This window comes from Panthera pardus, unplaced genomic scaffold, assembly GCF_024362965.1.
Source record: "Panthera pardus isolate Hobbes unplaced genomic scaffold, ASM2436296v1 HiC_scaffold_27, whole genome shotgun sequence".
NCBI lineage: Eukaryota > Metazoa > Chordata > Mammalia > Carnivora > Felidae > Panthera > Panthera pardus.
Genome location: NW_026526843.1, coordinates 79,995,028 through 80,067,116, shown reverse-complemented (window position 1 = coordinate 80,067,116; position 72,089 = coordinate 79,995,028). Strand labels below are relative to the sequence as shown.

At 45.1% G+C, this 72,089-nt stretch overlaps 1 protein-coding gene across 21 annotated transcripts; it reads right to left on the bottom strand.

The window, feature by feature from the left end:
• Window positions 1-23,731: 23,731 nt before the first annotated feature.
• On the bottom strand, window positions 23,732-70,868 carry FAM156A (family with sequence similarity 156 member A). Of its 21 annotated transcripts, XR_008418265.1 has the most exons (7): window positions 70,569-70,857; window positions 61,852-61,937; window positions 38,940-39,181; window positions 35,473-35,736; window positions 28,595-28,798; window positions 28,299-28,384; window positions 25,463-28,022 (listed from the first exon to the last, which is right to left on the bottom strand). XR_008418265.1 is itself a non-coding variant. In XM_053891601.1 (4 exons), the coding sequence occupies exon 4, from the start codon at window positions 30,173-30,175 to the stop codon at window positions 29,519-29,521; it is 657 nt and encodes a 218-aa protein (XP_053747576.1). In that variant the 5' UTR covers window positions 30,176-30,279; window positions 61,852-61,937; window positions 62,893-63,132; window positions 70,569-70,792; the 3' UTR covers window positions 28,845-29,518. The 21 variants fall into 21 exon arrangements, 13 of the variants coding, with proteins under 13 accessions (XP_053747576.1, XP_053747573.1, XP_053747577.1 ...); XR_008418269.1 differs by lacking the exons at window positions 35,473-35,736; window positions 38,940-39,181 and adding an exon at window positions 23,732-24,438 and having other exon boundaries at window positions 27,902-28,022; window positions 70,569-70,818; XR_008418266.1 differs by lacking the exons at window positions 35,473-35,736; window positions 38,940-39,181 and adding an exon at window positions 24,792-25,104 and having other exon boundaries at window positions 27,902-28,022; window positions 70,569-70,814.
• Between the last annotated feature and the right edge of the window lie 1,221 nt (window positions 70,869-72,089).

Sequence of the window (72,089 nt, the reverse complement as noted above, 5' to 3'; positions counted from 1 at the left end):
TTTGGTCTTCCATATGGTAAAATAAATTCTTTCACTATCGAAGCCACTCAACCTCAGTATAAAAAATTTGGAAGGCGAAGTTATTAGGAAGCTAATTGTATCCACAGTCACATCACCCAGCATCTGAGATGGAAAGCAGAAATAACTTGTGACTCCCATCTCAAAGGCGATTATCATAATGGAAGGAACCTTTGTAAGGTAGGGGTTGTTTGTTTTGCTGTTTTTGCCAACCAGTGTATTTTCAGCACACCAACAAAATGGTGCCTAGCAGTGCGTTTTCAGTATATATTTGTTGAAAAATTGGAACACATGCCTCATTTCCTTTTGAGGCTTTTTTTTTTTTTTTGGTAAATATATATTTTTTATGATACTGAAACGGTACTGTATGAACAGTTTCAAAATTGCTTCCCCTCCCCCCTTTCATTAAGCACTTTATTGTGGGCAATAACTATGTTATTACATTTTTTTTTAAGTTTTACTGGCTGTTTTACCCTCTTCCCCAGTGAGTCTTTTGTTTCATTCTTGTAATGGGGGCAGGAACACATCCTGCAAACCAATGTGCAATGTAATTCTGACAGACCTCAGGCCTGATTGTTGGGGCCCTGTTTGAGGAGGCTTGAGACTCTTGAAAATTGACTTCTTCTCTGTATGCCACAATTTCTGTAGGTATAAAATGAGGGAAGTAATAGCATCTGGTTTATGGAGTGGTGGCCTGCATAAATAATCCAACAGGTTCTTAATGTTTATTTATTTTTGAGACAGAGCATGAACAGGGGGAGGGTCAGAGAGAGATGAAGACACAGAATCCGAAGCAGGCTCCATGCTCCAAGCTGTCAGAAAAGAGCCCGACGTGAGGCTCAAGATCATGACCTAAGTCGAAGTCGGAAGCTCAACAGACTGAGCCATCCAGGTGCCCCAATAACCCAACAGGTTCTTAGCTTGAGCCTGGCACTTATAGAGATCACGTTATTATTGTTGTATTATCTCTAATATTCTCTATAATGTGTAGTAGGTACATATCTTCAAGCCACAAGAGTGTGATAAAATGTCCTCTAAATTTATTTACAGCACACTCATAATTTTTGGGGGAAATTCAGTCAAGTAAATACAAAGAAGGAACACAGTGATACATTCCTCAAAGATTACACTTACATAAGACGAAAAGAATATTCTTGTGCATGCATACTTGCACCATCTCTGATTTTTAAAATCATTTTCCAAGAGTAGGTTTATTGAAATGAAAAGACGTCAATGTTTTTAACACACTCAGTGTACCTTGCACGAAAAGAATCCCCATTTGTGTTGCCACCAACATTCTGTGAGAATTCTTGGTTTTTCATGCTCTCACTGGTATGTATTCATGTTTTTTTTTAAATTAACTTTTTGATTTTAACAATTATATGAGAAGATCTTGGCCCACATTTTGACACATCCAGTGCAAATACTTTTCTTGGATTTTGCTTTTTAATTGTTTGTGGTTTTCAGATGCACAGATAATTTTATTTTTATGTAGCTAATTCCATCCATCTTTCATGAATAGCTGTACCCTTTGGTACAAGGCTGGAAAAAGTCCTTCCTAATCCACCTGTCCTGTTAATTATTCATCCCCACTCCTCGTTATGAGTCCAGTCCCCTGACTAGTAAACTCCCCACTAAAATGCCTTGAAGATGCAAAACAAATGAACATTCAGAGTAACTACAGAGAGTTAGGATTTAACCCCTAACTATGTGGCACCATCTGAGATTTCCCACTTACTAGAAGGCTGACTGAAATGACTCTCTGATCCATCTCAGCACAACTTTTATTTTTTTTGAAGTTTTTATAAAGGTTTATTTATTTTTGAGAGAGAGAGTGCATACAAGTGGGGGACGGGCGTTGCGGGGGGGGGGGGGGCCGCGGACAGAGGATCGGAAGCAGACTCTGAGCTGACAGCAGCAAGCCCAATGCAGGGCTCGAATGGTGAGATCATGACCTGAACTGAAGTTGGTTCCTCAACCAACTGAACCACCCAGACACCCCCGGTACAACTTTTAGTAGGACCAGGAGGTGCCAGAGCCTTCTTTGACAAAGTCACTTGGGTAACCATAAAGGAGAACTGAACTAATCCTGATAGAAATTACACCCCCTCTGCACTTGCTATAGCCCTAGAGAAAAGAGAATGTCTTCTAAATGGGATCCTTGAAGCTCCCTCCCCATCCCCCAGTATTTCCTGGGGAACAATCCAATCCTGTTGACAGGGGTGGGATGAATCCATCTAAACTATAGAGATTGATTAGAGATCACTTTCAGGAATGCTGGGGGTTGGGCATTAATGCTAGTACCATCACAAGAGGTCACTCCCTTTTTTTGCTAATGGCCTTACTCCTGAAATAACAGCTGCTGCTCAGTAGCAGAAAATAGGCTGGCAAACCTTGCCATCCATGAGTTATAATAAGCGCAGCATTTTGTGAATAGTTTGATAAAAAGAAAACTACAGACACACACTTAAGAAACCACAACTTCAACGACTGGAAGGAAACAAAAGGCCCTCCACAAAGACAACACATATAGACAACGTATGTACCTTTGGTGTGCTTTATGATTTCAGAATGCTGTGGATACAATGGGGTTCCCTAAGTGCTATTGGTATTCACATTAAGCATGGTGAGCAAGGTCAAGCTTTGCTAGAAGCCTCCCTCCGCCCATAGGAATTGGCTGTAATCCTAGTTGAAGCTCATACTAGGGAATAAACCCATGAGACAAAAGGAAATTCCTTGGCTGACCAGTATGCTAAACAGTTGGCTCTCATCCAGGTTCATCAAATTAAACATGGTCTGGGGGCACCTGGGTGGCTCAGTTGGTTAAGCATCTGACTCTTGATGTCAGCTCAGGTCATAATCTCATGATTCGTGAGTTCGAGCCCTGCATCAGGCTCTGTGCTGACAGCATGGCGCCTGCTTGGGATTCTCTCTCTCTCTCCCTCTCTCTGCCCCACCACAGCTCATGTGCAGGTTCATGCTCTCTCTCCCTCAAAATAAATAAACATTTTAAAAAATGGTCTGGTTACTCCAGATCGTTTCTATCAAACCTTCAGACAACCACAGTCATAAGCATGAGATTCTGTTAAAAAGATATTAGGGCTATGGCGATTCTTCAAAAAATGATTAAACATCAAATTACTATATGATCCAGCCATTCCACTTCTAGGTACATATCCAGAAGAATTGACAGCAGGGAGTTGAATAGGTATTGTGCTCCTATATTCAGAGTAGCACGATTCATAATAGCTAGGTGAAGATGGAAGGAACCCAGGTGTCCATAGATGGATGAACGGATAAAATGTAGTATATATAGACAATGGAATATTATTCAGCCTTAAGAAGAAAGGAAATTCTGACACATGCTACGGCATGGATGAATTTTACAGATGTTATGCTAAGTGAAATAAGCCAGTCACAAATGGACAAATACAGTATGATCCTACTTAACATGAGATAACTAAAGTAGTCCAGTTCATAGAGACAGAAAGTAGGATGGTGGGTGCCAGGGGCTGGAGGGAGGGAGAAATGGGGGAGTTTTTATTTAGCTGGTAGAGTTTTAGTTTTGCAAGATAAAAAGAGTTTTGGAGGTGCCTGGCTGGTTCAGTTGGTGGACTATTGATCTCGGGTTATGAGTTTGAGACCTACGTTGGATGTAGAGATTACTTAAAAGTTACAAACAGAGAGGGAGGCAAACCATAAGAGACTCTTAAATACAGAGAACTGAGGGTTGATGGGGGTGGGGGGTTGGGGGGGGCCAGGAAAATGGGTGATAGGCATTAAGGAGGGCACTTGTTGGGATGAGCACTGTGTGTTGTATGTAAGCAATGAATCACGGGAATCTGCTCCTGAAGCCAAGACTACACCGTATACACTGTATGTTAGCTAACTTGACAATAAATTATTAAAAAATAATAAAATAAAAAATAAAATCTGAAGGGGCGCCTGGGTGGCGCAGTCGGTTAAGCGTCCGACTTCAGCCAGGTCACGATCTCGCGGTCCGTGGGTTCGAGCCCCGCGTCAGGCTCTGTGCTGACGGCTCAGAGCCTGGAGCCTGTTTCCGATTCTGTGTCTCCCTCTCTCTCTGCCCCTCCCCCGTTCATGCTCTGTCTCTCTCTGTCCCAAAAATAAATAAAAAAAAAAAAAAACGTTGAAAAAAAAAAAAATAAAATCTGAAAAAAAAAGTTCTGGAGATGGATGGTCGTAATGGTTGTACAATAATGTGAATGTACTTAATACCCACAAACTCTATACTTTAAAATGGTTAAAATGCTAAATGTGTCATGTATGTTTGGCCACAATAAAAAAAAATGGAAGAAATATGAGTGTCCCCTTCAATCAGATGGGTTGTAGAGACACCAAGACTGCTTGCTGTTGGTCTCTCCAGTCTCTGAAATGGAGTTTGATGAAAAATTTGCAGGCTGTGACTCATCACGGTAAAAAAAAAACTTGAAAACTATTCTCAGACAACATTGGTGAGAATTGGGGGGAGTGGGGGCAGAGAATCGCTGAGATCAGCACATGCAGACTACAATGGGTAATAAGCCTCCTCCTGGAAAACTTTCATGATTATGGTATCTCCTCTGCTAGGTAAGTACTGGTGGGAAAATTTTTTTTAAGTTTATTTATTTTGTGAAAGAGAGAGAGTACAAGCAGGGGACAGGCAGAGAGAGAGGAAGAGGGAGAGGATCCCAAGCAGGTTCCATGCTGCCAGTGCAGAGCCCAACATGGGTCTCTAACACAGGAACTGTGAGATCCTGACTTGAGCCAAAATCAAGAGTCCACGCTTAACCAACTGAACCACTCAGGTGCCCCTAGTGGGGCATTTTTAATTGAATAGCAGAGGATGTCACTGGGTTATGTTCCACTTGCAACACTTTATAACCCTAAAAACACTGTAAAGGTGGGACATGGATAGGAACCACAGCTTCAAGAGACCTTTGAAGATTTACAGATGGACTTTATACAACCTCTTGCATAACAATGAATAAATATATATATACCATTTCTGCTCTCTTCATTGCATGCTTAGAAGCTTTTCCTTGCTCAAAAGCAACAGCTTTTACTGTGACTTCAAAAAGAAAAAGAAAGAGAGAAAAAGAGAAAGAAAGAAAGAAAGAAAGAAAGAAAGAAAGAAAGAAAGAAAGAAAAAGAAAGAAAGAAAGAAAGAAAGAAAAAGAGAAAGGAAGAAGGGAAGGAAGGAAGAAAGGAAAGAAAGGAAAGTTGGAATCTGTCTTTCCTACCCAAGGAATCCCTACTTACCTTCATAGTGATAGAAGTGCTCATTTCACTGGGTCTGTAGTTAAGAAACTTTGTTACCCTATCCTCACCATCTTCTATCCTCCCTCTATTGTTTCTAGTCCTTCTTCCCTTTCTTGCCCCCTTTCTCCTGTGCCCTTTCACAATGCCCTAAATATCCATCATTTTCTTGCTCAGCCTTATGAAGCTAATGTCACCTATTGGCTATGCTCACTTTTCCTGTCGGTCCCAATGACTTTTTACCAACCCCCTATTCCCTACCACAACAGAAACCTCTGCCCCATTACTGCTGCCACCTGAGACACATTGCCTGCCACACAAGCTGCATCTCTGACAAATCTCCAAATTTAAACATCCTGCCCAGTATAGGCCCCCAAAGAAGAACCGGTTTTTATCAAAAGGAAACATTTGTTTCTAATCCTAAATTAATGGCCCAAGCTTCTGCAAGTGAAGCCCACTAGGTTATTGGCCCAGCTGAAAGGGGTGGATATCCTTGGGACAGCCCCAACACCAGCTTCCCCCAGGAAAGCAACATGGTAAAAGTACAAGTGATTTTTTGCCCTGGAGAACACCTGAGCAATTCATATTTCACTGTGGGTCCACTGTCATAAACTGTCATGTCTCTCACCCGTCTCTTTTCCTCTTTGTGACTATACATTTGGACAGTCACCTTTTCAGATGTGGGGTCAATCCCTCGCTCCTGAATCAGAAGAACAATCCATGGTGAGGAGTGAGAACATCCCTCTGCAAAACACCCACTCTTACCAGGAGATGAAAAGGAATTATGTGAAAAAGATAAACAACTTGCAATCATTTAGATGTGCTTACCACCACTGGGTACAGGTCTTTTTTTGTTTTTAAAACATTTTTAATGTTTATTTATTTATTTTGAAAGCGAGAGAGAGAGAGCGCATAGGGAGGGGCAGAGAGAGAGAGGGAGACAGAATCCCAAGCAGGCTTCAGGCTCTGAGCTGTCAGCACAGAGTCCGACAGGGGTCTCGAACTCACAAACCATGAGATCATGACCTGAGCTGAAATCCAGTTAGACCTGAGCTAAAGTCGAGTCCCACGCTTAACTGACTGAGCCACCCGGGTGCCCCCAGGTCTTATGTCGCACTCTTTTTCTGGAGGACAGACTCCTGAAGAAGTTCAACTCCGTGTCTGAGTTTGTGAAGTTGCCTGAACCACCAATGATGCCACCCAAAATATCGGCACAGTGGAGAAATGCCAGATGCCAAAGGCTGTTGTCTATCATCAACTGGCATTAGACATCATGCTGGCACCTAGGGGATGCACTTTGCACAGCCGTCAATGGCAACTGCTACAAATATATGCATGCAAGCCTTTCTGATGTCTTTTTGGTGAATCGCCACATCTGTGAATCCTACCAATACATTTGTTGAGTGAATGACCTAGTCATGACCTCTGGAACCTGTGGTCATCATGGGGTGGCTAAGACTGGGACTGCTTTCCCTGAATATTCCAGACAGGAATGCAGGCTTAGGAGTGCATTTCTCACCTAGAGCAAGTGGTCATTTTTATTTTTATTCTGATACCCCTTATCAAGTGCCTCCAATCACATCTAATAAAGACCAGCAGCACTGTCCTATCCAAACTGCTGATCCAAGCTAATGACTAAGGACCAGAACAGCAAGGAACAAACTTCTCCTCCAACCCACTATAGGGGCCTTGTTGACTCATGCCCAATCAAATGACATCTTCATGGTAAAGAAGTTGTTAGTATAAATGAGTTCAGATTGTTAGTGTATGGTACTGTCTAAAATGAAACTTTTTTGGTAAGAAATATGTGACTCTTTTCAGTTACATGAGGCATGCCAAAGCCGCATCAGAAGTATTAGCTAGACTTGGGGAAAGACTAGTGCAGTCAGATCAGTTTCGCTTCATACATACTGCTTACAGTCAAATGACTGTTCCTAATTCCAATAGCATGTGGGTAACTGGGCCCCTATGTTCATATATATTCTTTTTCATAACCCCTATCCCACACTACACGACTGAAATCAATAATCCAATGCAGCAAGCTAGGTTGACTGTGGCTTTCAACCACTAAAACAAACTTTAGGTTGTATTCCAGAATCTAAGTTCTATGAATCAACTATGCTGCAGGCCAGGTGCTTCTGGGAAGACACCCAATATATTGACAGGATTTGAAAACATGGAGCAATAATAAAAGATGCACCACCTCAGGGCGCCTGGGTGGCTCAGTCAGTTAAGCATCCAACTCTTGGGTTCGGCTCAGGTCATGATCTTATGGCTCGTGGGTTTGAGTCGCACACTGGGCTCCAAGCTGACAGTGCAGAGCCTGCTTGGGATTCTCTCTCCCGCCCCCCTTCTCTCTACCCCTACCCCGTTGGCCTGCTCTCTCTCTCTCTCTCTCCCAAAATAAGTTTTAAAAAACCTTTTAAAAAATGCACCATATCTACCCAGGCAATTCTGTGCTACATCTTAATCTCTTAAACTACATTGAGATTATAATGGAAGAAAGGAAAAAAACCTTGAAACTGTAAAGACTAGGGCTATGTCCTGACTCTGTCAACAGGAAGCTAAATGGCCTTCAATAAGTCAACTGACCTACGCTGAGGTCAGAAAAACTGATTTTTGACAAATGTTGATTATATAGACAAATGGTGAGAGCAAAGGACCAAATGATAAAAATCATGTAGAAAACTGTTGCTATATTATAATCCAAGGCTGGGAAAACACTGATTTTCTATATGTAAAGAAAAATAAGCAGAAAATAACTTCTACAATTTCACAGTATTTATTGAGCACACACTAAGTGCAAGGTACACCTACCTCGCAGTGCTAAGGATGACAAAGCACAAAAGCCCGCACCACAGCTACTGTCGTCATCAGGGTGAGATGTGGTGGTTGGACGTGGATAATAGGTAATTATATTTGGAACTCTATATTTACAAAAAATTTCAACATGTTGCACTATGTCCGCAGTCCACGTTATTTTTCCGTGAAATGACTAAAAATATGAAAACGATTTTTGAAAATGTACAACTGAATTTAAAAAGGAGGCTGAAATTATGCTGTAAAAATGAAACTTCATATATTTAAAAGGCACCTTTTGTGTTTTTTTTAAATTTTTTTTAACGTTTATTTATTTTTGAGACAGAGAGAGACAGAGCTTGAACGGGGGAGGGTAAGAGAGAGAGGGAGACACAGAATCTGAAACAGACTCCAGGCTCCGAGCGGTCAGCACAGAGCCCAACGCGGGGCTCGAACTCACTGACCGCGAGATCATGACCTGAGCCAAAGTCGGCCGCTTAACCGACTGAGCCACCCAGGCGCCCCTAAAAGGCACCTTTTGAATGAAAACCCTCGAGGGAGTCTTTCACAAAATACTATTCATTCTTACTGCATGATGGTACTGCGGTATAGGTTGTTTTATTATATAATGACTTCATTATATATTATAAATACATTTATATTTTCTCTGTGCTCCAATTTCTCTCAAAGGGATTAACTAGTTTAACAACAATATATTAATAAAGGCTCGTAAAACTCAAAAAAATTGGGCAAACACAATCCCCTTTAAGGACGCGGAAACAACAGTTACTAAGCAACGTAGGAAGCCCAACTAAAAAAGCAGCCAACTTAAATAGCAAAACGATTTTGTTAAAGGGGGTGTGTTTTTAAGAAGGCCCTTACAGACAGGGCAAAAAAAAAGCCCAGCAACCCTAACTCCCTGAATCGCAAAGAACAGTTTGCTGCCTTGTTCTAGCAAAGGGATGATGCCGGTTTTTTCAAACAAGAAGGGCGGGGGGGGGGGGGGGGGGGGAGGGAAGGAAGGCGAGTAAGAGAGCATAACGGAGCAACATTGCCACCTGCAGGCCAGAGAAACCAAAGGAAAAAACCCTCAAAAAGTCGATCTTCCCAACATATTTTGCGCGAAAATCCTTAAATGTAGTACTTGAGGAAACCAACGGGGATGACATTGAGGACCCAAGAAAGGAAGAGAATCTACCAACGTGGCCCTACCAAACCGTCTCCCCACCACGAAAACCTTGCCTAGTTCCACATTCGGAACCAAAACAACAGCTACAGGAAGTTCCGTCCTCCGGAAGGGTCACGGGGGCGGTGTCGCGGGATGTGATTTCGGTTGGTGGGCTCTGGGCCGGCGCATGCAGTTCAGTGACGTCGGTTCCAACCTTCGTCACGCGTCCGCTAAAATTTCCCGAACCGGTCTAAACGCTTGGACCGGTGATGTCGGGATCTTGGCGCCTGACTTTCGAAGCCTCCCCACCGCCTCGCGTGCGGCACCTGTACGAATCCTCCGGTCATTGTCCTACTGCCCACCCCGACCTGTAAACACGCTTGTTCCGCGGCACACGTGCTGTCCTCATCTCAACCCTCACTCCTCTGCCGCCTCCCGGGCTCCTAACCGCTCTGAAAGGTGACCCAGCCACTCCCGGATCTTTCCATCTTCAGGGATGTTCTTCTCCCCAACCCTAGCATACCGCTGCCCACGGACCTGCCCTGGGCAACAGGAAACTCCACTCCCCTCCCTGGTGTGGCTGTCTACCATTACCCTCTCTTACCACACCGAACACGTTGCCCAGCTTCTCCAGCTCCCTCCTTCTAAGGCCACTACATTCACAAAATTCAGCCCTTTGGGGGACTCCAATCCACGGACCCACGGCTACTTCACGTTCCACCAGACCGCACCTTCCCCAGCTTATCCAGGGCTATAAATTCTCCCCTTCAGACACTGGTCTTTTTGCTCCTTGCACCTTCCTCTCTCCTCTCCTGGTACACCCCAATGAAGAACAAACTCTGCTTACTCCACACCTGTATCTTCTTTCTCCACTACCTGTAGTAGCCTTCAGAGCTGGAGAACCCACGCTTCTCAAGATGTTCCATGCTAATACATTAAGAGAAAAAAAGAAGAAAAGCTACCAGGTAGGAACTCTCACCATTCACAGCAACATGGGATCTGTACCTGTATCTGCTACCCCTGTGGAATATGGTACCTGATCCCACTTGAAGCCAGGCCCTTCACCTGGATCCTCTGCCCATCTTTTGGAGGAGGGGTAGGCCTTAGCAACGATCCTGAATTGTCACTTGTTTATTTCTTGATCATTCTGTTATCTATGAGCATGCTCCTATTTCTCACCCGGATACAAGGGTAAGTAAAACGTAAAGCCATCCCTTATCCAATTACTTTCTGAGACACTGCCACATTTCCCTGATGCTGCAAACAGCAATCTTCCCTTGTTCTGTAACCATTTTCTTTGCTAGCTTCTTCAATCCAGCTTCTATCAGCCTGTCCCCCAAAATGAAAACTGATTTGTCAAGGCCACCAGTGAACCCTTATGATGATGTCCTCTCTGCAACTTACTGTACCTCTCAGATGCCTCTGTTACATGTGACAATTGCCTTATTTTTGAAAATGTCCCTCCCTCCCTTTCTTCTAATTTGTATTTTGGCCTATTTGAAAATTTACTCTTTGGGTGATGTTCTCGCAACCCCAGTGGCCACCGTGTTCCTTGTCAGTGTTTATTGCTCACTCGCTATTCCACAGGGCTTTTAACAGGGCCCTTCCCATCTACACTCTCTCTGTGGGTTGTTTCATCCTTGGTGCCAGAACAAGGCACTTTGAGAACCAAGAGTTCTCAAAATGAGTTTGGTAGATCATTGCTTTGCATGTGTGAGCGACTGCCTGTGGGAGAATCAGGAGCCTGAGAAGAGCTGCTGGACGCCAGAGTGTTCCCACCTGTCTTGTCTTGATGGGAGCACACCTATAGGAACTAGGTAGGGAGAAATTGCCCTGATTAGGACTGAGCCAGGAACCTGTATTGTAACTCCAGCAGGAAGGTCACTGAAGGCATTGTTCCCAGAATGAAAAGTTCTCAAGGAAACATTTTCATTTCAGGGGTTTTATAATGAGGACTGACATGCTTTCATTTTGTTTTCCAGTCATGTAATGAGAGAAATATTTCCTTTGAAGGATTAAACTATGGAGCCATTCTCTGTGCTGATCTTTCAATTGATTATGTGGTAAATAGGAGACTGGAAAAAACGTTGCCAAACCTCCAAGATATTCCTGGACTAGTCACCTAGGAAGACTCACCCAGATTTGCCCCAGAACTCCTTGAAGACATCACAAGCTTTGGGTAAGTTCATCTCTGCTGTCGAGTATCCAGGTGCTGGTGGGAGCAGAGGACTTAGGATTGAAGCTCTCTGGGTACTGATGTTACAATTGCTGACAAGCATCTCCTAGGACCCTTTTAAAACATGGTGTCTGTCTTTGAACTCTGAGTTTACTTTTATAGATTTTCTGTGCTGACGATGCAACAAGGATGTTTGGTTTTCCACTCTCCTTTATGTTTCTTTAACAGTTAACTAAAAGTCTTAAAGCTTTCAATTTGGGATCTGGATATACTATGGGGAGTTTTGTCAGCATGAAAGTCATGCTACAGAAGATTGTTCTGTCCCAGCCTTAGAGGGGTAGAAGACACACAGAGGAGGTGGCAGGTGGAGGTAAGGCTGTCAGTTCTGACTCTCCTCTATGAAAGAGGACAAGTGAGATATATCAGAGAAGCAGAGGGGAGGATTTTGCACCCATTCATGTTTGGGATTCAGAGGAATTCACTTTGCAGGATGATCCAGCAGCCTCTTTGGGCAGAGGGATGGCTGAAGTTGAGGAACTTAGCTTTCTGGAGCTGAACTTGGGCTCCTGCTGTGCTGTCACAACCCAGGGGCTGCATTCCTGGGGTGGCAAATGTGGAAAGTAAGTGAGTCACACACGGAGGGGTTCATGAAAGAGACCTAAGGAAGAGTAAGTAGGCAAGTGACTAGGTGACCCTGAAGCTGAGGCTGTGGCGCAGCAGCCCTGCCCAGGGTGTGGATTGAGGCTGAGACCAAAAATCAGAGGTGTCTACAGATGCCAGCACAGGTGAGCTGAGGTTGGGTCAGCCAGGGAACACCAGGTCCAGGCCAAGAGGAGAGGGAGGAAAAAGCAAATTTCACCAGCCATATGCACAGTTGGTGCATGTCACTTCATCAGGTAGACCAGGGAGAGAAGAGTCCTCCTTCCCTCAGAAATGCTCGAGGACACTGTGAGCAACATAAGTATTTCACAAAACCCCCCTTCCAGCATCACCCAGGAGACTTGTAAACCACACATACACCTTCCCCACCTTGGAGGCAAGTAGGCAGGTACAGTGGAAATCTGGGAATCTAAGCATTTCCTCAACTAGACCAGTCACATATAAGATCAGACCACCCTTACCAGATCAACAATGCATTTAGTGGGGATTTTGCTCCTTTTCTATGCAGTCCTGAGAGTGAACAATCATGAAGATCACATCAGTCAGAGAGAATAAATTTTCCACTGTGCCCTTGTGGTCTGAGGAGCACTGGTGAATCTGTGATCCCAGCTCACAATCCCCACAGGCTCCTCCTCTGTCCATCTTCCAATCAGTCCATGTTAGAGGAGGATGGGGCATCCTTCCTTGTCTTCTCCTTTAACTAGGACAACATTTTACGTCCCATAAATGGGCCCCAAAGCGGAGCACAGAAGGAAGAGCAGACCAGACGGACACACAGAGCAGAGTAACTCATGAGAGCTGTCACTGAGGTGAACAGGTCCTTCTCAAGTCTGTCATTGTCCTCTCCAACTGATGCCAGGCTCCATTCTCCTTTAATAACACAGACCCCATTTTCCAGGGCCTGAGCTGTGCAGCTTGGCTTCCGAAAATGCTGTAGCATCCTGTAGAGCTGGAGAAAATCACAGAAACACATTAGAGCCACTGTGCTTTCATAGCATTCATAGCCTCCTAGAATCTCAGTGTTTTGCAGGATGTTTGGGGGGGGGGGGGCTGTGTTCCCTCCCCCAGGTCCTTCTGAGGGCATCCCAACATTACATCTCTCTCCTTGCATCTTCTGCTATACATCTATCCCTTCTCTCCTAGCCAAAGCATATTCCCATTCTCAGAAGAGATCTAGCAGACAGGGAGAGGCAAGGAGAGGGGCCTGTGTGCTGGAAGGGGGTGAGCCATTCTGTTGTCATGGCAACATTCCTCCACTCAACCTCACTGAGTGACTCAGCCTCAGGCGCCAGCCCAGCCTAAGTTCCAAACGGAAGAGAAAGCTTGTGTCTCCATCACCCCCTCTTTCTGTGATCAGACGTTGAGATGTTTAAATTAAAAAAAAACAAAACAAAAAAAACTGGTTACCAGGATAACTGAAGCTTCATCTGTCTGACTCAAGAAGGAAAAAACCCAAACCACAAAAAGGAGTGGGAAGAAAACCACAGGATGTATGTGTGAGGCCATCCACAGAGATGGGATCATGACTGTCAATAAATGTGCTTGTCCCAAGAGTCCTGTGCAGGCACAGACACGTGCACACATGTATATCCAGGAGCACTCTTTCAGCCCAGAGCAGCACAGTGGCTGTGGCAAAAGGTACCTGACAGGGAGAAAGGAAATGAAACAATGAGGGAATGTGAGCAGAAACCTGATCAAGCAAGGCAACAGGGACAACATACCTTTTTGATATTTTTACCCACCGGTTCCTTCAAGTCTTATTTGACATCTGTATTTCATTGCCACCTGTTTGTGCAACTACTTATTTAGAACAAACTCTGTGCTAAGTCACCTTTACCTGGAAGACGTTTTTTCTCGCTTTTGTGGTGGTAAAATATCCATCACATAAAATTTACCATGTTAAGCATGTTTAAATGAACATCAATTGGTTCCATCAGGAAGTTCACATTGTTGTACAGCCATCACCAGTATCATCCATCCCCAGAATTTTCATCACCCGGACTGTATGTATCATTGAACCCTTTAATTAAGAACCCCCAGTACCATGCTTCCCCTCCTCAACTGGTAACCACTAGGTGTCTGGGAAAGTGAATAGGCAGAGGACTTAAGAGACTAAGAAACTCAGAAATTCAGGTTGCCGAGGAACCTGGGCAACAATATAAGAAAGGCAACTTGAAAGGTAGAAGAGTTTTGTCACAGGGCTGCACATTTTCACTGGGGCCCTCAAACTTTGTATACAGGCTGATTCTGTCCTTGGCTAAACTGCACAGGTACAAAAACAAGGCCCTGTTGTTTTTTAAAAAGACTTTCCAAGTTTTTTCAAAGTAAAAGGGCGGGGGGGCAGAGGCCTGAAAAATGACCACATGGTACAACACTGCCCCCTAGGGGCGAGAGAAACTGAGCAATACATATCGCAAAATGAAATCATTTTTTTTTTTTTTTTTTTTTTTTGCTCTCCTGTGAAAAGCCCTAAAGATCATAGCTGAAGGAGCAAAGAGGAAGGCCACTGAAAGGCAGAGAAAGCTGGAGCAAGGCATAACTGGCCCTGCCAAACGGTCTTTAGCACCACAGCATTTGTGGTCCCTCCCCGGAAATACGCCCACAGAGGCAGGAAATCCCACCCTCAGAAGTCTGAGCAGCAAGTGAGAAGACCAGGGCTTGGGGCTGCGATGAGATTGGTGGGTCTGGGCCTGCGCACGGTGGCTGATTGAGGTTGGTGCCAGTGTGCCCGGGAATGACGAAACTTTCCAAACCTGTCAAGAGGCCAGAACGTGTGATATCCGTATCCTGTCCCCCAATTCTTGGGTGCACGGATCGCATCTTTGACGATGCCTATACGAATCCGCTGGTTATTGTCCTTCTGCCCACCCCAGCCTGTGCAAATAAATGGTCGTGACGTGGCACACTGGCTGTCCTCTCAACCCTCCTTCCTCTACTACCTCCTGGCCTCCTCAGGGTTCGAGTAGAGCACCTGGCCACCCCCGGTCCTCTCCACCCTCAGGGTTGTTCTTCTCCCGAACCGAACATCCCGCTGCCCGGGGACCTGCCCTGGGGTGTGGGCATCAGGAACCCCGCTCCCCTCCTTGCTGTCGCTGCCAAGCACTCCCCTTTCTCCTCACCCCCAACAGGATGCCCTCCTTCTCCAGCTCCCTCCCTCTAATGACTCTACATCCACAGTATTCAGCCTCTTGGGGGCTTCCAGTCCATGGACCCCTGGGCCACCTCGTGGCTCACTGGTTCACGCCCAATACCAAACACTCCCTGCTTGTATCTGAGCACCAGAGCATTCATGACAAAATTTAAAATCCTACTGAATTCTTTCATCTTAATCCCATGGTCAGGAGAGAATGGCTTCTCACTCCCACTCATCCTGCCCACACTACTAACTACATCACTCACTTGCAATCCTCTTCCATTCCAGTGCACCTCCCTAATAATTCACGGAGAAGACAGTAGCAATCAGGTGGGGCTTCTCAGAGCTTCCCAAACCCAACCTACCTGATTCTGTCCTGGCATTCTCTGCTGCCCCTCTGCATACCAGCCCCTCACTGCTGCTCGGGATCCCAGGCCTCCCACCTTCTCAGAGACTCTGCTCCTGCAATTGTCTCTCCTCTATCCTGAACCATCACCTGCTCTCTCTACATTGGAGCATTCCACACCCAAGGGGGGGAAACCCATCTTCTTCCCACATGTCATCTTGCAGCTACTGGCACATCATCTGTGCCTTTCAAAGCAAAACTGCTTCAACTTCTCCTGAGACCATTAGCTCCTCGACCCCCTTCAACAGAGATTCTGTCCCTGTCACTCCACTGCAAGTGTTCTTGTCAAGGCCACCATTGATATCCATGTTGCCTGACCCCACTCACACCCTAAGCACATCGTAGGCCACCTCGGAGGAGCCTTTGGCATTGTGCCCATTCATTTCTCCATCTCTTTTTTTTTTTCAATATATGAAATTTATTGTCAAATTGGTTTCCATGCAACACCCAGTGGTCATCCCAAAAGGTGCCCTCCTCAATACCCATCACCCACCCTCCCCTCCCTCCCACCCCCCATCAACCCTCAGTTTGTTCTCAGTTTTTAACAGTCTCTTATGCTTTGGCTCTCTCCCACTCTAACCTCTTTCTTTTTTTTTTTCTTCCCCTCCCCCATGGGTTTCTCTTAAGTTTCTCAGGATCCACATAAGAGTGAAACCATATGGTATCTGTCTTTCTCTGTATGGCTTATTTCACTTAGCATCACACTCTCCAGTTCCATCCACGTTGCTACGAAAGGCCATATTTCATTCTTTCTCATTGCCACGTAGTATTCCATTGTGTATATAAACCACAATCTCTTTATCCATTCATCAGTTGATGGACATTTAGGCTCTTTCCACAATTTGGCTATTGTTGAGAGTGCTGCTATAAACATTGGGGTACAAGTGCCCCTATGCATCAGTACTCCTGTATCCCTTGGGTAAATTCCTAGCAGTGCTATTGCTGGGTCATAGGGTAGGTCTATTTTTAATTTTCTGAGGAACCTCCACACTGCTTTCCAAAGCGGCTGCACCAATTTGCATTCCCACCAACAGTGCAAGAGGGTTCCCATTTCTCCACATCCTCTCCAGCATCTATAGTCTCCTGATTTGTTCATTTTGGCCACTCTGACTGGCGTGAGGTGATATCGGAGTGTGGTTTTGATTTGTATTTCCCTGATGAGGAGCGACGTTGAACATCTTTTCATGTGCCTGTTGGCCATCCGGATGTCTTCTTTAGAGAAGTGTCTATTCACGTTTTCTGCCCATTTCTTCACTGGGTTCTTTGTTTTTCGGGTGTGGAGTTTGGTGAGCTCTTTATAGATTTTGGATACTAGCCCTTTGTCCGATATGTCATTTGCAAATATCTTTTCCCATTCCGTTGGTTGCCTTTTCGTTTTGTTGGTTGTTTCCTTTGCTGTGCAGAAGCTTTTTATCTTCATAAGGTCCCAGTAGTTCACTTTTGCTTTTAATTCCCTTGCCTTTGGGGATGTGCCGAGTAAGAGATTGCTACGGCTGAGGTCAGAGAGGTCTTTTCCTGCTTTCTCCTCTAGGGTTTTGATGGTTTCCTGTCTCACATTCAGGTCCTTTATCCATTTTGAGTTTATTTTTGTGAATGGTGTGAGAAAGTGGTCTAGTTTCAACCTTCTGCATGTTGCTGTCCAGTTCTCCCAGCACCATTTGTTAAAGAGACTGTCTTTTTTCCATTGGATGTTCTTTCCTGCTTTGTCAAAGATGAGTTGGCCATACGTTTGTGGGTCTAGTTCTGGGGTTTCTATTCTATTCCATTGGTCTATGTGTCTGTTTTTGTGCCAATCCCATGCTGTCTTGATGATGACAGCTTTGTAGTAGAGGCTAAAGTCTGGGATTGTGATGCCTCCTGCTTTGGTCTTCTTCTTCAAAATTACTTTGGCTATTCGGGGCCTTTTGTGGTTCCATATGAATTTTAGGATGGCTTGTTCTAGTTTCGAGAAGAATGCTGGTGCAATTTTGATTGGGATTGCATTGAATGTGTAGATAGCTTTGGGTAGTATTGACATTTTGACTCCATCTCTTTCTTTATACATATTTTTTGAGTGGGAGGGATAGGTCACCACAATTTCCATTGTTTTTGACAATGTGCCAATTTCTCCTTATGCTCCTTTTCACCTGGATATAGCATGGGAGGTTGGGTCAATAAGAAAGAAGAGCCAAAGAAAGAGTGTCCGTTTCAGTCCAGGGCAGCAAGGCCCACAGAGCAAGTGGTGGCAGAGGCAACACAGCTCAGACAAGGGATGGGTGTCAAGAAGCGAGGAGGAACACCAAGGAAAGGAGGGTTTCACCTCATTCACACTTGGGATGCACAGGTACCCTCTGCCCAATGGCCGTCCTCTCTCTTTGGGTAGAAGGGCAGCTGGAGTGTGGGTATGTAGCTTTCTGGAGCTGAAATTAGTTCTTGCTGTGGTGTAGGTGAGACCTGGGGGTGGGGGTGGGGTGGGTGGGTGAGGGAAGCTGTACTCCACCCTGGGGGATGTAGAATGTGGCTGAGCTCCTAGCCAGAGGTTCATGAAGGAGGCTTTAACCTGGCTGGAGACTTAGATGCCTCTGCAGCTGAGCCTGTGGACTGGAAGCTCTTGCCCAGGGGTGGGGTGGAGGATGCAACCCAGATTCAGAGGCACTGGCAGATGCCAGCAGAGTGAGGTAAATCTGAGTCAGTCAGGGACTACCAGGACCCGACCAAGAAGAGAGGGACAAAAGTGCAAGTTACACCAGCCCCATGCATGGCATCACCAGCTGGACCTGGGAGACAAGTGTTGTCCTTCCCTCAGAGACCACGAGGGCACTGTGAGCCACATAAGTGTGTCATAGACCTGCTACCCACATCATCGCACAGATTTGTAGCCACACATACCTCTTCCTCATCTTGGGAGGAGGATGCAGGGGGTGGAAATGTGAGAACACTTTCACTTAAAGAGACTGAGCATTTGTATATTTGGACAATTCACTGATTACATCTGACCACACGTAGCTATCATAGTGGATGTAAATTAATGGCTCTTCCTCCCCCCTCCCCTTGCATTCCATAGTCCAGAGGGTCAGCTCTCATGGTGTAGATCAGATCAGTCAGGGACCAAATAAGCCAACGTGCCCATGGGGTCTGAGGAGCATGAGTGGCTCTGTGATCTCAGCTCACCATCCCCACCTGCTCTTCCTCTGCCCACTGGCCAAGCCGTCCATGTGAGAGATCAGCGGTCCTTGTCTTGTCCTGTCCTTTAACTCAGGAAGCTTCAAACATCCACAAACAGACCCCCAGAACAGATGAGGGAAGGGAGCCCCACCCCCCCGCCCCCCGCCCCAGACACGCAGAGTGGACTCAGTGACAAGGGCTGTCACCGAGGTTAGCAGGGCCTCCTGATGGCCTCCTTGCCCTCCACGGGCAATTTCTCCTTTGCTACACAGACACTCACTTCAGTGCCAGTGTTGTGTTGTTGGGTTTCATAAATGTTCCCAGAACCAGAGGAGAAAGCCTGGAGGACCGTGTACAAGGCCACCAGTTTTTATTAGAAGAGGTAGAGGTTTTCCTTTCCTGTGTCCTTGGACGGTAAATCATGTGAGTTTCCTCCTGAGAGTTGAGAGGCAGGGGTGACAATCCCAGTGGTTGCTGTCAGACCTGGCAATATCTCCCAAGTTCTTTTCCCCCTCTGTTGGGTCCTCAGCATATCTAATCTCCAAGGTAGATCCTCCCCATGTCCACTATACCTGACATGGCCTCAGGTAGGACACTGGCTTTTGTTCTGAGAGACCAACAATCAAACTTCCCCTAAAGGACATGTCTCACGTCTACAGTTGCTGTCATTGGCCCCCTGAGTGTGCTTTCCATGAAGGAGAGCCCATTAGGTAACAATAACACAATTATGCAGCAGGAACAGTACTCCATTCAACAGGCTTTCTTTACAGGAGGCTGTAGGACTTGGAACACATTGATATACCCATTGTCCCACTTGGTTCTTGGAATTCAAAAAGTCGTGCTTTCTCCCACCCTTCATCTTCATGGGACAGTGGTGCCCTGAGGTCCTAGAGTCTCTCAAATGGAAGCCAGGGACTAGTCCTGAAGAAGCCTACACCCTACTGTGTCACTCTGGGGATGGAAAGACCTGGAGCAAGGCCTTGGTCTCTTCTTCCAGCCATGGTCCACCTGGCCTCCATTCCTCATTGGGGCTCCTCTCAGATAATGGCCTGTCCCTCCCTCCCCCATCAAGCAGTGAGAAGGAGCTTTGGAAAGATGGGGTTCCCATCCCAAAGACCTTGAGCTCTGACAGTGCCTGGGCTGTGGCCATGTAGCAATGGCAGAATTTGCTTTGGGATTGGACCTTGGTCCTTCGCCTGAGAGCATTCGCCTGAGTTACTTCACGGTGGCTTGCCAGGTGGCCCTGGTGTGTGATCTTAGAGCTGGGCCACTCCCTGTACTTCCAAAAACCCACTGCAACCTGCACCCTGCACCCCCTTCATGGGGATCCGAGGATACACTTTGTGGTGGCGGGAATCACACGGGAGTTCTGTTCTGCTGCTCTACGGCCCAGCCTCTCTGTTCCTCATCGGAAGGACCCCCAAAGCACCCTCACCATCAGATAGGACATGTTGAGGCCAATCTCTTGAAGAGGCCTTAGTTTTACAGAAGACTCAAGTCTATCCAGGCACAGGCCACAGACAAGGTTGCACCAAACCAAGAAACATCTTTTTCGCAGATACTGGGTCTGAATGTGGTGGCCTAATGCCCACATCCCCAGCCCTGCCATCACCCCAAACCCAAGCCCCTTACATCCATTGCTCTCAACGGCATCACTGCTCTGAGCACCCCCAACAGGACTCCTGTCCTCTGATGTCACCTCTGCCAGAACTTCCCAATCTCTCCCCCTCCGTTCCTCTCTAGTCTGACAACTCAATGTTGGACTCTCCCCGGACACCACCCACTGAGGCTTTTACCTGGAAGATGTTGAGTCTCTGTAGCCACATCTGCATGGGTCACAGGGGTAAGGATGGCGTGGGAGATGATGGAAGACTTCCTGTAACCCCACTGCTACCCAATCCCACTGCTCTGCCCTGAAAGAAACACCTGTGAGACTCATCCAACTCTCAACTCGGTCATCTGTTCAACAGTGCTCACCATCCAGAGGAGGTTCCAGAACCTGCATCTTGTTTTCTGTCTTGCTTTTGGGGACAGAAAAGAACATCCCCTGAAAGCACACAGCCAATTGTCTCTACCACCCTGGCCTTGATTCTCTTCAAGCCAGGCTTCTTCAAAGTGTAGACTGAGGAGAGTACTTTTTACCTCTGGATTTCCCTCTACCGTGTCCCCCACCCGTGGAACATTCCTTTGCTAAATTCTCCAAAGAGCTCCATGTTGCAAAACCAAAGTACCCGATGCTGTCTTGGCAGCCTGAACATTCTTTTTTCAAAATGCTGTCTTTCCTCAGCATCTGTGACAGCAGCCCACCCAAGCTTTCTTCCTACTTCTCAGTCGTTAATTGTAAGTCTCCTTGTTTGATCCCCTCCTAAATCTTTTTCTTTTTTCTCCCAGGGTTCCAACTTCTTCCCTGTGCTCTCCTCATCCTAATACATGATCCGTGGGTGACCACATGGCCATCCAGAGCTCCATGCATCTAACTTGATTTCATCTATTTCCCCTTGTATGCTGATGGCTTTTCCCATCAACAAGTCTACCTAAGAAATGTCTGCTGGGCCCCAGGACCCCATGGGCTGAACCTATAGGACACCTCTACTCAGGTGCAAATCCCACAAGCCCTACAAATCTGCACAGGACCCCAGACCTCTATTCCCTGTCTCATGGCTGGACACTGCCATCCACCCAATTCCCGAAGGCAAAATCCTAGAGATACTGCTAGGTGTGTTCTCCATTGTCCAATGACTCTCTGGGACCTGCTCTGGAAAAGGCTAAGCCATGATCTTCACCTTGCCACAGATGTGTGTAAAGTCCCCCAGGAGGGATCCTCCTTGGCAGATGCACTCTGATCGCATCCTGAGCAGAGATTTCCCCTGGTTTGGGTGGTTCCACACAGGAATTCCGAGCAGAAGACCTGGGCCCTGTAATATATCTGGGAGACTGCACTCCTCATCTTCTGTAAGAACTCACAATGTCTAACCTCAATGGATTAGGCATAGCAGTAAGCCCATGATTTGGAATATGGACTTGAATATCCAGAAGGAATCGCTAAAAGAGAAAGTTTGGGGAGGCACGTGTCCATGCATGAGCATGAAACAAGGGACTGCTCAATTTTATTTTTCATCGTAAATACCTGGACCTAGTTGGTCTCTTATCTGAGCATGTGAATTCATTTAAACATAAATTATAATAAAAAGTTAAAAAACGAAACTCCATAACTTGGCAGATAAGCCTGACCGCTGATCCATCTACATCAACTGATACAAATCTCAGCCAATCCATCTTCAAAGAATGATTGTGATCTGTCTGGAGAAGTTATCTATGCGATGCAAAGTTTAAAGTAAGTAAGCACAAGGGATCTTGACGAGCAGTAACAAGTCACACGCTTCAACAGCAAATCCAGGGTTTTAACTTCAAACTTTGGTTTTCGCCAACATTGAGAACAGCAGATACAATGTCAGTTTTAAAACCCGCATTTACATGGCATGTTTTTCCTCTCCTCAAGCCTGTGAGATCTGCCAACCACAGCAGGTAACGATGGAAACCTGCTTTCCTTGCAAAGGAGTCTCATATTTCTGATTTTAGGTTTTCTCCTTAAGGATGGTTCTATTTGCACAGCTGCAATCTAAGTTTTCATAGGAGACATTTCCAAATACTGCTTATGTGGGGGCCACATTCCAGACTCGCTAAATCAGGCTCTCCAGGGATGGAGCACTAGCATCTGACCCTGGGGTTTGTTTTTTTTTAGTACAAAGTTTATTTTAAATCCAGTATAAAAAAAAAAAAAATCCAGTATAGTTAACATACAATGTTAGTTTCAGGTGTACAATACAGTGATTCAACACTTCCATACAACACCCAGTGCTCATCAGGACAAGTGCACTCCTTAATCCCCATCCCCTATTTTACCCATCCCGCACCCCCCCCCCCCACTTCATGCCCCCTCTGGTAACCATCCCTTTGTTTTCTTGTTTAATTAAAATTTTTTTTTATTTTTATTTTTGAGAGAGAGAGAGAGAGAGAGAGAGAGAGAGAGAGAGAGAGACAGAGGATCTTGAAGCAGGCTCCATGCTGTCAGCACACAGCACCACGTGGGGCTTGAACTCCTGAACCTTGAGATCATGACCTGAGACAAAGTCCGATGCTTAACCGACTGAGCCACTCAGGATCCCCTTCATCCCTTTGTTTTCTATAGTTAAGAGTGTTTCCTGGTTTGTCTCTTTTTTCCTTTGCTCATTCTTTGTGGTTGTTAAATTCTGCTTATGAGTGAAATCATATGCTATTTGTCTTTTTCTGACTGACTGATTTCTAATACTCTCCAGCTCCTTGCATGTCGTTGCAAATGGAAAGAGTTCATTCTCTTTATAGCTGAATAATATTCTATTGTATATATATATACATCTTGTTTATCCATTCATCCTTCGATGGACATTTGGGTTGCCTCTGTAATTTGGTTATAACAAATGATGCTGCTAAAACATAGGAGTTAATGCATCCCATTTGAAGTAGTGTTTTGCATTTTTTATTTTATTTTTAAGGTTATTTATTTATTCTGAGAGAGAGATAGCGAGCGGTTTGGGGGCAGAGAGAGAATCCCAAGCAGGCTCCACACTGTCAGCACAGAGCCTGATGTGGGGCTTGAACTAACAAACTGCAAGTTCATGACCTGAGCCAAAACCAAGAGTTGGACAGTTAACCGACTGAGCCACCCAGGTGCTGCTAACAATTTTTTAAATGTTTATTTTTTTTTTTTTTAAATTTTTTTTTTCAACTTTTTTTATTTATTTTTGGGACAGAGAGAGACAGAGCATGAACGGGGGAGGGGCAGAGAGAGAGGGAGACACAGAATCGGAAACAGGCTCCAGGCTCCGAGCCATCAGCCCAGAGCCTGACGCGGGGCTCGAACTCACGGACCGCGAGATCGTGACCTGGCTGAAGTCGGACGCTTAACCGACTGCGCCACCCAGGCGCCCCTAAATGTTTATTTTTGAGAGAGAGGGAGGGAAGTGGGAGGGAAAGAGAGAGAGCACGAACAGGGGAGGGGCAGAGAGGGAGACAGAATCCGAAGCAGGCTCCAGGTTTTGAGCTGTCAGCACAGAGCCCCACACTGGGCTCGAACTCACAAACTGCGAGATCATGACCTGAGCCGAAGTTGGACACCTAACCAACTGAGCCACCCAGGCGCCTCAATGCTTTTATATTTTGGGGGGTAAATGCCCAGTAGGCGATAGCTGGATCTTAGGGTAGTTCTATTTTTAACTTTTTCAGGAACCTCCATACTTTTCCACAGTAGACGCACCAGTTTGCATTCCCAGCAACAGTGCAGGAGGGGTCCTTTCTCCAGATACTCGCTGACACCTGTTGTCTCTTGTGTGTTTGAATTTAGCCATTCTGACAGGTGTGAGGTGATAGCTCATTGTGGTTTTGATTTGCATTTCCCTATGATGATCGGTACCTATTATCTATTCATATGCCCATTAACCGTCAGTATGTCTTCTTTGCAGAAATGTGTGTTCATGACTTCTGCCCATATTTATTGGATTGTCTGTTTTTTAGGTGTTGAGTCATTCTAAACTGCTCCAGGAAAGATCTGATGCACAGATGATGTTGAGAAGCATCTCTGAGCTTCACCTGTCCTGGTTTAAATAGAATCTTGAACTTTAGAGCCATGTGTGTTACTACTGAAATTTAAAAACAAAAATTCCTTATGTGTCTTCTTTCAAGAGCTATTTTTTTTTTACATGAGTAAAGTTGACACACAATGTTACATTAGTCACAGGTGTATATCACAGGGACTTAACATGTCTAGTGTTATGCTCTGCTCACCACAAGTGTAGCCACTATCTGTCACCATACAATGCTACGACAGCAATTGACGACATTCCCTGTGCTATGCCTCTGATGCAATGACTTATTCATTCCTCCTTCTCTGAAGGCCTGTATCTCCCACTCCCCTTCACCCATTTGTCCCATCCACCCACCCCCTTCCCTGCAGCAGCCATCAGTTTGCTTTCTGTATTTATTAGTCAGGAGCTGTTTGTGACATATTTATTTTACAGCCACACTTAGAACAATTACAGGACGGAGGAGTGTGTTTATGCATCTGCGTCCCCTTCTTTACATGACAGGCAGGCAGAGGGGAGAGGGAAGGGCCTTGAGGCAGTGGGATTTCCATTGTCTTGGTTACCTCTCTGCTGTGTCTCCACACTGGGTTGCTGAGTGCGGCAGGGGGCCCAGTGGGGGGCGGACAACACCCCTCCCCACTCTACACATCTTCCTGTGGCCGGAAGTTAAAGCTAAGGATGAGGCTGGTTACCAGGGAAACTGCAGCCAGGTCCATGGGATTCCTGAAGAAAGGAAAACTCCTAAGTGGGTTTTCAGATGCAGGATGGACCCTAGGAGCCTGACCCCAGCCACGGATTTCTGAGCCAACCATTAAGTTCACCCAGCGGGTGCCTGCGCATGAGCGCACACACACACAGACACAGACACACACACTCACACAGACGTGTGCACGCAGCAGCATTCCTTTGTGATGTGCACAGTGACTCATTCTGGTGGGAGCACCTCACCCACAGGGAGGAGGCAGGTGATGATGGGTCGTGCAGGCAGGACCCAGAACATGGAAAGGGAGATGGGACAGTTCCTTAGTGTTATAAAATCAATGGCATACCTTTTCCACCATGACTTACTTAGACATTTGCATTACATTTTCCAAAGGGCTTTATTGGGCTCTAATTACACACCAGTGTCACCCAGTTAGAGAGTCCAATGCAGTGACTTGTAGTAAATGTACAGAGTCGTGCAGCCATTGCCACAGTTCAGTTTTAGAACATTTCCTTCTCTCCAGAAAGACCCTGTGTACCCGTCAGCGCTCACTTCCCACTACTACCTCCAGGCCGAGGCAGAGTCTAATGTAATTTCTATCTCTGTAGGTTTGCACTTTCTGGGCATTTCCTAGAAACTGACTCCTGCTTTAAGTGGACTCTCGTGTCTGTGTCTTTCATGTAGCTGAACACTCTGGGGGCTCATCCATGTTGTAGCAGAAATCAGAAGTTCATCCCTTTTCATAGATCAGTGGCATCTTACTGCATGGGTTGCCACATTTCGATTATCTATTGACCAGCTGACAGACTTTTTTACACTGTTTTGCTCTCTGGCGATTATGAATAATGCTGCTGTGAACATCTGAGTACAAGTTTTTGCTTGGACATAGTTTTCGTGTCCAGTTTCTCCATGTTTTCGTTCCTTTGCCTTGCATGATTGCACTGGCTGAAACTTTCAGTCAATGTTGGGCAGAAATGGTGGGAACCGCCATCCTTGCCTTGGTCTGGATCTCAGCGGGAAAGCATTCATTCACTAATAAATATGTGACAGGAGACATATTTTTCTTGTAGATAGCCCTATCAGAATGAGGACGTCCCCTTCTGTCCCTAGTTGGACGAGCATTTTTATCACGAATGGGCCTCGAATTTTGTCAAATGTCTTTGTCCATCAACATGATCACATGGTTTCTGTCCTCATTATATTACTATGCTGGTTGACCCGAACTGTATTTTGAATGTTAAAGCGATATTGCAACCCTGGGATAAATCTCACTTGGTTAGCTGGTTTTCCCCTTGCAAATGTTGTTGGATTTGATATGCTATTCTGTTGAGGATTTATGTATGGATGTTAATGATAGATATTGGTGTATAGTTTCTTGTGTTGTCATGTGTGGCTTTGGTGCAGGGTAATATTGTCCTCATGGATGAGTTAGGAAATGTTCCTTCCTCCTATCTGGAACAGCCTATGAGGGATGGATATTATCTCTTCCTATAGTTTAACAGAACTTAGCAATGAGGCCAGCAGGCCCAGGGCTTTTCTCTGTGGGAAGGTTTTTAAATCAATTTTTAAAATTTATTCATTTTGAGAGAGAGAGACAGAGACAGAGACAGAGAGAGAATGTGGAGCAGGGTCAGAGAGAGGGAAAGAGAGAATCCCAAGCAGGCTCTGCACTGACAGTAGGGCTCGATCCCATGAGTCAGACACTCAGCTGACTGAGCCACCCAGGTGCCCCAGTGGGAAGGTTGTTAAATAACAAATTCAATTTCTTTACTTGTGATAGGTACATTGAGATTTCTGATTTGAGCATTCCACTCTACCCCCATGCTCTCCCTGTATTTCTTGCCTCCTGGTGGTTCTCCCTCTGCCTCTTGCCTAGAATTTGACATGCTGATGCTTCAGATTCTGTGTCTCCCTCTCTCTCTGCCCCTCCCCCACTCCCACTTTGTATCCTCTCTCTCCCTCTCCCTCTCTCTCTCTCTCTCTCTCTCAAAAATAAACATTTAAAAAATGCAGAATTTGACATGCTGAACATCTCTGGACATTAGTGGATTCCATCTCCTAGTCTATAACTTGGGACCGTGTGCCGACTCAGATGGGACCCCCAGATACCCACATACACTTGGTATGTGGGCAAGGGGACAATGACTTTGAGGCAGGGGTGGGATGGTACCACTGGGTCTGTCAGTCACACCTGCCCACCCATTCCCCATGTGCCCCAGTGCAGGCCATGAGTAAGTGTGGTCAGGAGCACCTTCAGCAAGCCCCACATCCACACTGCCCCACCCCGTTCCTTCCCACCCCTCTCGTCCCCTGGCCACAGAGCCACAGAGGGGCTCCATGACGGCTCTTTGCCACATGTATGGGCGTTACAGGTCTCCCTGATTAAAGGCTCAATCCCGAGGGCCAGGATTGTCTTGTGATTACTCCAAACTTCCCCACCCCAGCAGCCAGCCTTGCATGGAGTGGGGGAGGCAAGGGTGAGACGATGAAACCTTAACGAGTGGCTAAACATCTGTCTGTGGTTGGTGTGGCTGCTGCAGTAAAGCCATCTCTTTATGACTTCCTTGAACTCTGCCAGGTGGGTAGGAGTGCCCCTGCCCTAGTGCATTATGGGGAGGATTCAAGGAGGTATCTTACCAGACCTGAGGCTTCCAGCTGGGAAACGTCCACCAAAGTCACTGGTTCTCCGCACTTCACCCCCGGCCTCTATAGAGGTTAACGTTGGTGAGCTGGTTAGGAGTCATGTTCTGAATTCAGTCCGCCTAGGTTTGCCTGTCACCCTCTCCTTCAGTGCCTCTGCGACACTGAGCAACTCACCTGACCTCTCTGTACTCTGCTTTTCACACACAAAGTGAGATCGAAGTCTTGCTCAATGATGGGTTCTGGGAGTGGATTCCATAAGCTGATGTATGGAGACATGTAGAATACTGTCTGATACCTAGGAGAAGATCAATAAAGTGAAATGCGCATGTTATCCTGCTAACCACACCCCAAACGACCAGTGTAAATTTAGGCCTCAGAGTTTCAAGGAAGAACATCCCTGCTTTGTTTACCTTCTCCTGTCAAGTGGGACACGAGCCTGGCAGGGTCACCTGAGCACCAAGCTCTCTGGAGAGATCACACGTTCAGAACATAATAAACACACCTGCTCTGAAGCCACTTCTGTCTGCAGAAGACTCACAGATGTTTGCAGCAACACAGCTCTGGACATTACCTAATTACGGAGACTGGGCGCAAGCAGACTTTCTCTGTAGTTCAGAGGGACTGCACGGGCACTTCCTGGGTTACACAGCACTGGATCTGTGGGGAGGAAGAAGGATGATGCCTCATTAATGCCTCCTGAAATGAAAAGGCACACATGTAAGTCCCAAAACGACTCTGAAATGACTCCGTGATGCAGGCATGAAACTGCTGTTCGCATTCCCCAACCCAGGGATACCGGGCAACAAGGTACAGCCCCTGGAGATGCTACGCCAGGGGGGCCGGCACCATCCCCCCAGGACCTCATACCGTGGGCGGTGGGCTGTGCTTCCAGCTCTCTGTGGGCAGGAAGACTCTTCAACTTGCTCTGCCCGGATGATCCGAAGGCTGCTCGTGCTGCAGGGCTGCAAACGGTGACTCGATGGTGTTCCCTGGTGCCCTCTAGGCCTGGCTCCAAACCTCCTGATAAACTGTGATCTGCTGCTCTAGAATTTAAATGCGGTGACCTCACACCTGACAAAGAACAACCCAATATGGATAAAGAACCTGAATGCAAAAGTTAGGTTTTTTTTATATGTATATTTATTTGGCAAGGATGATGAGGTAACGGGTCAGAAATTCCTTCGAGGGGAATACCATCCGTGTTATAAAGCAGGGAAACAATGTTCTACATTTAGCTCAGCATACTCATAACGGCTTACACAGACAACACAATAGTGAACCACCAAGTTCCAGTTCCAGGTCCCTTTCTGCACCTCCTTTAGCGTCAGTCTCTTGAAAGTGGATCTCCGTTCAGCACACATCCATTCCAGCAGACCAGTGCTGCTGCTGGGAGGCAGTCCGTGAAATGGCACAAAAGCACATGGCCATCGACAATGGGGCATTCATGCTACAGAGAAGCTCTCTACTGTACTGACAACAAGGCAGGGAGGAGAGGCAGAGTTCGGGGTGGGAAAGTGACAACATGCATCACGGGAGCCATAATAAGGAAGTTGCGGACCCCTGGGGTATGCGGTGTCCCATAGAAAGCCCCACAGGGATCCACAAATTCAAGGTAGGAAAGACAGGACCTTCCTGGGATTGGATGAGGGCTCACGCCGATCGAATTTTCAGTCATCAACGCTGCTCTTGTCACTTCTCTGACGACTGCTTACTGGTTGGTCCCCAAAAGAAATCCACGCTCAGGATCATGTCTGGAGCCATTCAGACCTGTGTCACGTGAGGATGAGAGCCTCAGTTTTCTTTCAACCACTGCTTTAGGAGCCTCTGAAACATCCTTTTGCTTTCCTGCTGCATCTCCAGTTGGAGCTTCTCGTCTCTTTCCTGCTGTTGGAGCACCCCTTCGGGCAGCAGGCCAGGTCGGCTGGTGCTCAGGCTGAGGGTCAAGCCGCTGAGGCCCTGTACCAGTGTCTCCCAGGAGGAAGCATGGGGGGCCCCTTTCCTCTCTGCAGACATCCCAGAGACATTTGGCCTATGGCTCTGGCAGTATCGACATTCGCATCTGAATCTGTTCTGATCTCTATCACCTGAGGAGGAGATCCTGGCTTTCCTCTCCACCCGATAAGGTGCCACCTGATCGAGGTGCCGCCGTCTCATGTGCCCCAGAAGGGTTTTCTTCCTCTGAGGGGACGCTGACCTTTCCCACCGCCTCTCTTGTAGGGTTTTCTCATCTCTGTAGCGCTGCTGGAGCAGCCCCTCTGGAAGAGGGGCAGGGTATTTGGTGCCAGGACTGGTTTTGAGGTCACCCAGGCCCATCATAAGCAGTTCCGAGAAGGAAGGAGAGGAGGCTGCCGTGACTTCCCGGGAGGTCTCTTCAGAGATCATCGGGGAAGACTCAGAAATCAGTGTTGAGCTGCATTTCCGGAGTGGATCCATGGAGGTGTGGTCCATGCTCACAGCTCCACCTGGCCCTTGGTCTAGACAGGAAGCTGAAGACAAAGGTTATCAAAGAGCTGGAAGCTAGCAAGGGAGGTGTGTGGCCAGAAGGACCCAGACTACATCAAATGGTGATAAAAGAAGAAAGAAAACTCCGTTATTATTCATCTGACTTAACGTTTCTGAGCCTCAGCTTCCTATCTGTTAAATGGGGATAATAATGAGCCCTACTCCCTACGATGGTTCTGGGCTTTAAATAAGAGTATACATTTCCAAACTCAGAATTCGGATGGCATATAATCAGGATCTCAGGCATGAGATTAATCATCAAAACCACATCACAGGTAATGAAAAATGGTGCCCTGCAGTCAACCATGTGAATCCCCTGCCCACTTTTTGTTGTTGTTGTTGTTGTTGTTGTTGTTGTTGTTGTTGTTGAAAGAGAGAGACAGAGGGCGCGAGTGAGCAAGGGGGGGGGGGGAGAGAGAGAGAGACAGAGAGAGACAGAGAGACAGAGAGAGACGACAGAGAATGAATGAATAGGGAGCCTGAAGCGTGGCGCAAGCTCAGTCAACCCTGCCGACTTTTTATAACCATTCAAGCATAATTTTAAGAACACTCCATGTGTGACCAGCATCTGCTATACTCGTAAGTGTCCATGTACTTTCCAAAAGGAGACAATGGCTAAAATTTCCACCATGGTGACACATTCTTTTGAATTTTCACTGGCTTTTATCTAGGTAAAAAGGATGTTCAAACCTAGGGAAGTCATTTCGTAATCCTCAGTAAGCAGCAGTAAGAATTTTACTAAAATACAAGAACAGAGATCAATGAAATTTCTAACAAGACAGATTAGAGAAACTCAAATTAAAAGTTGCTTCTTTGGGGCGCCTGGGTGGTTCAGTCGGTTAGGCGTCCGACTTCGGCTCAGGTCATGATCTCGCGGTCCGTGAGTTCGAGCCCCCCGTCGGGCTCTGTGCTGACAGCTCGGAGCCTGGAGCCTGTTTCAGATTCTGTGTCTCCCTCTCTCTCTGACCCTCCCCTGTTCATGCTCTGTCTCTCTCTGTCTCAGAAATAAATAAACGTTAAAAAAAAAAGTTGCTTCTTTGATGGGGTGCTGGCGGGCTCAGTCAGGCGTCTGACACTTGATTTCAGCTCAGGTCATGATCTCGAGGTTCGTGGGATTGAGCCACATGTCAGGCTCTGGGCTGACATTGTACAGCCTGCTTAGGATTCTCTCTCTCCCTCTCTCTCTGCCCCTTCCCCGCTCACATGCTCTTTATCTCCCAAAATAAATAAGTAAACGTTTTTTTAAAGAGTTGCTTCTTTGAAATAATCAATAAAATTGATAAACCTCTACAGGACTGAAGAAGAAAAAAAAAGAGAAGAGCAAAGAAGACACATCACACTTCTGACTTCTAGCCATACTACACAGCTAGAGTAATAAGAACAGTGTGTTACTGGCATAAGAACTGACACGTGGGCTAACAGAACAGAATCGAGAGCCTAGAAGTAACCCCATGCATGTATGGCCAACTAATATTTGACAACAGAGTCAAGAATACTCAATGGATAAAGAGACAGTCTCTTCAATAAATGCTGCTGGGAGAATGGACTATTCACATGTAAAAGAATAAAGCTGGATTCCTATCTTACACTCACAAAAGTTAGCTTGAAATGGATTAAAGGCTTAAATGTAAGACTGGAAACTAAAACTGCTAGAAGAATACATAACGACAAAGCTCCCTGACACGGGTCTTGGCAATGGATTTTTGGATATACCACCCAAGGCACAAACAACAAAATCAAAAACAAGTGGGGCTATATCTAACTAAAAAGCTACACACTAAGGAAACCACCAAGGTGAAAAGACAACATATGGAATGGGACAAAATATTTGCAAACCGTATATCTGACAAGGATTTAATATCCAAAATATAAAGAACTCATACATCTCCACAGCAAAAACAAAACAAAATAAACTGAAAAAAAAACCAACAACAACAACAACTAATCATCGAATTTAAAAATGGGTAAAGGTGGGGCGCCTGGGTGGCTCAGTCGGTTGAGCATCCAACTTCAGCTCAGGTCATGATCTCGCGGTGAGTTCGAGCCCCGCGTCGGGCTCTGTGCTGACAGCGCAGAGCCTGGGGCCTGCTTCTGATTCTGTCTCCCTCTCCCTCTCTGTCCTCGCCCCTGCTCATGCTCTGTCTCTCTCTGTGTGTCAAAAATAAATAAACATTAAAAAAATAAAATAAAATAAAATAAAATAAAATAAAATAAAATAAAATAAAGTAAAAATGGGTAAAGGCTATGAACAGACATTTTTCTAAAGATGACGTACAAATGGCCAATGGGTACAGGAAAAGCTGCTGCAAACCACCAATCATCAGGGAAATGCAAATAAAAAGCACAATGAGGTATCACCTCACACCTGTTAGAATGGCTAGCATCAAAAATACAAGAGATAAAAATGCCAGCTTCCATGCGCAGAATAAAGAATACTTGTGTACTTTTGGTGGGAATGTAAATTGGTGCAGCCACTATGGAAAACAGTATGGAGGTTTCTCAAAAAATTAAAAATAGAACTACCATATGATACAGACATTCCACTTCTGATAGTATATCTGAAGGAAATGAAACCACAATGTCAAAGATGTATCTTTACCCCTATGTCCATAGCAGTATTATTTACAATAGCCAAGATATCGACACAGCCTAAGCATCTTTGATGGATAAATGGATCAAGTAAATACACAGACACGCAGGCAGGCAGACACACACACACACACACACACACACACACACACACACACACACACACTATCTGGCCATAAAAAGGAGGAAATCCTGCTATTTGTGACAACATAGTTGGACCTTGAGGGCATTATCTCACTTATGTATGGAATTGAAAAGGAAACTTCCAAATATACAGAAAAAGCTATCAGATTTGTGGTTGTCAGAGGTGGTGATTTGGGGAGGGAGAAGAAAATTGGAGGATGATGGCCAAAAGAAACAAACTTCCAGGTATAAGAAAAATAAGATAAATAACGAAATATAATGTACAACATGATGACTATAGTTAACACTGCTATGTGATATAAATGAAACTGTTAAGAGAGTAAATCCTAAGAGTTCTCTTCACAAGGAAAACATTGGTTTCTTTTTCTTCTTTTTGTGTCTCTGAGATGGTGGATGTCAACTAAACTTACTATGGTAACCATTTCATGATATATGTGAGTCTGATTATTATCCTTTATACCTTATCCAGTGCTGTCAATTATATCTCAATAAAACTGGAAAGAGAGAGAGACAGAGAGAGAGAAAGAGAAGAAATTAGTTACTAACAAGAGGAATGAAAGAGGAGATTTCACTAGAGACCCAGGAAATATGAGAGAAACGATATTATTAATATTACATGAAAATCTCCATACATAAATGCAACAATGTGCAAATGGATTGATTACTCAAAAACCATAAACCACCAAAACTTACCCAAGGTGAAAGAACATGCATATTTCAGTGCCATTTACAGAAACTGAATCAGTTGTTAAAAGCCTATGATGAAAATCCCACATGGTATCACCAGTGAATTCTACCAAATATCGACAGGAATAAAAACACTCACACACAAATTCTACACAATGTCCTCCAGGAAACAGAAGTGGGGGAAATACTTGCAAGTGATTTTATGAGGCTAGCATTTCACTGATACCAAGAAAAGTACTGACCAATATTCTTCCTTAGCACAAGAACAAAATTCCTCAACAAAATACTAGCAGATGGAATCCAGCAACATATTCAAAGGAAAAACAGCATGATCAAGTGGGCTAGCTCAGGAAAGCAAAGGTGGTTCAATAATTGAAAACCAACTAATGCAATCCTCAGATTTAGAATATAACTGATTAATCAATCAATGTAATCTATAGTTGAAGATGAAAGATTAAAAAGAAAAATGATAGCCTCAATGCTATTCCTCTCAAAACCAAATGGCATTTTTCAGTAAACAATTTTAGAAAAACAAGTTTAGAAAAACAATCCTAAAATGCATATGAAACAACAGAAGACCCAGAACAGCCAAGGCAACCTGCAGGAAGAACAAAGTTGGAGGTACCCACCCTCCTCATTTCAAAACATATTTCAAGGCTACAGTAAGTAAATCAGTATGGTAGTGACAGAAAGACAGACACTGGCCAATGGGACAGAAGAGAACCCAGAAATAGACCCACGCATGTACAGTCAGCTGATCTTGACAAGGGTGCCAATAATACGCAATGGGGAAAGGACAGTCTCTTGGACAAATGGTGCCGGGAAACCTGGACACCCACGTGCAAAAAGGACGATATTGGACCCTACGTTACACCACACACAAAAATCAACCCCAAAGGGATTGAAGATTAAGTATAAGACGTGACACTGTAAAACTTCCTGGAAGAAAACATAAAGGAACATCTGTGTGACACAGGTCTTGGCAAGTGATTTCATGGAAACGACACCAAAAGCACAGTCATGAAAAAGCAAAAACGGCCAAGTGGGACTACATCAAACTTAAAAGCTTCTGCACAGCAAAGGAAAACATCAACAAACTGAAAAAGCAATCTACAAAATGGGCAGAGATGTGCAAACCATGTATCTGATAAGGGTTAATTTTCAATATTTATAATAAACTTTTCTAACTCAATAGTAAGAAAACAAACAAACCAATTTAAAAATATGCAAAGGATTTGAATAGACATTTCTCCAAAGAAGACATACAAATGGCCAAAAGGTATATGAAATGATGCTCCCCTTCACTAAGCATTAGGGAAAGGCAAATCAAAACCACAATGAGATGTCACGTCACACATGTGACACGTGAGGATGGTTATTGTCAAACAAACTAACAAAGAGCAGATCACAAGTGTTGGAGAGTATACAGAAAACTGGAACCCTCGTACACTGTCGGTGGGAACGCAACTGGTGCAGCCACAATGGACAACAGTATGGAGGTTCCTCAAAAAATTAAAACTATCATATGATCTTGTTCGTATCCAGATGTCCCCTCCAAAACAACTAAAAACAAACAAACAAACAAACAAACCGCCAAAAAACCCATCATCTGGTCCAGCATCCCACTCCTGGGCATATATCCAAAAGAACTCAAGCCAGCCTCTCAGAGATGTCTGCATTCCCATATTTACTGCAGCATTAATCGCAGTAGCCAGGATAATGGAAACAACAATCCTGTCAATCAACAGTGGAATGGATAAAGGAAGTGTGACACATCTATACAATGGGATATTATTCAGCCGTATAAAAGGAGGAAATCTTACCCTTTGCATTCCAGGTGCTGTGGATTAAAGAAGCGAAATAGATAATGCTGTTTCTTATCCAGTGCCTTCCATGTGCCAGCTAACGTCAGCTAGGTGTTTTACATTTGTTGCCTCCTGGAGGTCTCCCAACAAACCTTGAGTAGGCAGGATTATTGCCTTTAACCAGGAGGAATTTGAGGCTGAAGGAGAGAGACTGAAGTGGCAGGGTCTGCCCTGGAATCCAGTGTGAGTGTAATCCGAATTTTAGGGCGGAGGGAGGTGAGTCTGGAAAGAAAGGCAGGCACTAGGATGCAGACAGCTTCCGATGCCGTGTGGGTGTAAGGGAACATCATGTGCTCCGTTACCTGCCCTGGGGTACCCCCCACCCCCACCCCGGCACCAGGACCAGGGCAGGCTATCTGAGGACATAACTGGAGTGTACTGGATTGATGCACACAGTGTAAGACGGTGTGTATTTGTGGTCCGCAGGTGGGAGAGTCAGCCCTCTGGTGACGGATCGTCCGTGCATGACGCAAAGGATGAGAATGTGTGGCAGAGGAGGAGAGTTTCTAGGGCTGAACACAGACGTGTAATGTGATCTTTATGTTCTTTGCTCTAGCTCACGTGGTGTAAAGCCTGACCTGCCACCTCTCCCATGGCAGCATCAGTAGGTGTAAAGATAGGGAATGTGGCAGATGCAATTCTGTGAACCATCCTTGCATTACCTCATTATGTATTCACAAATGCAACCCTCTCTGCTTGGTATTGTCACTATTAAGAATAATAAGCCCATTTCACAGGTGAGGATAGTAAGGCACAGGGCCAGGTACACTTCTCAAAATGGCAGGACTGCAAGTGGCAGAACTGAGTTGGAAGGAAGGTTGTTTAGGAACAGAGCTTGTGCCCTTACCCACGACACGACATGGCTCCCACAGAAAAGAAAACCAAACCCCACGATGCTCCCCATATCCAGAAGTCTGCTTTGTGCTGTGAGTAAAGAGGAAACCCCTCCTCAAACAGGTCTAATCACAAAGGCAATTCACAATCACACAGAATGAAATCAGAAGTAAGGGTGGGTGCAGGCGGGGCATATTCTGGGGTCTGGTGACGCCATCAAGGACCTAGGTTCTTTCCAGTTCTCTGATCTTTGTGTGTGTGTGTGTGTGTGTGTGTGTGTGTGTGTATGTGTGCGCGCTTTCCATCTTGTGTTTGTCAGAAGAGCCCTGGAAGCAAGGAAGGCAGGTACTGCCATCCCCATCTTAGAACAACAGAAGCTGCATGGCCAGGTCTGGACATAGTGGCCCCAAAGACAACAGGCACTCAGCTATTGCAGGCAGGGCCTTATCCTCTGAGTTTCTGGTCAGACTATGGCTACTGGAGAGCAGGGATCTTCCCTCAGCATTCAGGGCCCATGGTTCAGGCTACAAGTGATGCATGAACACAATTCCACTCATTTGAGGAGCTGCTCAGGGGCTGGCCTGCCTTCGGTGATAATTTGACCTCCCGTTTTCTTGGGTGCCCCTCTGCCTTTTAGTCAGAATACTAGGACATTCTCCAGGTTCTTCTCTTTGGTTCTAGACAAACTCTTTGGCTCTTAGACCCAGGCCCCCGCACGTTTGCTGGCAATGCCTCTCCAGATGATCTGTCAGCCCCAAAAGCAGAACCTAGAAAGTATCCCCAAGGGTGTGAATTCAGGGTTCACGAAGAGGTGACCTTTCAACAAACATTGTGAACAGGGAGAGGAATCTGACAAGCACATTTCTGGGGTCAGGACTTTCCTGTCAAGAGGGAACAGTTGGGAAGAAGTGTCTGAGGCAGAGGCTTCCAGAAACAGTGCAGATACTGCCAGAAGGCTGGAGCAGCTGGGGGGTAGGGGAAGGGAGTGAGAGTCTAACAGAAAGCAGGGGAGAACAACGGGTGACAGGCACTAGATCCTGCTGTGCTGAGTCAGCTTCTGTTCAGTCAGCTGGACTGCAAAGGACACCCAAGGATCACAGATGCCGAATGACAGCCTGTATCGGGCTGTAAGTTAGGCAGAGAAGGGACATGGAGAGGACCACTTAGAGAAGAGGCAGGTTTGGACAAAGAGCTGGAAGGACAGTGAGGAGGAGCGCCTTCTTGTGAGGCTGACAGCAGTCACCTGGATTGACACAGCCTTCACCCGTGTGTTCATGTCCCGTCCCCCAAGGCGATTTGTGCTCTTGCCAGAGCATCCCATATTTAACTAGCAGCCTTAATTCACTCAACAATCCACCTACTGGACAGATCACTGTGGGCACCTACTCTGTGCACCAGTCGCTCGGGACTTGAAAAACATTCTCTGAGTTGCCTGGAGCTCCAAGGATCTTGACCCAAGTTCCACTGTGAGACCAGAACTGTGGCCGATGGGGCAACAGTGACCCACACATTGAAAATCCCTCTATAGCCTCTTTAAGTTTCTGGAATTAGAGATGGTACAAAAGATCCAATCTTCCTCCTCCTCACAGAGAATCTGAGTACAGAGATGTCCCGTTTACTCCATCCTCCTGTGTCATAACCGGTACACGAGCTGCCCTTTGGGATGAAGGACCCTGGGTGAAGGTCCCTCCTTCGCTGAAGAAACATGTTCTAAGCACCACCTGAATTCATGTGTCAGTTCACTGGACTCAGTGGGGACACAGGGATCACACAGGGTGTAGTCTGCAAGCAGATGACCACTGCACATTGTGTGAGAAGAGCAGTGGCAGAATTGAAATCACAGTACCTTAGGGACACAGAGGAGGGCCTCTTACCCCTACTTAAGTGTATGTGTGTGTGTTTGGTCAGGACACACCTCTCAAGGCTGGGGAGGCTGATGACACAGGCACTTTGCTCACCCACAGTGTACAGACACGCACGCCGAAGAACAGAGAGACACCTAGTTAGAGTCGGACTGCAGTCCTTGGGCTACTGGGCTTCAAATCACCAGTGGGGTCTGGTCAGTGCTACGGCTGTGATGCAGCTACTAAAAGCACTTCCTCTGCTTGCCTCTCAATTTGTAACACCTGGTCACCAGTGAGACAGGTAGAGACCTAATTTGGGTGGTGGGGTTGCTTGCAAAGGCTCTCTAACATGGCAAAGTACCGCTCCATGGGGGGAGCCCTGGACATTGAAGTCCTGCTTGGCTGTTGGTTCTGAGGCAAGCCTTCCATGCCAAGGGACTCCAGGTCTGTTGGCTTCAGGGCAGCTCATCGGAGGACAGGCACAAAATCTTAGAACCCTCCAAGGTTGCTGAGTACCTCCATTTCAAGGTGGACAGGTGTTGGGACCATGATGACTATACAATACTGGAACAATATATGCATTTCAGCAGCTGAAACACAATCCAGGAATATCACTGTGAGTGCAAAGTCGGGCTTTGGAGTCAGGCGAAACGGAGGTGTGATGCCCAGATCCACCCTTTCCTGCACCAGCGACCTAAACCTTTCCGTTTGTTTCCTTGTCTACAGACAGTGGGCTTTGACACTTACCTGAGTGTTTGGGTAATAAAACTGTATATACCAGCACAGCTGAGCTCCTCAACAGCCAGGCTGCAGAAGAGACAGTCACACGGTGCCCTGTGTGAGGGACATGTCAGCATGGAGCAAGTATGCCAGGACCTTGGGACTCTAGTCCACGCCTCTGGCTGAGGTTCGGGTTTGGGGGTTGTGGTGGTGGCTGGACCGGTGGTTCCATCTTTTCTCTTGTCCAAGGGACACACTTCATTTCATGCCTAGGCAGAGGAGTTATAGTGAATGAGGTTAATGCTCACAGTTGAGTCTATGACAAGACAGAACCAGCAGGGGGTGCTGCTGCCCCCTGGACCCCACAGGAACTGACAAACTTTCCTCCAGGGGTTTCTGGCACCTGGTAGGGACCCCTAAGGAGTTCTATGAAGGCACTGTCAGGATCCCTTAGAGGGCTCCAATAGTGAGCAGCAGCTGATCTTTGCCTCCTTGATGGCCACAGGGACTAACAGACCAAACCCCTTGTAAAGGGAAGATTAGTTAGTACACTTTCTCTTGTCCCAACAGAAACTCAGGCTGCAACTCAGAGTGAAACATTATCAAAACAAAGTCCAAGGGAAGTAGTGGAAGGCATTTAATTTCTTGGGTCAAAGGTGCCATAAAGTGACATATTCTTTCCACGTTTCTGCTTATCCCTCCTCACTGGAAGGCAGGGCCCCTTCACATTGGGAAAGTTTGTGACACATTCCAAACTCCGTGTCCAAGTGCATCAAAGGATCCATATGAAAGGAGATGAGATCTTTGCTGTGTGTCATCCTATTCCTAGCAAGGAAGCCTTTTCCAGAACAACTGTGCTGTCAGATTGGATCTCCAATTAACTCACTGTGAACCAGGGTAAAACATCTATTTGGGAGAATTTATAATGAAATCTCCATCACTTTTCAGTAAAAAGTTTTATTAACAGTGCCGTTTCATCCAGGGATTCCTAGGGTTAAATGGAAATCGCTCTCTACTTAACCTGATAGCTTGCTTGAACATCAGTAGGAATCAGGCAAATGAAGGCTGGGGACAGGAGACGCAGGGAGGAGAGAGAGTGCCCGAGCCCAGTGGCCATCTACTGAACAGAAAGAGGTTTAAGTTGGCTGGAATATGAAGTGGGGGTGGAGGAGGCCATCTGCTGAAGATGAGGCATTTGAGGGTAGGCAAGGCCTGCTGTGCCTGGTCCAGGAGGCTGGACGTTATCCCAAGAACAGCAGGAAGACCCTGCAGAGTTTTGAGCAGGGTACACAAGACCAGATTAGGATTTAAGAATGGTCCCTCAGGTAGCGGGATGAAGAAATTTGTGGCCAAGGGTTAATATTGGTGGCAGTTATCAAGCAGAGAGGAGGGTCATGTGGCCTAGGAAACTAACTGTAGTGATGGAAGTAAGTGTCAAGATCTTATTTTGAAGGACGTAGGAGGTTGGACTGGACGGACTTGGTGTTTGAGGGGGTGGTGAGAGAGGCAGCAAGGAAGGACGGCTCTAAGAGTCGCTGGCCGAAGCAGCTGGGTAGAAGGCTGCTTTTCACTGGGTTAGGCAACACTGGAGGAGATGCCGATGCATGGGGAGTGGGGGTGGGTGCAGGTGCGTTCACTTTTGGACATGTTGTGTATCGTTGCCTGTGGGGCTCAACCACTTAGTACCTCAGTGACCTGGGGGAGCTGACCTAGCCTCTCTGTGCCTAAGATGCATCCTCTGTAATAGGAGAATGATGCTAATAATTAGAAAACACAGCTAATTTCTGATTCATTTAGTCCAGGATAATGTTCTCTACTTGTACAGCAGAATGCTGTTTTCAAGTTAGGCGGTCCCTAGGCAAAACGGGAGTCTCTCTGCTTATCCATGTATTGGTTGGCTTTACTTATCTGCCGTGTGTATTTTCAACATGCAGTGTGTTTTGGCAGTGCTAAAAGAAAAACAATTAATTCAAAGAAATGTGTTTAGGGGCACCTGGGTGGGTCAGTTAAGGTTAAGCGTCTGACTTCGGCTCAGGTGATGATCTTGTGGCTTGTGGGTTCGGGGCCCACGTTGGACTCTGTGCTGACAGCTCAGAGCCTGGAGCCTGCTTGGGATTCCGTGTCTCCCCGACTCTCTGCCCTTCCCCTGCTAGTGCTCTGTCTCTCAAAAATAAATAAACATTAAAACAAACAATCAAAAGAAATGTGTTTATCACGTGTGATAGTTAGCCTGTCAGTTTGTCCCTCAAAGACACAGCCCCCCTTCAGACCCTCCAGTCTTCTTCTTGTAGCCTCACTCCCTCAGAGGGCGGCGGGTGAGCCTTTGGGACCTACTTTCTCCAACAGTTCTCTTCTCTGTAAAGTCATCTTTACAGAGTCCCAGAGAGTGCCTAGCACCTGTTGAGTGCAATCTGTCTGTGAGCCTGTCAGTTGTCTCAGGTGTGAAGTTAGGGGACAGGAGAGAGCCGGATGTGTAGATCTGGAAACCAACAGTGTGTGCCTGTATTGCAGGCAGGTGGTGAAGCCATATGTACCAAGATTTGAATCAGGGCCCCATCACTTACTCCTTGTGTGACTTTGGGCAGGTTACTTCACCTCCCTGTGGTCAGTTTCCTCATTTGTAAGATGAGGATGATGATCCTATTCTAGGATAATGACTCATGGTTGCCTCCTTCTTTTAGATCAAGAAAATACTACCTTTTAAAACTATAAAGTGCTCTTCAAGTGTAGATTACTTCCAGGGTTAAAAAGAGAATCTCTGCTTATCTAGCTATCTGCTTGGACAGGCACGAAACATGCCATGCTCATTTTTACCCTGCAGACAATGTTGAACTTCACTCGAGCCCTGAAGAGAGCCACAGTCAAGAAATCTCGACAGGCTTTCGTGTTTCAGAAATGGCTTATCACAAAAGACCACTCTTCCCCCTTTAACCTAGAAAAGGCTTGCTCCTCACGCTTTGTCACGCCCTACCATATGTCTGTCGGGTGGCTCCTGGGTTTACATGCGACAAGGCCAAACACAGACCTTTCTCCTTTTGCTGACTGGGGCAGACACACAATCCCTCCAGCTCCCTGATGTAACTGAGATCAGAAGTCAGCCCTCCTGAAACTAGCTAGACACAGAGAGAAACATTTCTTGTTCGTGGAGACTAATCCTGAATGCAGAAACATCCTACCTTAAATCTCCCCCACTATAATGGGTCTACTCAATCCTTAGGGGAAAAGAGGCAAAACCACCCTGCGCAGACCGTGTGATGTTCAGATCTGGGCTGCTCTCAGCATTGCAACAGCCTGAATAGTGAGGTGCTGTACTAGTTTGGTTTTTCTTTCCTAGTATGCACGCATGCAAAAACGACCGGTAAGAACACAAAGATCTGAAAGTGGTACTTCCTGCCACACGTGCGCCCTACAAAGGAAGTAACCCAACGTCACTCGTCACTCGCAGCGCCTGGAAACTCTCCCTACCACCTCGGGAAACATGTATCCTGTGCAGTCACTCAGGTGCGCCACAGTCACTCTGGGGTGGGTTCAACCTTCTCTACTCCCTGCGTGGTTACAAGTCCCGGATTCCAAGTACCCACGCCACGGCCCACGGAGAGGAAGCCACTTCGCCCCGGGGCACCCCGTTGTCCCTCCCTGCCCCGTGCAGCCCGAGGAAGGTTAAGGAGCACCCGGCTTCTCCATAGTGTCCCATGTCTGTGATGTCACACGTAGTCCCGCAGCCCCTCCTCCTGTGGCTGGTCTCTCTAGGAAGTCGGGAGGACTTCCCCTCTCGGTGGTCTTAGCCCTTCTCTTCTGGGGAGGTGGGGGTTCAGACCTGGGGCTGAGGATAGGAGGGGGTGCGCTGGCGCAGGGATGGAAGGAACAGGATCCCGGGAAAGAACATGCATGAGAGCAAAAGCGGGAACCTAAGAATAAAAGAGGGAGAATCTCCCTAGAACAAGCCGGGCGTGCATTCGTGTCACAGGACCACCGTTCTTTCTGCGCCACACAAGAGCAGTGCTCTCTGAAAGAACAGCTGTTTTTCTCAGAAGCCTGCCTCTGCAGTGTCAGAACTGAGGTTTGACAACCTGTGTGTGGCATATTTCTCTTTCTCTAATTGAGGATGCCATATTTAGTGGAGACGAGTTTGACACTTCCCATGGGCATTGCTAGACACCCCCCCCCCCCGCCCCCAGGCCATAACTGGGCTCCAGTCCGTGTTCCACGGGTTCAGAAACAGTCTGTTTCCTTGGCATCACCTCCTGTATTAAACCATCTGAGGAATTCTGTCTAGGAGGTGACATACAAAAAATAGGCTCTGTCATTCCTACACTGGTATACAATTATTTAGAGTGTTGTAATCAGATTACAAGCTCCAATATATAATATTTACAAAAAGAAGGCATGTTTGGTTGTCCAGTTTGCTGAAAAACAGCCAATCCTGGGCAGCAGACATATAAGTGTGATGAGAAACTTGGCTTTATAATTAATCACAGAATTCCATTTAAATTTCCAATACAATTTCCTTATATTGACTACTAATGTGTGTATTGGGTGGGTCGTGTGTGTGTGTGTGTGTGTGTGTGTGTGTGTGTGTGTGTGTCTACGTGCACACGCGTGTGAGTGTTAGGGTGTTTTGTCAAAAACCTAAAAGTGAATGGCCTGTCTTGCCCGAGCCTCTCAAGGTACCAGTAACAGAGAGAAAAGATTTTTTAAAATTCCATATTGGAAGGAGCAGATTGTGAACAACTTCCTATTGGAGTGTCTTACCTGGAACCTCCTGGGATTCAGCAAAATGTTTTGTGAATAGTTTTTTTTAGGGAAGCACTGGTTCTACTGTTTTTAGTTGAATATGGACTACATTTAAAACTGTACTTGAGATTGTATGAAATAGGTAAGCTAAAGCTCGAGATTGGGAGAACCCAACCCTAGGGAAGGGTCTCAGGGAAGCTAACCACACAGAGTCAATGGTCTAGACAAGGAAGACAGGCTGTTAGGAGCTGGAACAGACGAGTTCAGTCAGTCAACTCAGATCAAGCTCTGTCTTTCTGGACAGTTGTCAGACTGAAACATCAGGAAGAGGCCACAAATACCTCAAGTATGAACTTCAGTGTGTGACAAAGGCTCTCTAATCAGGGTATAAACACTCATGTGGCTCAGAAGTGTCAATCCCTGGAAGAAAGCACTGAAGACAGAGGCGAGTTTCCTCACCCTGGGACCCAGATCTCTGAAGCATCATACCCTAGACACAGACTCCCAGATACTTCATGGGCCTCCCACTATGGCTCTCAAAACCCAAAATATCCCATTGACACACTGAGGGAAGCCAACCACATTGACTCAATGGCCTAGACTAGGAAGCCAGGTTGTTCGAAGCTGGAGTGGATGAGATACAGACCCAAGAGAAGGCAGCTAGGAGACCTCAATGCATTGGACATACAATATCAAACCACCCACAGAATTCAAACTCCTATGGAACTCGAGATATGAGGAGAGACACAAAACAGCTCAGAGGCGATAAATTCTATAATACAGATCCACATGCATTTTAGCAACCTGACAACCTGCAACATAGAAACTTAATAGCTCACAGACCTTACACCTTGCACACAGATGCCATACAATCACAGAGCTGACAACCTTGCATGTAGACACACAAACAGCACAAAACACCTGTACCGTGAACACAAGCTTGCTCAGATACCTCCTGTCCCATGACAAATAACCTTTGCAATCTCACAACCTAGAATATGGGCCCCCAGGAGCTCAAATATGCCAACCTCAACAGAGACCCTCAGGAGAGCTCAAACCCTAATTCCTGAAATACATAATGGGAACAGCCCCAGACAACTTACATTCTGCACGCTGCACCTAAAACAGATCACATACCTCACTCACCAGGAGAGACCCCTAACAGCCCAGACAACTCTCACTTGGACACACAACCCTCCACAGCTCAGTGATCTCCCATACTGGACACAGACCCTCTCACAGCTCATACATCTCAAATCCTGGACCCCAAAATGGCTCGTAAAACGACATCTTGTTTTTGAACACAAAAAGTCACTCCATACAGGACACATGTCAATTAGAGACACAATGAGGTCTCACCCAGCCCCATGAGTGAATAGCACAGAGAGACTGAAATACAGAATTACAGACAGCCTTTCTTGGAAACCGCTGTCTCCACAGTATTAGCCCCCATCCCAGTGCACCCATCCAGGCACGTGAGGAACCTCTTTTCCCAGGGATAAATGACCCCAGGTTTTGCCATCATTGGCTGTTTCTGGACAATGACTCAGCTGCACTGGTCCCAGGCCACAACTAGGAGGGAAGCCCCCGCTCACATGTCTGACAGACAGTAGAGCCCTCCACCCATCAAAATGGGGAGACCTTCTAGGTTGGAAGGGTTCATGCCATCTTCAGGAGACTCCCACTGTCCTTAAGGCCCCAGAGCCCTCCTGCTGAGGAGCCATTGCCCCATCGTGGGGATCGGAACCTGTGGGGAAGGCAGAACAGGACAGTCCCACGCTGCTCAGGGTAGATCCACGCCCTCTCAGTCTTGTGGAAGGCCTGGCCCTCATCCCATTCACCCTGAACACACTGCTCTCTTCAGCCTTCTCAGCTCCTAACCCTTGGAGGCACTGCAGCCACCCAATTTTCCCAGTGTCCATGTGAGCCCCAAACACAAGGACACCTTCAGTCAGCAGGTCTGTTGCAAGCCAGTGAACACCAGTGGGGGAAGGAGATGGTGAAGGGGTTCACATTGCCGTGCCAGGATGACCTGCCACAGACCACTTACCTGACCACTGAGGGTGCCCCTGTTCCACCCGCTTCTCTACCTTATCATCTCCCCATCCACCCAAAGGAACCCAAAGGAAACCTGTCCCCTTCTCTCAATGCCTAATTCTGCTTTAAAGGGGAAGGTGGCATGAGGGTGTCCACAGTTCCTGTGGGGCTTTGTGCAAACTGTGAGGCGCATACGTTCCCCGCCCCCCCCCCCCCCGATCTCCCACCATGAAGCCAACACCAGAGCAGGCCTATTTGCTCACGTGGCAGAATCCACGGCGAGGCTGACTTGGGCCTGCCTGGTGCGTGCACCTTGTCCTCCTCAGGGGACACACACACTGGCCCATCTCTCATGCCATTGTGAATTTCCCTCCCCCAGGAACACAGTCTTGCATCTGCAGCCTTTCAGGCACAGGTGTGAATACAGTCAGGGCTTAAGGAACGACTGGGGAGAAGTTCATGGACATGAGAACCCACCTATCTCTTACTTGCCTGCCCTCACTCAAACATCTCTCCTGTCTCATGCTTAAAATCCTATCCTCTAAGTGTTCACTTCTCTGGGTTGAGTAGGGCACCTTGTTTCCCTCAAGAAACTGGCTTGGAGTAGGTCATGAGCCCCTCTTTGAAATATCTCTGCCCATCCAAGACTTATAGTCTGGTGGACACATAACAGGACACTGGAGAAAGATTTAGTGATTTGTTATTGGGCTCATTTCACTATAGTGGGATCCTGGAAGCACTGTTAAAAAAAAAGTTGCAGGAAGACTGACTAAAGGACAGACTAAGAGAAGCCAGTGATCCCACTGACCTGGGTAGCATCTTCAGCTTCTTTTGCTGGTGAGCAGCCTGAGGTTCCACGGCATGATTCCAAACCCTCCACTTCCACCTCCACTCTTCAAAGCCCCACCTGTGCACCCATAAACTCTCTGAGAAGGACACCCCACCTCCAGCCAATGGGATTCTTTTCCTTGGAAGATCCTGGCAGGCAATCCCATCTAGACTAACCAGTCTAGTGTGGTCCTTAATCTCTGCTCTGCTCACCCATGAGGAAACCATTCATGTGCTCCTCTTCCATGTTCCCTGGTCCCTACTTGGTTAGAATCTGTACAGCTGACGGGCTGGGGCCAGAAGTGGGATGATGGTGACCTCCGGAGAGGTGGAGGTCCTTGCATGGTGGTGAGCTCCCCTGCACCCTGCCCGCAATGGTTTCTTTGGGAACACAAGACTCCCTCACTCCAGCTGTACCTCCCAGAGGAGACTGCTTCATCTGGGACTTCAGTGGTACATCCTATTACAGGAAAGTACAACCTGCTGCTCCTCTAGCAACCTTTCACCCTTTCCTGCCACCCCACACCCTGGTAATTTGCCCAGATGGGGTCACATCACCTCCAGCTCCACTCCTCCCCAGGAATAAAACTAATGGGCGCTGCATCCTTCCATCATAGTCTCACTACTCTTAAACTCCCCACAGGGATCATTCCACTTGCATACGCCAAGATCTTGCAGAGAGCCTGAGATAAAGTGTCCAGCCTCCTGTCTACATCTCCCACGTCATGAATGGGGTGCTTAGGGTGCCAGCAAAGGGGCATTTGTTACTCCAGTCACACCGAGGGTAGTGTGACTTGGCAAAAGAACTTTGCAGGGCTCTCTGACGGCGTCTATCAAAATTTGATTCTACTGTGTCCCTACCCTCAGTAGAATTTCAGCTTCATGAAAAGAGGAACATATGTGGGTCTTCTCTAATGTCTCCCCAGCACATACAGTGGTATCAGGCACACAAGAAGGTACTTCAGAGATGTTTCCTTAGCAAAAGGTTTCCTTGATCCAGCAATTTCCATTGCTATTAACTTGTCTTAAAGAAATATTTACACAGCCACAGAAGTATGTGTACAATGAGAATAGCAAATTTCGGGGAGTGGGGGTGGGCTCTAAATGGCCATTGGTAGTCAATGACCTTTGGGAGGGTAAATGAAAGATGAAGTGTTCCTATCCTACAATGGAGCACCCACTGGCCTTGAAACAGAATAAGAGGAGCAAATTTGTACTGACCAGAGATTTTTATTTTATTATTATTATTATTATTATTTTCAAATGGGGAGTAGCAGATCAGTGGTAATCCTAACTCAACCAGTGTCTGTAAGTGTATATGTATGTGCAGGTGCAATTTGTAAATACTGATAACGGGGACAAGACGGAAACACCTATCAGACTACAGTGGTCACCTCTGATGATCAAACTGGTGAAGGCAAGACCTGGATAGCGTATTACATCTTTTGGGGTAGGCAACTGTACTTCTAAAATGGCCAAAATCATATTCAAAAGCAAATGCTTTCCTTTACAATTTTTTTTCATTTTGTTAAGCTGTAAGTCACATTCCATAAAATTCACCCTTTTTTGTTGGCTTTTACTATGTACATATGGTTGTGCCAACCATCACCAACATCTAATTCCAGAAGAAACCCTACGCCATTAGCAGTCCCTGCCCAATCCCCCCTCCCAGGAGCCCTGGACATTTACTAGCAGCTTTATGTCTCTACAGATTTGTCCATTCTGGACATATCCACTAAATAGGATCCTACATTATGTGGCCTTTGAGTCTGGCTTCTTTCACTTAGCATAACGTGTTCAGTTTTCGTCCGTGTTGCAGCAAGTATCACTACTCCATTCTTCTTATGGCTGGATAATATTCTACTATATGGATACATCACCACAGGTGATATATTCATTATTTGGTTGGCACTGGGTTGTTGGCACTCTGTTGTGATTAATGCTGTTAGGAACACTCGTACACAAGTTTTTGTGGGGGCTTATTCTTTATTTGTCTTGGATATATATACCTATGATGGCATAACTGTGTCATACAGCAGCTCTGTTTAACTTTTTGAGGAGCTGCCAAACTGTTTTCCACAGCAGCTGTGCCATTTTGAATTCTCACCAGCAATGTATGAGGATTTCAATTATTCCACACCTTCCCCAACACTTGTTATTTTCACTTTTTAAATTATATCCATATTAGAGGGTGGAAAGTTATAATTCATAGTGCTTTCAATTTTTGTTTTCCTAACGACTAATATTTTTGAGCATCTTTTCATGTGCTTATTTGGCATCTGCAGATCTTTTTTAATAGAAATGTCTATTCAAATGCTTAGCCCATTTTTTTAATTGAGAGAGACAGACAGAGAGAGAGAGCGAGAGAGCGAGAGAGCGAGAGCGAGAGCGAGAGAGAGAGAGCACACACGCACATGCTCAAACGGGGAGGGGTCGAGAAAGAGAATCCCAAGCAGGCTCCATGCTGTTGGCCCAGAGACTGATTTGGGGCTTACTCTCATGAACCGTGAGATCATGACCTAAGCCAGAATCAAGAGTCGGTCACTTCACTGACTGAGCCCCCAGGTGCCTCCCTTATCCCATTATTAATTGGGTTGTCTTTTTACTCTTAGCTTGCAAGAGTTCTTTTTACATTCTGACTACTGGGCCCTTATCAGATATACAAATACTTTTTCCCATTCTTTTGTTTTTTTCACTTTCTTATGGTGTCCTTTAAAGCAAAAACTTTTTCTCATTTTGATGAAGCCATTTTTACCTAACTTTTCATTTATTATCTGTGCTTTTGATGTCCTAGCTAAGAATCCATCACCTAACCCAATGTCACAAAGATTTACTCCTACACGCTCTTACAGAAGAAGTTTTATAGTGTTAGTTCTTACATATGGACTTGGATCCATTTTGACTTAATTTTTATCTGTGGTACGAGGTTTGGATTCAAATTGATTCTTTTAAATGTTGACTATCCAGTTGTCCCAGCACCATTTACTAAAACGACTGCTCCTTCCCCATTTAATTGTCTTGGCACTGTTGTCAACACTTAACTCACCATAGACAGACGGGTTATTTCCAGACTCTCAATGCCATTCTGTTTATCTCTGGGTGTATCCTTAAATCAGTACCACGTCGTATTCATTACTGGAGTTTTGAAATAATGTTTGAAATGGGAATGCACGAGTCTTCCACTTTTGGCCGTCTTCTGCAAGATTGTTTAAATTAATTCTGGGTCCATGAAATTTCCACATAAATTTCAGGAGCAGTCTCTCAATTTCTAAAAAGCTGCAGTTAGAATATCAATAAGGATTACACTGAATGCTTGGATCAATTTGGGGAATGTTGCCATCTTAACAATATCAAGTCTCCCAATCGATGAACACACACAGTCTTTCCATTTTTTAAAATTTGCTTTAATCTCTTTCAACTGTGTTTTGTAATTTTCAGTGTGTAACTCTCACACCTGCTTGGTTAAATTAATTCCTAAATATGTTATTCTTCTTACTCTATCGTAACTGAAGTTGTTTTCTTACTTACTTATTTGGATTATTCACTGCTAATGTACAGAAATACAATTGATTTTTGTATACTGATCTATCTTGCACCCGGAACCTGAAGTCTATTTTATATTTATTTTTATTTATTTTTAAATGTTTATTTAATTTTTGAGGGAGAGAGAGAGAGAGAGAGAGAGCGCGCGCGAGAGCGAGCACAAGCAGGGGAGTGGCAGAGAGAGAAGGGTACAAAGGATCTGAAGTGGGTTCTGTGCTGACAGCAGGGAGCCCAATGCAGGACTCAAACTCACGAACCAGGAGATCATGACCTGAGCAGAAGTCAGACGCTCAACTGACTGAGCCACCCAGGTTCCCAAGTCTATTTTATATTTAAAGTGATTATAGCAACACAGGACTCAAGCCCAATCAACTAATGGAAAGACTGATTCAAACACCAACACTGACATCCTGTGACAGAAAAGGAAAAGAAGAGACACATTACATACAAGGGAACAAACAGGACAGAATGGGCAGACGACTGATCAGAATCCATGCAAGCCAGAATTTTCTGATTAATGCAAATGTTTCTTGAAAATGAAGGTGAAACAAAAACTTTCAAAGAAATAAAAAAGCTGAGAAAATTCATTGCCAGAAGATCTTCCCTACACAACACGTTAAAGGAAGTTCCTCAGGAAGAAGGCAAATGAAATCCAAAGAAAATCTGGATCTATACAAAGAACTGAATAGTGCTGGATGTGGTAAAGTTGCGGGCGTATATGAATTTTTTCCTTATATTTAATCTCAGTAAAAGAGAACCATCTAAATAATAGTAACAATGTGTTGTGGGGTTTACGACCTTGGTAGAAATAAAATGCAAGAAAGCAATAGCACTAAGGCTGGGAGAAAGGACATGGAGGTACATAGTCCTACGATTCTGACAGTGTACAGGAAGTGGTATAATATCATTTGAAGGCACAGTGTGAAAAGCAACAATATATATTAGAACCCTAGAGCAACCGTTTCGAAAAAATGTTTAAAGATATATAACTAGTAAGCCAATTGTGGAGATAAAATGGAATAACACCAAATGTTCAACTGATCCAAAATTATAGAGGGAATAGGAAAGGAAAATGTGAATAAAATATCCATAGGATAAAATATACAGCCAGATGGAAGACTTAAACGTAAACTGTTAACACACTGATTGTACACTGCCTACACATCAATTAAAAGACCTCATTTGTCACTTTAGGTAAAAATAGAAAGACCCAACTATGTACTGTCAAAAGGAATCTCACTTTAAATATGAATACGTAAATTGAGTTAAAAGTAACTGAAAGGAAAATTTATCGATAATGCTATGGTTTGAAGATGTCTCCTCCAAAATTCCTATGTTAAATCCTAACCCCCATACCTCCTAACCTAGGAGGTGTGGCCTTTGGAAGGTGATGAGGCCCTCGGGCAGAGCCCTCATGAACAGGATTAGGGCCCTTATGAAAGAGGTTCCAGAGATCCTTTGTCCTTCCACTATGTGAGGACACAACCACAAATCTGTGACTTTGAAGAGGGTCCTCACTAGAACCCAACTATGCCGGCACCCTGATCTTGGACTTCCAGCCTCCAAAACTGTGAGATACCAAGTTTGTTTATAAGCCTCCCAGTCTGTGGTATTTTGTTCCTGCATCCCCAACACACTAAGACACATACACTCAGCAAACGTGAATCACAGGAAAAGCTGGAAGGGCTAAATTAATATTACAGAGAATATACTTCAGAATGAGGATTATCACAAGGGGAAAAGACAGATGTTACTTAATAAAAGAGGTCCAGTCATCGAGAAGATCCAAAAATCATGAATGTGCATGCATTAGTAAAAACTGATGCAAGAGCTAAAAACTGATAAAACTAAAAGGAAAAACAGAGAAATCAGTTAGCTGAAGCCTTCAACATTCCCCCATCCACAACTGACAGTACAAGTGGACAACACAATCAGAAACTATATGGAGCAGTGGAGCAACACTATCAACAGCCATGACCTAACGGGTGCTTACAGAAGGACAGCACAAGACACCATCTTCTGAAGTGCACACACAAGGTTCACAAGACAGGCCATATTCTGTGCCATAAAGTAAATCTCAACAACTTCTAAAGGGCTGAAATCATACAAACTGGGTTCTCTGACCGCAAAGAATTAAACAGAAATTAATTGCAGCAAGGTATCTGGAAAACCACAGAATATTTTGAAATTAAATGGCATTTCTCAATAATGCAGGGATCAAAGAAGAACCTGCAAGAAGTAGAAAACCAAAACACAGTATGTCAAAATCTGTAAGGTGAATCTACAACAATGCATTGAGGGGAATTTTTATCATTAAATATTTACATTAGAAAAGAAGAACTGTCTGAAATCAGCTGTCTAAACTGTCACCTTAAGAAATTAGAAAAGCAAAATCAATTTAAACCTAAGGGAAGCAGAAAAAGTATAATGAAGGTTTGAGCAGAAATCGACCTACTAGAAATCATAAAATCAATACAAAGGAATCAGTGAAACTAAGAGCTGGTTCTGTGACAGGACCAGTAAATCTAATAGGTTTAGCCAGACTGATAATAAGGAATGAGGGCAGAGTGACATGGATTACTAATATCACTACTGCCAGCAGAGACATCAATACAGATCTTTCAGACATGAAGTGGATGAGAAAATATTATTGAAAATATTATCCAAAAAAAAGATGAAATGGGAAAACTCCTTGAAAGGCCCTAGCTCGCAGGCCCCAGTCAAGAAAATAACACCACTAGCCTTATATCTGTCAGAGATTGAATTCACTAAATCAAACAGAAAACAAAAACCCTTCCCTCACATAAAACTCAAGGCTTGAATGGTTTCACTGTTTAAATTCTATCAAACACATATGAAAGAAATAATGCAGGTTTGAACAAAGTCTTCCAGGCAACTGAAGATGAGGTCACACTTCCTAACACATGTTATAGAGCCAGCAATATCCTGATATGAAAGCAAGACAAAAAATTAAGAAAATAAATTACAGACTCTGGGGAAAAAAAAAAAAAAAAAAAAAAAGAGAGAAACCTCACTAGAGTCCAGAGCCTAGAAAGGAGAACCATACCACTTCAACATCAATTACAGGAAGAACTGTCAGTTATAGACCCAACAGAAGAATAATCAACATGAAACAATCATGTAGGCCCCAACAGGAAAAGATGTACATTGCATGTCCTGTAAGATATTGACTACGCCTCCAACTCAGCCAATGAGAAACTGTCATTACCCTGAACTCTTGCTTTTCTTCAATGGGCTTTCATTCAAAACAACCCTTCCAACTTCCTCCTTCTTCTCCATAAAATAACGTTCCTCTACTTTGCTTATTGGACTTGCCTAGGATTTTGCCTTAGGTTGCTTGTTCCAAACCGTAATTCACTGCTATTCCTGAACAAACTCATTTTGCTGGTAAAATAACTGGCTGTTCTACTTTTGAGGCTAACAAGAGCAATAGCACTCATGACCACAGATGCAATAATCCAAAATAAAATATCGGCTGTTTGAAACCAGCAACATAGAAAAAAGACAAAATACCATAGTGAAATGGTTCCACAGCTTTGAGAGTGGTTCAATGTTTCAGAATCACTCACGCTAACTGACCATAATAACAGACTAAAAATATATAAGCATCTCAATAGATGCATAAAGAGTATTTATTTGATAAATTTACTTGATAAAAACTCCTAGCAAACTAGGAATAAAGAAGGATTTCTAGCTTAGTCTCCTAGGGCTGCTGCAACAAAACTACCACAGACTGGATGACTTCTAAAAACAAGAGAAATCTATTTCTCATATTTCCAGATGCCAGGAAGCCCAAGATCAAGGTGCCAGCAGATTTGGGATGTGAGGCCCTGCTTCCTGCTTCACGGACTGCTGACTTCTTGTCCTCACATGGCGGGAGGGCTGAGGGAGCTCTCAGGGGTGGGTCTCTTTTATAAGGGCACTAATGCCATTCATGTGGGCTTCATCTGAATGACCTGATCACCTCCCAAAGGCCCTACCTCCAATCACCATCATACTGGAGAAAGGTTTCAACATGAATGTTGGGGAGATGGCAAGATTCATTCAGTTTATTGGCAACATCCTTAAACCGATAACTGGCATCTACAAAAATATCTAAAGCTACTGTAATCGTTAATCCTGAAGGTCTGAATGTTTCCCTCCTGAGACAGGGAACAAGGTAAGTATGCATACTTTCACCACTTCTAGTCAATATTTTCCTGGCTGTTCTAGCCAATAAAAAAGTCAAGCAGAAATAAAGAAGTAAAACAGTCATTATTCACTGGCAACACCTGAATCTGTAAGAAAAACCCATAAAACATTACTTGAATTAAGAAGCGAGTTTAGCAACGTGAAGAGACACATAGTCAGTATGTAAAAGTAAATTCTGCTTCCATATACCAGCCATAAACAATTAAAAATGGAAATTTTCAAAAGCAACGCTACATAGTGTAATGCTGAAAAACAGGAGAAAGAATGTGCTGCCATTGTCCCCACTCCCCAGCTACAGAGTTGTGGCTCAGAGGTTCTGAAGCAGATAGCTCCTCTCAGAGGAACAAAGTTCATTTGCAAAGGGGTGTTGAGGAGAAGGTCAAGCAAGTCTAAGGGCACTTGCAAAACAGTGGAGGTTGTGGTACAAGGCAAACGGTAGGAGACTGGTAGAAGTCTTGGACATAGAGGATCAACTGTAGGCTGGCCGGATTACCTGAGACAATCAGGGAGAAGAGACAGCTGCAAGGAGCCTGCCTAGGGTCAGAAAAACTCTGAAACAGTAACTTCAGCAGCTAGCCCTTCAAAGGAGCACGGATTTCACTGGTTTATATTATGAAGCAATATATCCAGGGTATCGCTGAAAACGGTTGAACAAGTAGCCCACAGTCAGCGAACCGGAACAGCTGGGTGTGGTCAGGCAAAGAGACAATCAGAGAGAACCTGACGCAACCAGTCATCCCAAGGGGACAGTAGGCATCCCCAAGTCGTCTCTCCCTGAGGACTAAAATCTGAAGCCTAACACAAGGGTGGGGGTGGGGGAGAGTAAGGAGAGAAAACAGACTCCACTAAAATAAACCAGCTAGACACTAAACAACTAGACAAGGAAATAGAAGTAACAAACCCAGGAAGGGGTGGGATGGATCAGTACCCAGTACTGCTCCAATATTTTAGATAGTTAGACACGAAAAAAATTATGATAATTCAAAAAACAGGAAAGCATGAATAAGCAACAGAAACTGCCGGTGCTTGCAACCAGATGTCAGATTTGATAAAGAATTCAAAGTAGCTGCTATAATCAGGTCCAAAGAACAAAGAAAACCACAATCAAAAAAGTAAAGGAAGGTATGATGAAAATGTCACATCAAAGACAGAATAACAATAAAGTGAGAAAAATTATTTAAAAAAGAACCAAATACAAGTTCTGCAGTTGAAAAGTGCAGTAACTAAAGTGAAAAATTCACTCGAGGAGATCGACACTAGTTGAACTACCAGAGAAAGATTTAGCAATCTTGAAGACAGATGGACAGCGATTATACAGTCTGAAGAAAGTGAGGAAAACAAATGAGGGCAATAAACTGAGCTGCACAAACATATGGAACACTCTTAACACCAACACGGATGCAGAGTACCAGAACAGAGACAGAAAGGAGCAGAAAAAAAATATTCAAAGAAACAGTGCCTGAAAGCAACTCAATGAACTCCAAGTAGGATAAATGAGAGATTCATAGACACATCACAGTAAACGTGCCGAAAGCCAAAGGCAAGGAGAAAATCCTGAAAACAAGAGAAAATGACCAGTCACTTATGAGGGAAATACAATTAATAGCAGTTTACTCAGAAGAAAATATGGAGGCCAGAAGGAACTGGGTAATTAAAAAATTAAAAAATGCTCAACAACCAAGAATCTCATATCCAGTAAGCTATTTTTAAAAATGAAAGTAATGTCACTGAATTGGTTCCTTAGGTATAAGAATTTCTTTTTGTCAGAATCTTCAGGGTTTTACACAGATAAGATCATGTCATCTGGACGTGGAGGACTTGATGGCTACTAAAATAAACCAGACACAGAAAGACAAATACTGGGCCATCTCCCTTCTACATGCAATCTAAAATACTCAGACTCCTAGAAGCTGAGGGTAGAACAATGGCTGCCAGGGGTAAGGGGAGGGGTAAATGGTGAGGTGATGGTCAAAGGTACAAAGTTACAACTATGAAAGAGAAGTATGTTCTGGAGACCTACAGAGCGTAGTGCCTTTACCTAACAATACTGCGTTATATACTTAAAATTGCTAAGAGATTATCTTATGTTAAAAGTGCTCTTACCGCTAATGATAATCACATAATAACAACCACACCAACAAGAAGAAAGGGTTGTACATGTGAATACCTTTACCTATAGCTTTACCTATCAATCAGACCTCAATAAAACACACCTCTTTGGTACCACTAGTCACGGTAGTAATTTTTACATTGACTTATATGATTGTTAGATTAACTATTCTTGAATGATTTGGCTTAAACTCACTCCACGAAGGCAGTGATGTGTCTTTGTTTACTGTATCGCCCAGGCACCCAACACAGTGTCTACAGTGTCTAGGTAAGAGCTGAAACTTATTTAGTGAATCATACTTAAATGAATAGAGTCTCTTACCCTATATTTGCCACACACACACACACACACACACACACACACGGTTACCATCATACTTATGCAACTCAGGGAGCAGTGCCTGGGCAGCCACCCCCAGCTGGATCAGGAGATGGAGGAGCACCAGTGGTGTTGCCAGATGGCGGCTTCGAGCTTCTGTAAGGTGAGGCAGTGTTACTCTCAGCAAGGCTAAGAAACTTTATGAATGTGTCTATGGTAAAGGCTGAGACCTTCGTGCCTTCACACACTCAGTGTCCCCTCGTTACTGTTCATGGCGGGTCATCAGAATGCTCATCACTAAGTGCAGCGATTCCCTCCCGGACCTCGGACCAGGGTAACCTCTCCCCACAATACTAGAGCACTCTATTTTCATAGCAGAAAAGCAAGGCCAGAAAACGGGATTTTCGCTGTTTGTCCCCTCTTAATGTGTTTTCTCACCTTGTACTCACTTCCATGCTTCTTCTTTGAGTCACCCACCCAACCCTGCTACTTCCCAACCAATGACTACAACACCTGTGCCTGCATCTCACTTGCTATGTAGGGCTCTACTGGAGGTGGCTGGATCTAACTATTGTACTATGCATTTGCTTTCTGTTTTCTCTTATGAATCCGCAGGCCTCCAGACTTCAAATAACGTGCTCCAGGTGGCCCACAAACGGAGAATGCTTCAGGTGAGGCTGCCACTCTCACCCACAGCGTGACCAAAGCAGTGCTACCTTATAAGAACCACACACTGCACCCCGGGGGCCAAAAGAGAGCAAAAGTCTAAGAAATTTTAATAGAGATGCTTATCTCAATAGCACAACTGTCTCTTCTTAGGGACAAGCAAGTTGCTGTCTGATTTGGTTTGGTTTTGGCCTGCATCGTCTGTGGCATTTTCATAGCCCTTGCAGACTTAGCTAACCTTCCATCCAAACCTCTCTGCTTCCCTCACTGCTCCGCTCTACTGTCCCACATAGCTCTCCTCCGCTTTAAATGCACTGATCGGGTTTTCAGCTGGCAAGGATATCAAAGCAATTCATTATCTTGAAATGTCAAGATACCAAAGAGATCGAGTCTTTAGAAAAACGACTTTAAAATCTATAGGATTTTATCTGTTGTTTTGTTTCCAAACATTATATATACCATAAACTACTGTCCATAATGATCATGATGAGGATACCAACGCTGAAATCTGCCGCAGCAAACGCGTCTATAGACCTTGATATGAACCAGATCCCGACTTAGTGATGTGCCTGTATTGACTCGTCACCTCACAGTCTCTCGTGCACCTGAGACATCATGTTCTATCCAAGCACTGATCCAGTGTAATCAGGATAAGCTGTCTTACATGTTCACCTGTCTTTTGAACCAAAGGACACTGGACACTGAGGTGCACTGCAGTTTATGGCCAAATTCCATGTCTCTGTTATGTTTTTCTCTGACCTGGATTTAACCCTGACCTTGCCCTTGCTGAGTAGGTGGCTCTGGGTAAGTTACTTCACCCCTTAACCTCTACGGGTCTCAGTTTCCTCATCTGGATGGAACAAGGGACGATACCCTTAAAAACACTTACCTCACAGTGCTGCAGTGGATACTCCATGAATTTTAAAATCATTGCTGTAGGGAAAGAGCTAAAAACAAATCCAGGCCTGTAGTAAGCCTCCTGAAGTGTGAGCTTGTATTCCTGTCTCTTTCCTTCTGCTTGTATCCATTATCCTTCCCTCCTGTTTGCTACTCCTTCTCTCTGCCTGCCCCCTGCACACTTTCACCTCATCCTCCACTCCCATTCTCTCCTCACTGCACCTTTCCTAAGACTCTCCAAACACACTGTTTACCACCTCCTCATGACTCAGTTCAGAAAATACTAATACACCAGCCTTTTGTTAAATGAATAATGAATATGAGTGGAAGAAAAACAAATGTTACTGATGAAAACTGGACTGTTAACAGTTTCGTATCTTTACCAGATTCACATCTTCCCAACAGACTGAACTCCCAATAGGAGTTCAATACAACTAACGGCTGTAGAAGCCACCACATGATGAGGCCCTTGGCCTTTACATTTCACTCTTTGAAATGTTTACACAAATTTATACACTCGTGTTCTATCATCATCCAGTGACCACTTCATTTTCCAAACACTGTACAAAATGTGCAAACAGGTCATTCGTTCTAATTTCCTAGAGAAGTTTCCATTCAAGTTTTCCATAGGAACCCACAATGATGCAACCAAGCATTGCATTTAGGCTTCCCAATGGCCCATGAGGAGAGCTGAATACTCGTTATGCTAATAAAAGCACGCCCTCCACCGTGCCCCACAGACTCAATTCCTGAGTCCCCAAGGAGCCGAAGTGATAGTGCTAAGTCCTTCCAGTGAGTCAAAGGTAGTCTTGACACCATCTTTCCAGAACATGCTTCCCGGAAATGTGGGAACAACAACAGTAACAACAACGGCTAGAATTGATCGGCAATTTGCCACATGCCGGGCACTGTCCTGATGACTTTTCTTGTCTTAACACAGTCAGTACTCTAAACTGCCCCCAAGAAGTAGCTACACTTACTACTAACTAGTGTTTCCACGTTGCTAATGGAAACGAGGCACACAGATGTTAAGTAACTTGCTCAGTGGCATCGGGCCGTAAGTGGTGCAGGCACAGGTTGCAGAAAATTCACTGTACTGTGCACTTGTTCAGTCAATATTAGGATCCAAGGGCCACTGCAAATATTTAGAGTTACACCTAACATATAACACAAACTGATTTTATAGCACGGAACTGCATGGTATACAGAAATTTGATTTCAACAGCAATCACTTAGATGGAAGCTTGACAGGGACTGGATTCAGGATACTCTGTGGAAACAATAACTCTCCGAGCCTTGTTAGTACAGCAGACAGCACATCAGTCTCCTAGCTGAAGTTCTTGGGTTTGTGCATCAGAGAAGGCACCAAACTGTTGTCACTTCTGCACCCTCACAACAATGGAGAGAGAAGCCAGGCAGCAGAAAAACGGGACCACTGCCCTGCTCCAGTAGTTCCCAGACAAGGAGTCCTCCTAAGTCAGAACCCAAGAACTTTTTAAAAATGCACATGCTATGATCCACACCCAGTGAATCTCATTTAGCATGGTCACAATGTTAAGAATCTGTGATTTTTAAAAAAATGTTTATTTATCGAGAGAGAGAGAGAGAGAGAGAGAGAGAGCGCGCGCGCGCAAGAGAGCAAACATGCACGTGAGTCGGGTAGCAGCAGAGACAGAGGAAGAGAGAGAATCCCAAGTAGGCTCTGCATTGTTAGCAAGGAGCCCAATGCGGAGCTCATTCTCACGAACTGTGAGATCATGTCCTGAGCCGAAATCAAGAGTCGGATACTTAACCAACTGAGCTACCCACGTGCCCTAGAATCTGTGATTTTTAACTCTGCCTAGGAGACTCTCAAGAACTTTATTAAATCCCTGTGGTAGCAAGCCTGACTTCAATGTACTGACTCTTTCCAGACAAACACACACATGAGAGACCAATCTGAAAGCACACAGAAAGCAGAACATAATGAGCACAGCCTGAGACTCAAACCAAGGGCAGGGCAGATTTTCTGAGAGGACATCACGACCCCACTGGACTTTCTCCATGAAAGCTTCGGTCTATCTCAAATCCATTCTCTTCATGGCCAGTGGGTAGGGTTGGTGACAGAAGATGACATTAAGTTCTCATGATGGCATGGGCTTTTTTTGAGGACCACGTAAACCATATGATGTGAGGTTATGCAGTCTATTCTCCCCATGTCCTCTCAGCCTTTGGTTCATTCTTACACCCACACTCCACTCCACGTCAGCCTGGAGCAACCAGAACTTGGGCGCATGTCTTCCCTTCACCTATCAAAAACCTGCCTTTGACCTTAGGAGATCATCTCCCTCTTGTCCTTTCAGCTGTCCTGTGATATCATCTGCTGTCCCGAACAGGACAGAAGCTTAAAGCCCTTGCCCAGGCCCTTACTATGGTGTCCATACCTAGAAAGGCTTGTCATCAATGAGGAGGAGAACCCCAGTCCCAGGAGCTAAGAGCCAAGACGAGCACAAAACCATCCGGGCGTGGACATTCCACAGCAGTGGTGACCTCTGAAATGAAGCTTTACCTCACATCTCAGCTGTCCCTGAAACACGTTCTTATCACAGAAAGCAGGCAGAGGATGAGGGTGCCCGGAATCCTTCCTAGGGAGTACTTCCTGGGAGTACCATGCTGCCATGGTATTTCCTCTCACCAAATCCAGGCAAGGACCAGCATATTATGTGGGTTATAACCACAATGGCACATTTTGAAAATTTCAGAGGGAGGCTGTGATTGTTGAAATGATTAAAGGGAAGTATCAGTATTTAAAAAGGGAAAGTTTCAGGGAGGCAAATCTTTTTGACAGAGACTTACATAAGGTGGATTTTCCATAAATGTTAACTTCCATGTAAATTGAGGGATACTTGCATGTTGTTTTACCTGGGAAGGTACCAATAATCCTTGACTGTTTTGGAAAATACATCAATGAAAGCAATTCTGTTCATGGCTTTGCGTCTCATACAACATGCCAGTATCACTTGATATCTGTGGCTGTGCGTGCAGGAAATAGAATGAGGGGAACCCAAGTGTACTGACCGGATGGGTCTTCTCCAGGTTATGCTGTGAAAGGACCGGAGGAATTAAGTGGGAGATGTTCACAATGTGATCTGCCAGCGGTCACTGAACATTGCCACTTTGTTTCCTTATCTGTCTCCCTCGTGTCTGCCTCGTGGAAGGCTGGAAACACACCTCTTGGTGTCTTCAGGCCAGAGGACCTGACACTCGGCAGAAGGCCAGTCCACACTTGTGGAATTGAAGTCAAATGGGAATGAATGGACCTAGTGTCATGATGATGAACCACACAGATGCCGGTCTGCAGAGGGCAGGAGGGACGTGCCACAGGTCTCAGTCTTAGGACCAATGCGGTAGGGTAAGACCAGCCTGCAGGACTGATCTCCATCACATCCCTCAGGGGTCCTAGATTTAACCAGTTAAAACAATTTGCACTAACCACAAAGGTCTAATGTAGAAAAACAGGTAACTTACTGATTAGTTTTTTTGTACAAACCTTTTTAGCTGGCCTGATGCACAAATTCAGGCACAGCACACACCGGTCGAGAAGCAGAACCTGACCTGAAAGTCTTCCAGGCTGAGGCAGTGTCGGGCTGGTCAGGGCACACACACAGGAAGGGTAATCCTAGCGGGCACACGTGATTCTCCTGAAACAGAGTTTACAATCGTTAGGGAGCCCAGAGCTGGACATACACCGAATCCGGCAACACGGCTCACCGGGGCCTCAATGTGGCCTCCCGCCACGGGCCTTCCCCTCTAGGACTCCCTGTCCACTTGGAATATTCATTTGAGCCCTTGGTTTTAGAGGGATGCCTGGAGGCAGTTATTTCCCAAAGTTGTGTCTGTCCACGACACCAGTTCATCCTCTCTCTGAGGGTGGAGGTCACGTGGAGGTGCCATGCGTGCAACGCCCAGGAGCTGGGGCCACCCCTGCTGTCCCACAGTCAGAGCTCTGGCAGGTATGGCTCGAGGCTCAGGAGTCAATTTGCATTCGCAGTGCTCACAAAGGCTTGCAAAGGCTGCACTGAGAGTGTTTCCTTAACAAAAAATAGAAAATTTCCAAGAATAGTCTGGACAGACACAGGCCATTAATGTCCTCGCCTCTTCCCTCTGCTTCTCCCCAGGTGCCAGGTTTGTTTTCTCCACTGTTACAAAATCAGTGCGTACAATTCTGAAACTGAACCTTTCCCTGACTTTATTTATCTCCTGCTCTCCTCCAAACCTTTTGTAAGGAGGGCCTGTTAGCAAAAGCGACCAAAATATTCTCATAGAAAACTCTATTACATAATGAGAAAGACTCATGATCATTAGGAATTGTTCAGGATGAAATTCTGAATTTTCAGAATTTTCAAAATTTTCAAAATGGGTTTACATCACCTCCTGTCCCTTTTGTCTCTCTCCTTTATCCAGCAACCAGGCTAGAACAGGTCATACCCTTGCTGGGGGCAGCTGCTTTGAACAGTGGCCCTGCCTAACATCTTACATCAGTTTTCTCAGACATCCAGGCACCAACAGCCACAACGTACAAAGCCACTTTTAAATCCTCCCTTTTCGCTCTCACTGCAAGTTTACTGAAACTCCTAGCAGTAAGTGGACACTTACCGGGTGACCATATAGGGGACATCCTGGTTGGAATGCCGGGAGGCGCAGCCACAGCAGCAGTAAGCCAGCTGAAGAAAAGGCTGGAATGCCTTCCCCTCCGTCTTTGCCTCTAGTTTATGTAAAGCTTTTTCTAGCCCAGGCAACAAATTAAATTTGTCTTCTCCCACGTGCAGGAGACAGCAAGTTAAACTTTCAACATTTTTGTTCACCTTTGGGAAGGTCTGGATCCTTTTCCCCGGCCTCCAGAGAATAAAGACCCAAGTCATAAGTTGGCTACACTTGTTCACCTCATATCATCCAGCATGGCTAAAGCAGCCAAGGCATGCAGTGAGCCAACGCTCTTGGACTTGGACCTTTTATTTTTGCATTCCGTGTGTAACATTTACCTTTCAGAACAGCTCAGCTGCTCTTTCATATCGTGGGCACATCCATAGTCACTGAGGCACAAGCAGCTTATCATCTCTACCGTGCCATCCTTTCTTTACGCAAAGTCTTCCACCATATTTTAGTGAGTCAGGGTTTTCCTGCTAGTGAGTCCCATGGCTGCCACCATGGTTTCGGAGGTCCCAAGACCACCCTTGCTTTTGCTGCATCCCCAGGAGGACGTGAAGGTCATCCTCAGGGCTAAGATTTATTACAGCAAAAGGATAGAAAGCAAAATTGCCCAGGGGAAATGGTGCCCTGGGTAACATCTGGAGGAAACCAGTGCAAGCTTCCAAGAGTCCTTTCCCAGGAGAGTCACACAATTTGTCCCTTCAGCAACAAATCATGATAACTCATGTGAAATGCTGTCTACCAAGGGCACCTCGTGAGTAACACAGCGTCAGAGGTTTGGGATGGAGGCTGGTCACGTAGGTACTGTCTGCCCAGCACAGACCAAGATTTCAGATTCCCAGAAGGAAAGGTATTTTCATAGATGTCTATGTGTTGAGATGTTTCATAGATGTTTAACATGAAACATATTGTTTGGACAGTTTAGGAAGAATAAAGCACCCTGCTCGGTAGGGAATGGTGGGAAACCTTCTGAAATTCAAGTTCCTGGATGCAAGATAAGGGCCAACATGCTGATGTCTGTAAGCACAGCAGTTTCAGGCCTACTACGTTAACTCTTCTCTGCACAACACCCAATAACAAAGCTTCGAAATATATAACCAAGTCAGACAGAACTGAAGGATAAATGAACAAATCTACAAGTAACAGTTATAGAGGTCAACACTCTCTCAGTCATATGCAGAAGGAATAGAAGGAAAATTAGCAATATGCGGATGAACTGAACAACACCGTGAACTACCTGGATGTAACTGACAAGTATAGAACCCTTCACATATGGAAGTTTCACCAAGGTGGACTGCATCCTGGGTCACGAAACACATATCAGAAGTTATAAAATAGTTGAAATCATACAGAGAATGTTGCCTGAGCAAAAGAAAAAAAAAAAACAACCCAATATGTAAGAAAATGTGAAGAGGAAAATCTCCAAACACAAGGAAATTACACGATACATGTCTAAATAATCCCATGGTGCAAATGGCAAGGCTCAAGGGAAATTAGAAAATATTTTGGATACTAACTGTTTATCAGATGAACTGAATGCAAATGAAAATACAACATATCCAAATTTGCAGGATGCAGCTACAGCAGTACTTAGTGTTAAATGTACCGCATCAAATGTTTGTATTAGAAAGAAGAAAGGACCCACGTTAATAATGAAAGCTTCCACCTTAAGAAACTAGAAACAGGAAATAAAAATAAACTTAAAGCAAGCAAATAAGAAAAACAGGGTTTAGAGCAAATATCAGGAAAAGAATAGAGATAGTCAATGAAACCAAAAGCTGGTTCTTCGAAAAGGTCAATAAAATTCATAAATTTCTATCCAGACTGACACAAAAAGAAAGATAAGTAAAATAAAGACACAACTTACCAATATCCAGAATGAAATAGGTTACAGAATCCAGAGAATTTGAATGGATTCTAACAAATAATCTATGCACTTACATTTGGTAATTGAGATGGAACAGAACAATTGCTTGAAAGACACAAACTATTAAAGCTCAACCCAAACAAAACAAAACCCAACAAAACCAAAAAAAAACAAAAAACCACCACCCAGGTAATCTGAAAAACATACATATATTTCTAAAATATCATTGTTAAAAACTTTCAGGAAAGAAATCTCCAGGCCCAGACGGTTTCTCTGGAAAACTGTACCACACACTTAAGAACAAGTAACAGTGTGCTATCAACAACAGCCAAATTATGGGAAAAGCCCATATGTCCATTGACTGATGAATGGATAAAGAAGAAGTGGTACATATATATACAATGGAATACTACTCAGGGATTAAAAAGAATGAAATCTTGCCATTTGCAACACTGTGGATGGAAGTAGATCGTATTATGCTAAGCAAAATAAGTCAGTCAGAGAAAGACAAATACCATACGATTTCACCCATATGTCAAATTTAAAAAACATAACAGATGAACACAGAGGAAGGGAAGCAAAGATAAGATAAAAACAGAGAGGGAGGCAAACCATAAGAGATTCTTAAATACAGAGAACAAACGGAAGATTGCTGGAGAGGTGTTGTGTGTGTTGGTGGGGGGGAGTGAGCTTAAATGCATCATGGGCATTAAGGAGGTCACTTGTTGGGATGAGCACTGGGTGTTATATGTAAGTGATGAATCACTAAATTCTACTCCTGAAACCATTACTACACTATACGCTAACTTGAATCTAAATTTTAAAAAATTCTACAAAAGTAGTAGAAATATAATAAGAAATAACAGCAATTCTACAACCTCTTCAAAGAAATAGAAGAGAGGGACCACTTCTTGAATCATTTCATCAGACTGGCATTACCCTGATAACAAAATCAGACAAAGACACCACTAGCAAATCATTCAATAATATATAAAAAGAATAATACAACATGAGCAAGTTGGGTTTATCCTGGAAATACAAAGCTGGTGTAGAATTCAAAAATCAGTTAAGAAATTATATTAGTGTATCAAAAAAAAAAAAAGACCCACATGATCATATCAATTGATGCAGAGAAAGCATCTGACCAAATTCAACAGCCATTCATGATAAAAACATTCAGCAAACTATAACCAGAAGGGAACTTTCCTAACCTGGATATAGTGTGGCCACGCACTGAAGAAGTTCTCAGACACTAGACCGAGCGGGTGTGCAGGGCTGCCTCTGTGAGAGAGCAGCAGACTGCATATAGCCCTTATTTCATATTTCATTAGATAGAGGATCAAAGAATATCAAAGCATGGATAGAGAGCACAATGGACCTTTAGACATTAACCAGACATACATTTGGTGGCTACGTGAAGGCATGCAGGGAGTACGTGAAGTTTTAAGGAGTGTCAGGGAATTACAGCGGGTTTTGTATCTTAACTGTCCTCTGGGGGATCGTGGGGCTCTGTAGCTCATAATGCTACCACGTTCGACAGCCTTGAGACCAGAACATTGCTGACGTTTCAGCTATTGCCCCGTTCACCCTCCAGGACTTACAATACTTTCTCTAGAAACAACTCCACAATACAGAGCATCTTACAAAGATACCTACACCCTCCATCCTGCTTAATGAGGAAAGACTACATGCTTTCTCCCTAAGACCAGGAATGAGGCTACGATATCCACTCTCCCCTCTGTTTACTCAGTATTTTGCTAGAAGTCCTAGTCACTCCAGTAAGGAAAGAAAAAAGAAAGGTCAGGAAGGAGGAAATAAACTTCCAATTCACAATGACATGATTATGTATGTAGAAAATCCCATGAAATTACAGAAAAAAACCTCCTAGAACCAATACGTGAATTCAATGCTGTCACAGCATAGAAGCTGAACACAAAAAAATCAAGCAACTTTCTGCATGCTAGCAATGAACAATTACATAACAAGACAAAATACAGAAACCACCTGCAGGTACCATTTACAATCGCTTCCCCCGTTCCAGTCTATCGAAACATACACAGGATGTATATGCTCAAAACCACAAAAAGCTGAGGAAAGAAATATAAGACCTAAATGAATGGAGACACATACTGTGTTCTTGGGTTGATCAAATCAAAATAACGTAGGCGTCAATAGGCCTCAAAGGAATGCAACATTTTAATACAATTCCAATAAAAAATCCCAGTAGGACTTTTTGGACATATAGACTGATTATGAAGTTTATGTGGAAAGGTAAAGGAACTAGAATAGTCAAATAATTTTGAAAATGAAAAACAAAATTGGAGGAGTAACTCCAATTTTATGATTTACTGTGTAGCAACAGCCAAGATATGGAAACAATGTAAGTGTCCATGGAGGGATGAACGGATCAAGAAAATGTGCTATAAATACACAATGGAATATTAATTGGCCATAAAAAGAAAATCCTGACTTTTGCAACTAAATGGATGGACCCTGAATGCTTTACACTGAAAGAAGACAAAGAAAGACAAATACTGTATGTTCTCACATATGTGGAAATTTAAAAAGCCAAACTCATAGAAATAGAGATTAGAATGGTGTTTGCCAGCGGTTGGGGAAAATGGTGGTGTTGGGTACAAATTTCCGGCCATAAGAAGAGTAAGTTATGGGGATCATACACACACACACACACACACACACATTTATATTTATATGTATATATATATATATACATATATATATAAACACACACATATATATATGTATATATATATAAATATCATCACCGTGTATATCTTAAGCTTACTTATGTTATATATCAATAGTATCTCATTAAAACTGAAAAAATAAAATCATCCCCAGAATGTCCAGTGGGAGCCCCTTCAGGCTATTTTCTGTGTCCTTCTGACATCACCAAATCAGTCTTTGAACTGTCCCTTATTGTTGGTACCACAAGTTTCCTTGAACTGTCCCTTATGATTGGTACCACAAGTTGAGCCAGGCTCATTTGTCCTTTCGCTCTCCCAGCCTGGGAACCCATCACTGAATGCAGAATAATATTTAGAAGCCAGGACGGTCGGGGCTAGGTGTACTTATTACTATTGGGATGTTGCTGTTTCCAGAAAGTTTGGAATACATGTATGTACACATTCAAACACACACACATACATATGTACATCTGTATCTATCAACATATGCACATACGCACGCATACATATCATAAAGCATGAGTTCACATGGAGACCTCCAATCCCAATAGAACACCTCAGAATTTGTTTTCTTCCTTTCTGTATTTGAAATTTCCTCTTCCAAAAGTGAGAGTCGAGTCTTCCACATTTAGTGAGTTGACGAATCCTAAAGTATATAAGGCATCCCAGTTGTACACAGAGGCCCACCCTCACATGCTCTGCTGAACCAATCCCTGACCTTGACCTCCACACTCCACTGAAGTTTGAACCCTTGAGCCAGTTAGCCTTCTCCCCATCCAACCCCCAGGGACATCCTCCTTACTTACTACCTTGGGCTCTGTCCCCAGTGCAGTCTGCCCCTATGTATGGATGCCCTTCTCACTGTGCCTGGGCTCTGACTCCAAGTGTGGGATGCCCCTACATGTACACACTTGCCTTGCTCTGTAGCACCTAATGGCTTTAGAGCTGAACTGCTCAGGCACAGGAGGGAAGGGAAGGGAAGGGAAAGAAAAGGGAGGGGGAGAGGTGAATATATCTCAATACAATCAATTAACTAAAGTGAATTGGGGCAAATCCAGGCAATATCATGAAGCCAGTGTGTTGGGTTTTTTTTTTTTTTCCTCATTGCTCTCCAGCTTCCCCTTCCTGCCTCTCTTCTCTGCCCCATTTCTTTCTCAGTCCGGACCTCCATCAAGTGTAGAAATGTAACGAGGGGCATGATTCCCATATTATCGCTTATATCTGCTGGCTGGCTGACATCCAAACTGGATGGTGTGGGCCCTGCAGCTCTGACACTCAAGCCTCTCATGTCTCAAGTCTTTCATGATGGAGCACAAGGTTTCACCCCTCTTAGCAATTTCAGGTGTAAACAGGAGATCAGATTCTGGGCACTTCTTGGAGTGCCCTTCTTCCGGTCCTTTATAAAATGGGGATGAAGACCACCTCCCTCACAGGTTGTGGGAAAAATAGAGACAGCAACACCAGACACCTTTCACTGCGCTCTATGTGTCAAACCAGTTTTGAGGGCTTTTGCCAGCATTACAGGACTCCTTGATATCAGGAACATACTCAGTGGATTTCCCCTCAGTACTGTTGCACCTGCTGTACCTTCTGCCTGTAATGTTCTAACAATTGCAGGTAGTTCCACGGCCTGTTCCTTCACTTCCTCAGGAATCTGCTCAGTCATTACCTTCTGAGGGAGTCATTCCCTCATCACCCTGCATAAATACCAACATGATCCCCACATACTCCTTCCTCCAACCCACCTTCTCTTTCTATGTAGCACTTGACATCCTCTGACAGTCAATACATTTACTGGCTAACTCTAGGGAATAAGACACTTTGTCAGTTTTATCCTGTGTTGTACTTCCGACTTCCAAGGAAAGTACTCAGGCACACAGCCGGTGATCAGAAAATTCTTGTGGAAGGATGGCTGGGAGTCAGGACCTTTACACACACTTCTAAGTTGCACAGGTACCCTCCAAGACACGCACTGCCCCCATTTTATTGATGCTGACACATATTTAATCCTCAGGAAACAAGTGACTTTCCCAATGACACACAACCAGGATTTGGGGGTCCGGGCTTTGGAATCATATCTGCCAGCTTCCAAACCCCTCAGTTCCTGGAAAGAGACCTCACAACCACAAAGATAAAAGATTTTACTTCTCAGACACAGACGCCAAACAGCTCAGATACCCAGGGACACCAAAAACAGATCCCTGAACACACCCTAAAAAAGATTCAAAAAATCTCTGCACAAAGAGCTTGCAACTTGAGTCACAGAATACAAAAAAACAACAGAGATCATACACACTGAAACAACTCCTGCCCCCCCCCCCCCGCCCCCGCAACAGATCAACGTGTTCACTCCAGGAAACAAATTAAATCTGCTCAGAGACCTCACATCCTAGAGAAGACTCCCAAACCCTGCAGACACCTCCCAAGCTATTACAAGGACCTCAAAATAAAAAGGGAAAGACAGAAGCTCAAATAACTCAGAAACATCACATAACCTTTATCTTTAAAGTCCCCAGACATTTCAGAGAACCCACACCTTGGACTCGCAAACAGCACAGATCCTTTACACCTTAAGATAATGCCCCCCACCCCACGCAGCTCAGAGATATCACAACTTGAAACAATCACAAACAGCTCAGAGACCTCATACCCTGGGGTGCAGACGCCCACACAGATCTCAACCCCACGGACATAAATGCGCAAAAAGCTCAGAAAATGCACCCCCAGATATACAGACACGCACGGCCTAAAGTCCTTATCCCGTGGCGTACAAAATCCACTCAGATAAAATATCCCATTCACTCACAATCTCCTAAAAGGCTCAGAGAGATCAAACATACTCAAACTGTGCCTGTGATGTCCTCTCTAGCCATACACATCCCCAAACTGCTTGACACACTCTACTTCCCAGGCAGGGACGCCAAACAAGCGCACAGACCTCGCCCTGGACTTAATTGATTGCATCTGTAGGATGGATGGCGCCGTGCCAAATGCGCCCGACTAGGCTTGTGACCGAGTTAGGGCTGAACAAGACTGAAAGAGCTCACGTGAAGACAGTTGCACAGTCACGGCGCGCGTCCAGCGCCAGACTCTGGCTACAAACGAGCTGTTGCGCCGAACCTCGCCACCGACTGGGACAGCATCTTCAGCCCCTCGGGGCAGTCAGTCGGAGAGTAGTTCAACTCGGAGAAAAACTGCGCCCTCTGAAAAGCCACACACACACAAACACACCCACACCCACACAAACACACACACACCCCTCGCCCAGAGCTCCTGCCCTCGTTGTGCCTGACCCCGCTAGATAGCCAATGGGAACGGGGTAGACGAAGACAGGGGCGGGGAGTAGGGAGTTTTTCCGGAGCCATTTTGCGCCCCGGAAGGGCTTACTCTGGCACACTCTCTCCCGGACCAATCATCACCTAGAAAGTCTCTGACCTCGCCCCCTATATATAGGAGAGCCAGTCTCTCACCTCGTTGCTGCCCAGCTGGACGTAACCATGTAGAAACGGAGGGGTGGAGTCGGCGAAGTGCAAATGAATAAAGCGGCCTGAGACCCGGTGTTCACATAGGTTCACATGGGCAGGAAGAATGGAGTGGAGCGAGTGGGGAAGGACCTGGCGGCGCCATTAGCGCCTCCGCTGCGACCTGTGGCTGATGCCACACGCTGTATAAGCAGACCCTCAGTACTGTCACATACACAATGGATTATTCCAAAATCGGAGTCCCCTCTCTAGTGGTACCTCCCGGAGTGGACGGTCCTGCCTCTGTGGCCCTGAGAGGTGTGTCCAGTGACGCTTACCGTTCCAGCTCGCGCGCCCCTTAGTGGCGCGTACCTGGAATGGCTGGTCGATGCAGATGCCCACGGACCGTTCCAGGCTGGTCCCAAAGGGAGGGAGGGCAAAGCCAGGGTGTAAACCCCAGCTCGCTGCAGTGGTGGACTCGGGAGAAAGTCTTCCTGCGCTGAAATTTACCTGTCTCCGGTGGCCGCCAGTGTAATAGGGAGCGTTAAAAGTGATTTTTTTTTTTTTTTTTTAATGTGGTAGGCGTTGTGCTGGCTTGTGCCTCCGTGGGCAATGCAAACTAGGTCTAGTGGGGGAACAGGGGCAGGAGGGGTAGAGCACGGGGATGGTGTTAGAGGTCTGCTGTGTGTCAGGCCTTTGTGATTGACTGTCAGTAATAAGTCATTTGTTTCTGTTAGGGAAAGGGCCATCTTCCAGGGGCCCCAAGGACACTGAGAAAGTGATATAAAGACTGCGGACTTTGTCAGCATCCTGCCACCCGTGAACGTGTTCCCTAGGAGAATCCTTTGGCCTGTGTAGCTATGCGTCTCACCACAGCCTTGTACTTATTCATTCTCTCATTCATTCATTAATTCCCTCCAAATTATGTGTCAGGCACTATTATGGGTGTTAGGAATATGACCGCGTGGAAACAACAACAACCCCCCCCCCTTGCTCTCATGGAGCTTACATTCTATTGGGATCATACAGCACAAAAATGTAAGTAATTTGTCAAGTAATTTGGCAATTGCGATTAAAATTAAATCGGAATAATGAAATAGAGGGGGA

Bases quoted from the DNA above. Each gene is read 5' to 3' on its own strand.
- FAM156A (XM_053891596.1), bottom strand. From the start codon at position 30,175: ATGGACCACACCTCCATGGATCCACTCCGGAAATGCAGCTCAACACTG.